Source organism: Rhea pennata, chromosome 15 (genome assembly GCF_028389875.1).
Source record: "Rhea pennata isolate bPtePen1 chromosome 15, bPtePen1.pri, whole genome shotgun sequence".
Taxonomy (NCBI): domain Eukaryota; kingdom Metazoa; phylum Chordata; class Aves; order Rheiformes; family Rheidae; genus Rhea; species Rhea pennata.
This window is the reverse complement of record NC_084677.1, coordinates 7,447,535-7,508,518: the sequence shown is the minus strand read 5'-3', so window position 1 is coordinate 7,508,518 and position 60,984 is coordinate 7,447,535. Positions and strand designations below refer to the sequence as shown.

The following is a 60,984-nucleotide window of genomic DNA, read 5'->3' as shown; positions in this document are numbered from 1 at the left end:
AAGAGGGATTACTGTAATCAACCAAAAGTTGAGTATGAGAATCCTTAAGGAAGTTTTGCAAACTGAAACACAAGAAGTTCCACCTGAACATAAGTGGTGGGATTTCCACCATTGGAGGATTTAAACACTTAGCTAGACAAGCTTATCTGACAAACAACCAACGTTTCTCTAATTTTATCGTTCCTCAGATGTAAGTGAATCTCAGATCACCATGAAGCAAAAGAAAAAAAATAGGCAAAAGAACTACAAATGGAACCATATTGTTTAATGGAAATAATCATAACTATTGTCTTGGAAGGTTCATAAAATTCTTTGAAGACAGGCTGATTAAGTATCATAACAAGTCTAGGTGGCAGGTAAGTATAAATTCCATTTATAGATAAGAAATGATGTGATCAGCTAAGCATTGTAAGAAGTGCAAAGCTAAGACCAGTTCTGCAGTCTTGTGCTTGTGTTCTAGCCAACAGAATAATTTATCTCAGTAGCAGAGAATCAACATCCAAAACCCTTTGCAGTGTTCAGTGAGCTCATACCAAAAGGGGGTGTTTGGTTACCTGCGCAATCTCAAAAAGAAAGGAAAAATTCTGAATTTGAGGATTCCAGTCATTGCTGAAAGTACTCTTTTAGCAAACTTTTAACCTGCAGGACAGCTTCAAGAGATGCACATGGCCCTTTTGGTTATTTCATAGGCTGTCAAGTGAGTTATGTGATTCACACAAATAAACTGCAAAATGTCATGTGAATTCCTATTATTCCTTTCCTTCTGAAATATTTTGGATTTTATCTGCTATTAAATCTTTATGAATACACAGTAACAAACTGATTTTGTGCAGGGAATAATACAGATTCTCTTACTTTCTCTTTGTGCCCCTCATCGAATCTTAGTAGCTATAAGACACTCAGTTTAAATGAGAGAGGGAGAACTAGAAGGCTACGTGTTATATGAGAATACATTTTTCCACACACAGGATTGTAAACAGTGTCCTACATGATCTTTTAACTGTTTTAACAAGATGTCTTAACTGTTTTAATGATGTGGAGAGAAGAATACAACACAATTAAGAATGAATTCTTAAGGGGAACAGGCTTGAAGCTGCTGTGGTTTTGCAAATGCAGGCCAGCCTGGGCATTCCAGTCGCATCTTGCTCAGTTTGAGGAGCTTACATGCAGCCAGCAAAACATATGTTTCCTTAAAACTGCCAGGAATGCAAAGCAGTGCTAGACAAGTCTAGACTGACTGCAGGATAAATGCAAGAAGCAAAGAAGTGGATCCAGCTGTGTAGTAGACGACATTCCCCTGGCAAGGGAACAGTTACAAGTGTTCAAGTTCTGGAATGGGAAGTGGGGAGAGGAGCGAGGGAGGGAGGAACAGTTTTCCCCAAAATGCACTTGGTTCCAGAGGAGACTTAACCTCCTGTCAGTGGGGAAATTCAGCTTAGCTAAATTTGCTCTCATCTTTGTTAGACAAATACATCTCCCTCTTTCTCAACACAAGTATGTGCAGATCAGGTGGAAAAGCCAGACCTGAGTACAGCTACTGCCTAAGTTATGCAATTAAATCCACTCGAGTATTTATATTTCTAGTAAAAACACCATATTATCCTCTAACTGTTGCTCTTCCCTTCTTTTGTAGGCATCTCTCTGATGCCCTTTCAGTTATCTAAAACTTATTTGCACAAATCCCATGCTTTGCCTTATCTTATTTTCTGAATATCCTAGTCATACTAGATTCTTTTAAATTAAGAAAAAAACCCATTAAGATACAACTTGAATGGCTTCCACTTAAAATTTTATAATTTTTATACTCCTACCTTCATAAAGTCCTGCTCCATGATCTAAATCCTACCACTGTCCAGTTTGCTTCCAATGACAATGTTCAAATTGCTGACCAAGTGAATGTCTGCAATGAAGGGCAGATGTCAGTCCTGGACAACTGGCTAGCTTGCTGGAACATACTTATACTCCCTTCTGACTTACAGGTATGTGTTACCTTCCTGTGGAAACAGGGAGTGGATCAAAGGGAGAAGGGAAGAAGGCTAATGCACTCAGGTCTGGAAGCACAGCGCAGACAAACCTAATTGTCTCATTAGTAATTTCCTTCTCAGTTTGAAACCTTCTTCTGCTCCTCAGTAGTCTTTTTGCTTGAACTAAACAGTATAGCTTGTTCATACCCTTTATATCAACCTAATTTTTACAGTTTGCCGCTAAGCTGTAACATTAACTTCCTTCCCAAAGTTTTACTTAAAATTAGGGTGCATATGCACATCCTGCATACTACAAGGCAGCTTCACCTATTTTATGGTCTATGGGATTCAGGACATGGAGTCAGCATGTTAAAATGTTAAAGGTGTGGAGTTATGGATTATTCTTTTATTCTTTTTTTTTGGACTAAGACCTGTATGATAACATCTTGGTATTGGCAAGTACGTACCAAGTGTCAGGTCACAATACATTTTTTGATTGGCTTAAGAATTATAGGTTTCAACATATGAATTCAAGGCATTTTTTAGGTGACAATTATGCCATATTTCCTTACCTTTTATTTGAATATGAGGCTAAAAGGTATTCTCATATTCCAATGACAGTCTTTGAGAAAAACATTAACTGCCTTGAGAGTCGTAATAATGTTGTAAGAATTACAAAACAGTGCTGTTATCAGATACTGTCTGCACTGTCTACTTAGTAGAGTTAAAATGTCAAATTTGTAAGATTTGTTAATACTTTCAATGTATGCTTTTTAGTAAATTGCTTGTGATTCACTAAAAGCTACTTAGTTCTCATTTGTAGCAGGGCTCATGCTATGCCCATTCAGTATGACTTCTTGCAACCACTGTGAATATAATTTCTATTGTGGCTAGTTCTAGGGATTATACAGGGCCAGATCCTGTCTGTAGCAACACCCGGTTAAATCAATGGGATTAACAAGTGCACATTCAAGGGCAGAATTTGGTTCACTGTTGAGTCTGTGTCTCATGCAGCAACCAAATGCTCCCAGAAATAGTTAAATGCAGATCCCACTGACTTCAGTGAGTGCTAAAATGGATAGAGGCTGAGTATTCTCCTTTTTCTGTACTGGCCTTCTATTGAAATTTAGCACAGTGATGATTAAAATACATTAATATGAGACTTCAGTAGGAGTATCACTATTCTGTGTTTCCAATAGACAGGCTTAGAAACCGATAGCACTTTATTTGCATGGGTACATAATATAATAATAAACAAAGATGGATTAATTTTCAAATGCTGTACGGAAGAAGAGCCTTTGTATTGCATGCTAACCCTCAGACAATAAATTAATTTAAAAATTCTTTTCAGATGATCCAGTTACTGGATTTCAATTTTCATATGTACATATTTGGAAGCGTACATGTGTATGCATGCATATGGGGATGGAGGGAAGTGCATCTGCACAGCACGCTTGCCAATTAAGTATTTAAGTGAGAAAGCTACAGGAATGCTGTGATTTGCTCCATGGGGAGGGCAGCAGAGCTATCTTGTAAAGGAGGTAGAGTGTAGAGCTGTTTATTTAGATGTGTCCTACAGAACAGATTTATATAGAAAGAGTCTCCTCATTGGTGGAGCTGTTTGTCACCCAACTTCTGCTGCAAATAGGTAAGTCTCCTTACATGTGTGGACACTGTTAAGAAATAACAGTGCTAATCAGCTTATTTTACTTTACAGACCAGGTGAAAAATGTGATTTATTTCTTACATTCTAAATATTTGATGTTATTTGAAATGTGCTAAGTGAAAGCAGTTCTCTTGGGGAGAAGGCAGGTATATTTTCTAATTCACTCTTAGTGATTTGTGAATGGTTAAAGATTTGTGCTTTTTTGGGAAACAGAGTCTGTAATCAGCAGAAAAATAAAATATATTTTTCATCTAAGCAGTATAAGTGGCTACTTTTCAAAATAATTTAATTGTAGGCACCTCGACGTAGTTTTGGATTCTGTTTGCACAATGATATCTGAATCCTGTGATCTGAACCACACACTCAATTTCAAACAATGATAAATTTTCTGTGGCCAAGTTCATTACTCCTCTATGTAATAACAAGATTGTCTCCTGTTTTGTGTCTCTAGCACAATGACCAGTTAGCAGTTGTTTTCTTATGTATTTTATTTGTAAAGCTAATATGTTTAGAGGGTTGGGTTGCTGTTGCAATTGTTTTGGCCACATGGAAAGCAACGTACAGGTTTATTTGTAATGTATGAAGTCCTGACATACTGTACCATACTGCAGAAACGCCACAATTTATTTTTTATTGTGGATTATCTTTAGTCTTTGCCAGTTGGTTTTCCTTCCTTTTCAAAACAAAGCTAGAGTTGTCATATCCTAACACTATTTTATAGCTAGATCCAGCTACAGATTTCATTTTTAGTTTATCATTGCCTGTACAACCTTTGAGCAAAAAGAAAAACTCTGCAAACGGGCTAAAGAGACCTGACCTGCTAGCCAGTGGCATCAAAATATCCTCCTGACTTCAAGGCCCCTAGACTCAATCAATGCTACCATCATCTGTAACCATTTTCTAAAATACTTCGAAAAAATTATTCTCTAAGAATGAGATCACTGCACTAGCAAATAGCTTTGTCAGGTCCAGTAATAACATTTCCAGAGGCAGTGCTACAGTTTGTCTTGGCGTGTTTCTGTCAGAATTTTTAGTGGTTTTCTAAAGTAATTAGTAATATTATAACAAAAAGAACTTTTTTTTCAACAGAACACACAAAAGTGGGGAAGGAAGGGTGAGCCCTTCCCTTTCATTTAATGCCATCTCCACAGATTAACAAGTCTTGCAGATCAGCATGGTAAAGAAAATCGGAATTAATATATCCTATACATGTTTATGCATAAACTATAGAACATAGTACCCTGACATGCTGTCCTACTTAGGCACAAGTCTTTTGCTTGTTTCAGCAAAGCCTTACTGCAGCTACCTAAGGGCATTCATTTTCCGGCACATTTTTGATGAGGGAGGGTCTTAAGTATCATTTGGTTTGGACGGTGGCAGCAGAATAAGAGGCAGTAGAGAAGTGTGCTAACTGAGATGGAAGTGGGGAATGAGAAAAGGAAACATCTTCATATCCCTCATCTCATGATTCCTAAGTTTTCAACTCCTTCCAACTATCTTGTTGTAGGCTCAACAAACCTAAACAAGGACTCAGTTCTCAAGGAGTTAAAGACTGCTGGGAAGCTGCTGCTCTTATTTAATCTCATCGTGTTCCTTTGAGAGAGAGCAGGAAATGTTCCCAAAACTGGAATGGGAAGGGGTATGTGAGTAAGCTTGTTTATAAAGGACACATTAAAGTTTGTAGAGGTCTCAGACACTTCACAAGTATTCCAGGGCTCTCAGGGACAAAAGCAAAGAGCTCTCTAACAGCTGCAATGAGGAGTGTAAGGGGGACAAGGTTGTGAGATCCTTGATGTGCCTCAGGGGGTTGTAAGGTGACTAATGAAATTACTGAGATGATGTTCTAGGTCTCCCATGGCAGCTCCCTTTGTATTGGCTTTTAAAGGGCCAAGAGACAGGAAAAGTCTATTTTACATTCATTGTTTTCTCACTCCTTTCTCCATTCCTCTCCTCATAGAGCCATCCAAAGGTGAAACTGTTCTACAGCATACTTCATAAAGTCTGCAAGAGGAAGAAATCATACTCATCTGGATTTTGAGTTAGCAGAGTTTGATTTTGCTCCTAAAGATATAATACATATTTATGATAAATGGAGTGATATTTCTATCTCTCTGTCCCTAACATTATGCACATCATATGATAGGGCACGGATGCTTCTTAGCAAGCAATTTAAACAGTTTCAGCTCCAGATTTCCAAACTTTTCAAGGCTGGGAATTTATTGTTATGTTTCACATTACTTTTGAACTCTCCAGGCCCTATTTTACAGAACTTCCTGTAAGAATTTTTAACTCTAAATAAATAAAATATGAATCTGACCTCAGTATTTCTGCAAAGCATTTTGTCTATTAGAACTTATGTTAACAGAAGATGACATGGAATGGAAGGGCGAAAGCTGCAATGTAAGAAGCTCTACAGATGATAGCACTATGAATTGTAGGTAACATTTCACCAGTTACAGGAACTGCTGGACAAAGTATTAAAACATGACTATTCTTTTTAAAGCAGACACATTTGTGAGTTGACCTTTCAATTACCTAAATTTGCATGCTAATTTTCTCTGTGCTACTGTACCTGGACACATTAAGCTTCTTTCATCAGTACTCTTAAGAATGCTTTCAAGTTCACACTAACACCTCCCTGTTTGGTAATTACTTCCTCTTTTTGTGAAAAATTAAATGGAAAAATACAGTTCAAGCAGGAGAATATTCATTTTCAAACAGCTTTTCTTCACAACTAGAGGAAGCAATGACTCTGTAGTAATTTGGAATCCATCCTGCTGGGATTCAGAAACTAAGAGAAGTCTGACAACCTACAGTCTACTTTCTAGGTAACCATTTTCAAAAACAACATATGAGACAAATTGCAGTGAATGGGCTATTCTCTCACTGTTCTACACACAACAGCCATTAGGAAAAAAATACAAAGGAAAATATCAGAAGTTACAAGCAGGTCTGAATTTTGACATTAGAGGAAAATAGATGAGTGAGAGCCCAGTGTCTTATTGGACTGTAATGCACTTAATACCTTAAGGATTACACAAACCATCTGCTGATACTGAGAAAACAGGTCCAGGTTTGTTAACTAAGGCCATTATATTCAGAATTTCATTCTATTTATCCAGATGGAAAAACAGAAGTGTCTTACAAAAAGCCTTATAATATAAAATCAACCTGAAAGAGACCAAGTTTTTTAGGGCATCTCATACACACTCTTTATATGAATCCATGTGAGTTTGTCGGTATAGTACACGAGCAAATCATCAGGTCTAATAGTGGTAATCATCCTATATTTGAACACAAAACGTGGAACAAGTAGAAAGTAAAATAAAAATAACCAGGAATGGCGGAGACAATTAATGGAAGAGAAAGACCCCACTGGTTCAACTGATTTAATGATATATTTAAGGATATTATCATCAAAGTGGTGAGATATAGACTGCAGAAGAGGGCTGTGTAATAGGTGGAAATTGGCTGGATTTGCCAGGCTCAAAGCATTGTTATCAGTGCTGAGACGTCCAGATGGCAGCTGCTTACTTCTGGCATCCCTCTTTGGGCAATATTAAGACCAATATTGTTTCATGTCTTTATTAATGACTTGGATGATGGTACAGACTGCATACTCGGAGAGTTCATGGACTACACCAAGCTGAAAGAAGTAGTTAAGTTAGGTGTCAAGGCTGTTAATCAGAAGGACCTCGAAAGATTGCAAAAAGGGACTGAGACAATCCATGAAGTTCAACAATGTTCAAAAAGCACAAAAAGTGCATGATACAATACTTTAAAATGTATCTGTTGTTTTCATGTCTTCAACCAGGGCCTTTCTTCAATGGAAACTCTCAATTATTTTAGATTTAGTGGTGGTTTTGTGGTGTACACAGACTCCATTACAATCTAATCGAAGTCTCAGATGCACTCTCTTGCATACAAGCCCGCATTTGAACAGTTTGATTGATGAAAACAAAACTACTTTCTGCATTAGCTAATTATGATTACTTGTATCTACATAGCCAATATTGCCAGTAAATGTATTTTTTTTTTTGAAAAGTAAACTCTAAAAGGGTCTGTTAATGTTGTATTCTCTGAATATAATGAGCTGGATGATGCTTACACAGATTCTTGAAGAAACATACAGTGTCAATTTTGTTACCATGCTAAAAGTTTTGCACTGGCATGTCTTCACAAACAGACTGGCATTACAAGGTTGCCTACAGAGGATGTTTCAATTATCTCTATTAGAAGTTTTGGCATGACGAAAAGGCAATGCCAAAGGCCATGAAAGTCTCTGCCAAGCCTTTCTAGGTGGAGATATTTTTCACAGAGTATGTTTAAGGTTGGGAAAAGTAATTACCCAATTACCCTATCTATCAGCAGCTCCCTTAGTCTGAAGGCCTCTTTTTCTTGGAGTTACTGGCAATCAGGGGGTTCCTTTCTTGCAGGTTCCCTCCTACTCCTGTTCAGGTAAATCCAAATATCTTATCAGTCTGTGCTTTTTACTTACAAACCCTACTACAGAGCAGGAAGCATGCCCTGCTCCCCTTTAGCCACCTAAATACTGAACTTGTTTACTAATATCACCAGATACATGATTAGGCATAATCAATGAAACGTAAATCTTTGTATTCCACTCCTCTCACAAATTAATGAGAGCAACACTTACACCATTGTCCCACTTTACATATCTGCATTTTGCCTGCAAGCAGGCAACACATCAAATTTTCAACCTTCACACATGTTCCAGTAAGACCAACACTTGAGATCAACATTTTCCATTACATAGTCTCTCTTGGTCATCACATCACATCACAGATCAGCCCGTGCTTTCAGACCCTACTTCCTAAAGCTCCTCAAGTTTAAAGGGAATTACAACCATTGGAAACAGTTGGAAATATACAGGCAAATTGAGTCTGCTGATGCACAGCATAATAGCTAGTAGTGGGCAGTGGGAGAGACATGTTTGTTCACTTCTGAATTCCATCTAGTTTTAAAGATGCAGTTCATAATAAGACGAAACAAGTGAAGAATTGGTATGGAATGGTTGTCTTGTTTGCCCACTGTGAATTCTGCTGTCAACAACTTAGCTTTTAAGTAGATTATCCTTTCACATAAACCTTCTAAGATAGAAGGAGGTACTTGGATATGCCACCTCTTTCCTTCTCACAGTCATCCTTCATGCAAGTGAGTAAAGGAAGAAGCATGAAAAAGGCATCACCTGCTTTAGCATCACTTTTAGACACTTAGCACTGCATTAAAAAAACACTCAAAGCACATCAGTCCAACACAAGCCTGGAGAACAAAACCTGTATAGATCAGCTCTGGTGAAAGCCTGAAGTCATCTGGCACTGTGTCCATTCTGCTTTAAAAATATTCAGCTTCTATTTAAGAATAAAGTATGGATAGCAACTATACAACAATTAAAAACATATGCAAGAGAAAGTGAGGAAAAAGAAAGGAGAAGGATGTTCTTGCCAGCAAATGTAACAGTTTTTTCTTATAGTGACAGTATTATAGAGTTTACTAGCAATGCCGTTAATGTAATACATGATGAAGGAGAACATTCTAATTTTTTTCTTCCCAGTCATGTAAGTTGTAAGCAAAAACATATTTTTTTTTTAAAAAAGTGTTCTGTTTAATACCACAATTCCACTAGCACATTTATCTATGTATGAAGGGCATGTTTTAAGTGACTTCAGTTCTAACGCTTTGACCCAGCGGAAGTTAGGCTGCTTATGCTTATAAATAGTTGGCTCAGCCTATGGTACACTCTCTTTCCTGAAATCCCTTGGAATTGACAAGCAGAGCTTCTTCTTCCACTGACACTCCCAAATTTCCTCTTTTTGCTTCTCCTCCTTCAGTCCCAAAACAATAAGCACCTCCTTTTAGAGCCACTTTGTATTCCAGTCTAACAGCAAGGCAATCACTAAAAAATAATCTGGTGTACAAAGGAAGCAGCCATTACAGATCTTTGCCAAACTGTCCTACCAAAAACTTGGAATACATGATGGTATAGAAATCTAAAATTCTAGAGCACAGATGAGACTGTTTATGGGTCTGAGTATTTTTGTGTATGGTTTTGATATGATTTATGAACACAAGATTCTTCTGACATATTCAAGAGTTGTAAGAATTAAGGCTTGTATCAGAATGAAAATGCCACAGTAAGAGAGATTACTATGTCGGAATGTCATTTACTCCAGCCAAATTGTTTGCAATGTTTGATGGAGCTGGTTAGACTGCAAAAGCAACTCTTTCATAGTGCTTCCACACTTTTGCTTTTTAGCAACACAGGATTCCTAATAGCTGTACCAATGTCTTTAGAACACAGATGCTGTTGCAGGAATTCATTACATATTTTTTCTAAAAAAGATGATCTCTGGGACAGGGACACACCATCCATGAATTTGTACACTCAGTCTTAATCCAAAAGGTCCTGATCTAGATTTTTTGCTAACATTCAATGCAAATGTTAAAAAAATATCTTTTGGAGATTTCTAACAGAACATACAAAGAAAGCCAAAAGAAAAAAAAATACAGCTTAAAAGAAGAAAAAGTTATACTAGAATAGCCAAATTTCCTAGCCACCTTTAAGCAGTGATAATTTTGAGCAGTAGGTTTTACCTTTGAAGAAGCTAACAGACTGTACTGACATTAAAAACTGCATGACAACCAAAATGTTGAATTAAGGCCTTCATTCTATTTGTAAGCAGCGGTAAAGACTGTGCCACGCAGCTGGTAATAGCCACTACCTATTTCAGCATGTATTTTAAGTCAAAAGAGGACGCAGCCTATCACCGACCCTTACTAGGGGTGGCAGCAGTTAATCTAATCTCTTGAGAAAACTTGCGAGATTCGAGTATGTATCAGCCAGGGCTCACCTGAAGTGCCTGGGTGATGGTTTTCTACACTGTTTGTCTTAGCTCTTCATACACAAACGGGTTTTTTGTTGTTTTTTTCCCTCTCTCTCTTTAGGGAAGGGAGAACAGAACAGCGCCGCGGCCGCGCGCAGGTGCCGGGCGGCCACCTGCCGTGAGGGGAGCCGCGCCCCGCCCTAACGGCCGCCGCCGTGAGGGGAGCCGCGCCCCGCCCTAACGGCCGCCGCCGTGAGGGGAGGGGAGCCGCGCCCCGCCCGGTCCCGGCGCCGCGCCGACGGGCGGTGTCCGCGAGGCGGCAGGCGCCCCGTCCCGGTCGCGTGCGGCTCGCCGGGAGCCCCGCGCCTGGGCCGACCGCGGGGCTGGTGTTACGGAGCGCTCGGGCGAGGCCCCGCGCGGGGGGAGGGGGGGAGTGTTGCCACCTTGTGGCCGCTTTAAAGAGCGCGAATGGGGGGGGGGGGGGGGGGGAATAAGTGGAAATGGCGCCTTTTCCCAGCCGCCCCGCCCGCGACGGCTGCTCCCGGCGGGGCTGGGACGCCTCGCGGTCCGCCCCCGCGGAGCTCCGCTGCGGACGCCCCGGGGCGGGGCGGGGGCGCCCCTCGCTCACGGCCGCCGCGAGAAGCCGCCGAGGCACCGTCCCGCCCTGCCCTGCCCCGTCCCTGCCGCTCCGGCCCGGCGGGGCCCCGCGGGAAGGCGGACGCTGCCCCCCCGGACGGCCTCCCTGCGGCTGTGGGGCCAGGCCGCCCGCCGTGCAAACGGGCGGGGAGAAGGTAGCGCCGTGGTGCGCGGCCCGCCCCCCCGCGCGCACCCGCACGCGCCTCCGCCTTCGCGGGCGGCTGAGGGGCACTTTCGAAAACTCCTCGGCTTCCACACCCAGCCCGCCGCTGACATCATTCGTCCGGGAGGCAGCCGCCGCCAGAGCCGCGCCGCGCCGTGAGTAGCCGCTGCCGGGGGCCAGGGGGCTGCTCAGGGGCGCGGCGGCGCCTCCGCCAGCCGGGGGCGGCGGGAGCCGCAGATCGCCGACACCGAGCCGGGGTTTCGGGTGCTGCGGGCAGATGGTGCTCGGGCGCGGGAGCAGCCGCTTGCTGCGCACCGCCGCGGCCGGGCTGCCCGGGGCCGCCGCGCCCCGGCCCGGCCCCGAGGCGGCGGCAGCCGCTCGGCGCTGCCGCCGCGACCCCCGGCGCGGCCGGGGCCGGAGCTGGGGCCGGGCTGGGCGCTGCCGCCCAGCCGCGCACGCTCCCAGAAAGTTTTCAGTCTCCACAGCACTTTTAAAATTTTTTTTGGCGTGATTTGAGGGGAGTTTGACTATGCCGCAACAGCATTTGGTCGGTTTTTGGCGGCTGACCACCCTCTAGCGGGAGGAGAGTATATTTCTCTATAATTCAGTGCAGATTTTGGTTTATGGAGTTTTTTTCCCGTGTTAGATGTTTTCCCTCTTGAATCGGGCCGCAGTTCTGAAGAGCCGCGCTGCCTGTTTGAGCGGCCCTGTGCCTTTTCCAGAGGCAGCGTCCCAGCTGCGCGGGCTTTCTGGCAGATAGCAGAGCGGCAGCCCTCGGTAACGTGCATTGCTCACAGCCCGAGGGGTTTGGGCTGTTAGCTCCTTGTTTGGACATCTCTGGGAGGAGTACGGCACAGCTGCCCTTTGCTTGGCTGCCTTACCCTGGGCTTGCTCCCTACTCGCAGCACGCTGCTACCGAGAGATCTGCAGTTTGGCCTCTCTGTTAATTTCTTGGCAGAAACAACTTGTTCATACGGTGCAGGGATGTCTCTTTGTCAACACTGGTGGCTGCTATGTAAAGGAACAGTCGTTATTACAGCTGAGAATCGTAGAAGCATCTTATGACCCAGTACGGGGGAGTGAGGAAACCCACAGCTGTAAAATACACACCTGATTTTCCTAAAGAGTTCTGCAGGAGCTTTAGAAATAAACAGCTGTGGCTGGCTAGTCTCTATTTAAAATAAATAAAAAAAGCAGTACTTTACTTGCTTTGAGACTCAGTCTATATGGTGCTGGTATGTTAGCTATTTAAAATAAGCCCTCTTGTCTACCTGAGCAAACTTTTTTGGGGGGGGGAGGAGGGGGGGATGTCAAATAAAATACTTTGTCACGAGTGTTATGTCCGGACCTGCTCTCCAACTTTGATTTTGAAGGTTTGGCTGCCCAGGTAGGGTAAACCTGTTGAAGAAAAGAACTGTAAAACTGGATTGCAGGACTGAGGTGGCAGGAGGCTGCAGAGACAGACAGGCAGTAATCTGTGTAAACAGCGGGGCAATGGGCATGAGTTTCAGTGAGGGAAGAATTGAGTTGCAGTTCACTGGCGAGTCCAGCTGCTTTTTAGTAATAGTGTGTGTGACAAATTAAATGCCATGTAAGGACTGTACTGGTGTTTAGTACTAGTGGTGAAATCGAAGTGAAACTAGAAACAAAGGTATATGAAAAGCTTGTAAGTTCTGCAGAAGCTGGTACAAGTTTCTTAGAGTAAGGTGTAAAGACTTGACCTGTCACCACAAAAGGTGCTGGAACAAAGAACCCTTGCTATCCTGTGCATCATGTTGTAAACTTGCAGAACATAGTTGGAGAACAGACTGTTGGGGTACTTAAAGGAGGAATCATCCTCTGTGCTGAGCAGGGATGTTTTACCATGTCAGCTGCGTGCCAGGCTGGACTTGTTTTGGAGAAACCAAGAATTATTCCGCTAACTGGCTAACCATCAACATTAACTTAAGGTGAAATACAGGAATGCCATGAATAGTTTTACAAGATGATCAATTTCTTGTTGATATACTCCTAGCATGTGGGAAGGAAAACAATCTGCTGATATCATTTAAAACAAAACACCAACCTAATATTGGTAGACAAGATGCTGCTGGTGTTGTATTCTTTATTTGTGCTTTCTGGAAAGACTTCTGCTGTAAGTGTCTGAAGAGTGTTGATTGTGCTGCAGGTCTGCCAGTGAGGAAAACAGCGTATTCTGTTTGCTTACACAGAACAAAGGTGTTTAAAACATTGCTGACAAAGGAAGTTGTTCAACAGACAGAGCAAGTCAAGACTGAAGGCCACTTAAAAACCCATGTGGGTAAAGACTTCTGTCTCAGTTCTTAGGTGCCTTAGTTACTGTTTCTGGTCAACACTGCTTAACATCTCTACTTTCATCTTACAGTCATTCTCCATCAGTGTACCCTTTACCCTCCTGATTGATTAGAATCTGTTGCTTTGCAGTTGCCTCACATCTCTTCCATTTTCATGCTTTCTACTTTGTTTTGTATATCTCAAGGTTATTTTTCATCTCAGGTTGAAGTTTATAGAATGATCAGGAGAATGTTGCACTGATGAGTCCCATATCTATATTTAGAGGACCGAGACCTTCCTCCACTTCTGCTAAGCTCGTTAGTAACGGCCTGTCTCCTTTAATGCTGTTTCCATATCCATTTTAAAAACAACGAGATGAAAGCACAAGGAGACCCTTCCTTTTTCACCTTGGTGATTTGTGTGTGTTTTGGTTTTCTGTTTACACTTTATGTTCCATTTATATCTTGAATGTCATGTTCAACTCCCCCTAAATTAGTACCAAAATGCATTTAATTAAAGAGATAAGATCTTGTCTCTTGAGGGCAAGATCTGCAAAGATGTGGTCCCACTGCCATATTTCTTTTGGAAGAAGACCTAACAGAATAGGAGGCTGTTATATAGGGAAACAATAAGAAAGAGTTTTATTCTAATGTACCAAATGCTTTATGTATAAAATTCATGCAGGCCAAATTTGAAAGCAGAAAAAGAATTCACAGCTTTTATTGAAAGCACTCTGGTCTCAGCAGGAAAGTAGGGGAAACAAGCTGTAGCACTAAAATTCCATTCATGGAGCTGTTTGACATTTATTTGAGATGTTTGTCTTTTTGATGCTCGCAGCACAGTGGCAATCTTTTTGGTGGGATCTCAATAGTCACTACTTTTGTTGAAGACTTTAACATTCTAGAGGGAGGATAATTTTGTAAAATCTCATTATGTCAGTTGATGCTCATGACTTCTTCAGAAAGGTAGGTATATCAATATTTAGAAAATCTTACTGGGTGGGATTTCAGGCAATGGCCTGAATTCATTCATCAAAGGAATTATTCTGTCTTCAGTGAATAGGGAAAATGTAATTATGCGTCTTTATTCTGCCTATGGAGTTTCATGGGCTGGTTTAATGATGGTACGTGCATGCCAGGTGAAGCCTCATAATTTAGGTGTGACCTTAAAATACAACCCTCTGGCAATACAGAGATGTTCACAGGAGTCTATAGGTGGGGCAGAAAGTGGACTGACTTGAGCACCCCTTGGAGATAGCTATAGGATATATATTTATGATTTACTTCTCTGATTCTTAGATACTACGCTGTGTCTGGAAGCGCAGAGGCCCCAGACAGCAAAGGCAGGCAGTATGAACCCTCCATCAGGTGTCTAATGCAAGTGTTTAGTGTCCTGAAAGATATAAATCTACATCCATCTTCCAGGCAGAAAATGACCCTCCAAAGTCCCTAGATACCCACATTATGGTGGGTACTAATGAAGATCTCCGCAGTCAGTTTACGGTCTTGTTGGGTTCTAAGGTTGCCAGTTCTCAATCCTCAGAAACAACAAACCAACAACTTAATGTACACACAGAAACAAACCAAAGTCTAGAGGCTCCAGGAAATTCACGCAGAACTGAAGAGAGCCAGTTGAGCCTGCCCATTTGTCACATGCCAGCATGCTTACAGTGTCTTTACTTGTAGCACATCTGTTGAAAACACACCAGCTAGTCCTATTGGAGAGTCCCCAGCAGAATTGGGCACTGTTAGCAATAAGATATGGCTTGCAGTGAACCAAGCACTATTAGCACAGCCAGTCTGATCAGGGTGAAACTGTACAATAGACCAGAGTTGACGCAGGTAGTAGCAGGAGGTGAAGAGTGTTCTACTTCCATGTAGCAGCCAGAGCTTAGAAGGGCAATGCAACTTGTGTGCTCAGCTGTACAGTGAAAAAATAGTGAAAGAAAGAGGGGTAGCTGATTAGAAGTCCTTCTGAACTGATAAAGTTCATGTGACAACCGTTAAGTTTTACTTCTAATTGCATCAATTACAAATCCAAATGTAAAAATGACTTTGTGAAGATAGCTTATTTAACTGGGTGGTAAATCGTATGCTACAGTATTGATGTGAAAGAAGACACTAGTAGCAGTGGAAGAGTTTACTCTTTTCGTTTTGTAGCCAACTCTTACACAGTCAATAGAGATATATTTTCATGCTATTGGTGCATGGTGTGTATTTCTCAATACAGAACTAGTCTGCTCATAGCCAAATCAAAACAAGCAGTTTGAACGTTTTACAGCAGTGAATATAACACATTTAATTGCTGGCAATTTCCATAGAACATCTGCCAAAGTTAAAACAGTATCGGCTTTCATTTCTACTGAATTAAATGCATCGCTTTCAATCTGGAAAGACAGACCTTTTCTGCCTTTGTTTGTTGGTTAATTAGGTGGAACAACATAAATCACTTTAGCTGTTCTGTTGTATCTGGAATAATCATTTGAATAAACAGCAGGCTGTAACTAGTAGAGCTCGATTTTTGAGAAACTCATGGAACTATATTAATATCTAGAATTAATGCTGCAGGTGTGTTTTTTTTTTTGCTTTTTATTGAATCAGACTGGGGACACATTTAAGCTGTCAACCTGATGAAAAGGTCTAGCATTATACTTGGTCTGTCCCTCCCTGCCCTAACAAGGTATTGAACGGGGACAACCCTGACACCAAAATGTGTCCACACAATGATTGAGCAAGGGTGAGGCCAGGCCACACCTCAGTTCAGTTATTTGCTTCACAAGCAGGTTCCTAAGCTATTCAAGCTATGAGAACCTCTTATTAGTACACCCCCACATCATTGCCCTAGCTTCATTAAATGTCTGTCTAATAATGTCTGGGCCAGGGAGCCAGGATTATGCCAGCAGGCTGCAAAGAGCTATACAGTGCTGGAAGGGAATGGTGGCCTGAGATCACCTGCAGAAAAGGGCAAGGTGCTGCTTGTCCTTTGTAGCTTTACCACACACCTGAGAAACAAATCCTTCCTTAAAGCTGATTGTGTGTCATCTATCCCATGATAACTTCTTGCATTACTGTGTTGTACAGATCAAAAGTCAGCTTTGCTCCCAGTGTTACCTGAAGTCTGTGAAAGATAGGAAAGAATTCAGCGGAGTCCCAAGGGCATGTGGATCCTGCAAAAAAATCTTGCAAAACATAAAACGAATTGTTGGAATAACCTTCACAGGAGTAAAGAACTGGAAGGACCTGTGAGTAGTCAGGTCTGCTCTGCTGTTAGCACAACCACTGTATCAGCTAATCCATTTTTAGATTGGTAGCTCTTTTTTGCCTACTGTGCTGATTGTAAGGTTGTTCCAGAACCTGACAGCTCTAAAGGTTAGGAACTTTCTTCTAATTTCCAACATAAAGATATTCATAACTGATTTATAGTCATTTATTCTGGTCTTTAGGTTAAGTAGTTCTTTCTACTTAGGTGTGTTTACCCTGATCTGTAAACAGCAAGTATATCCCCAGTCTGTCTTCCTTTTTGGAAATGAACAAGTCAGAACGAAAAGTACTTGTGTTTAGCCTAGCAAAACAAACTTAGTTCTTTTAGATCAGCTTGATTGTTAAGAAGTTTTAATGTATACTACAATTTTGTCTATAGTGAAGTAGTATCTGCTGTACAACTTAAAAACCAAACTGGCTGAATGGAAAGGATGTATTGAATATCTGAAATGAAGTGTATGTGTTTCAGTTTCTAAGCATACAATTAAGCTCTATCCATACACATGCTTCCAGTTGCAAATGTTTTGTAAAATGTTTTGCAGATGACTGAAAATTAAAAGAATATATTTGTGTTTTGTGAGAAACCAAAAACTACAGTGCACAAGCTGTTTCTTCTTTCAATTTACTACTGGCTTTTCTCAAACAGTATGTGCCTTCTGAGAACTAATGTCTTGAACTGATTGCTGCCATTGGTTATCTTCCATTAAAGACCAGTTTCTGTTAGCATTTTTTCCAAGGGCACATGACTTTTTTTTTTTTTTTTTAAGCATAAAAAAGTAGGTGAATGAGCATGTCCTGGAGTCTCCAAGCAACAACCGTGATGAGAGCTAGAGATGAAGGTTGAGGAATCATTGTAGCTGCTCGTCTTATAAATGGGTGAGCCATCTAGTTTACACTAGTGTGGGTTCTCTTGGGATTTAGAAGCAGACATAGAACAGATTAAATCTGAGAGTATAATTACCTGGAGTAAAAGTGCAGTAACAAGATGTCTTTAAGGGAAGAGAGTTTATGAAAAATTTCCTTCAGAGGGAGATGGTTCATGCTTTTGAGAGAGGACAGATGTTGTCTTTCTGCTGAACATGCAAAAGCCTCCAAAGTGAGCTCGTTTTGAAAAGATGAAGGCTCAGTGAGGACTGCTGATGTGCATGTGGAATTGCATGTCTATTGGAGTAGGTAACTAGCTTCTGTAACTATGCAACCTTGTACCTACTAAATTGTTATTGAAGTACATGGTGGCTGTTATACTTCTGAGATTTTGCTGGAGTATTTGAATATATTTATCTCAAATCTTTTAGGCTCGAGACTGTTTTTTAGAACGTTCAGGTAAGACCTGGCTAGCCCCTTTTCCCCCTAGGTGCCGTTTCCCCACCCAAGGCAGGGCATTGTCTTGATGTTTTCCCATAGGCCTGACCTGTTTTCTCACTCTACCCACAAAGGCTCAGTGGCACAGCGACTTCCCTCTGCCCTGCATGAAGTAGGGCCATAGTGAAAGGAGTGGTAGGGCAAGTCTAAACCCAGTCTGAACTTTTTCAGAAATAAATGACAGACAGAGTTACAGAAGTGGCAGTAATGTTGGATCTGTAGCTTCATCCCAAATGCCATCAAAACTTCCATAAAAACATTTTTAAGATGGTAGGAATGTCAGCTTCTTTGGACCTCAGTACTCAAAGCTGGAAGCTAGCCATTTTCTCTCTCTCTCTCTCTCTCTCTCTCTCTCTTTTTTTTTTTATGTTTTTAAGTGGATTGTATGGCATTCGAGGGTTTTACTTTCCCAGACTTTGGAGTACTAGCTTATTAACGCCATTCTAGTGTGAGGACAGGATGAGCATGAAGCTGAGACGCTCCAGGGAAAAACTGCCAGACATCACTGTAGGCACTGTCTTTTCTATGTTTGGCAGCTAAGCAGGGTTTCTGAACATGAGCTGAGATTTAGGTTTTGTGGAATAGATTCGCAGAGCTCTGAAAGGGTGTTTCAGTATCCCCTCGTATTTGGGTGATTAGGCCAAGAACATGGGATTATTCATTGTAGATCCACTGTTCCTCAGACAGTACCAATAGGAGGAGCAAACATCCAGCCATCATTATAACAAAAGACTTTATTAAGCTATAGATATGTTCTTATAGTCATCTTCACGTACACAAAAAGCAGACCTCAGGGTTTTGGTTGCAAGGCAAGATTTCCTGAAAGAAGGTGGACATAAACTAGATCATACCATGCCTTGCTAGTTTGTATCCAAACACACTAGCTGGTGTGTTTCACTGTCAAAATATAACAAGCTAAGTGCTTTAATTGTACTAGAGATTGCTGAGTCCTAATTCAGTGTGTTGCCAGAGCACCGTAAAAGTCTAGATGATCAGAATGATCTTAATTTCATTTTTGACCATTGAATTAAAGTATAAAAGTTGCAGTTCAAGTAGAACTATAGAAAACATTATGAATTATTTTTTCTTTAGTTTTTTTATTTTTTTTTTTTTGCTTGCATACAGTACTTGTATATAGGGAACATTGTTTCATCTCCTCCTGATTTCCTTGCTTTGCAATGAAGGATTTTGAAATGTAGCTGGAAGTATGAATGAGTCTTCCTTCCACATAAAATAGCACAGAAAGCTGCAGGCTTGAGTGTTTCAGCTGCCAGCTTGCTGGGGGCTTACCACTGCTCGTAAGCAAAAAGAACTGATGGTGTCCATTGCTTCTAAGGCCTGACCTTATGCTTTGCCCTCTCCATCCAAGTCCAGCATCAAGCTGAGGGCCTGAAATTTTGTTCCTTGAAGAGCATACATTGGACTGCATACTTAGCTTTGTACCAGAAGAAATGGAATGGGAGCCCCTCTGCTGCCTAGTTTGCTACTGCTATTTTGAACTTCCCTTCTAGATTCCCATTCAAAACTGTAGAGGTCTACCAAGAACCAGCTGCACTTCTTACAGGTTTGTTAGCTGGCTAAAGAGACATACTGTTTGTTTATTCATTTGTAGCCCTTGTATATTTGAGCACAAAAAGTAAGTCAGAATTTGAATCTGACCCCTCAGCATGACGACTAGATCTGTCAGTGTCGTTGGAGACCTTCAGGCCCTTCAGGCACTTTGAGACCAAAGGGTTCTTCAAGTCCGTTCTTCTCCTAGGGAGCAAGGCTATATGTACATTACATCTGTTAAGCCCTTTAGGTCCATGCATAGAAAATCCATAAAAATATGCATTTACAATCTTCAGGTTTAAACAGTTCACTTTTGCCTAGTTTTACGCTATATTAAATTCACTGAGAACAGAGAATAACTCAGCACAACTACAGAGACTGCCACATTTGTTGATAGATATGTATTTTTAACTGCCAAATTACACTTTCATAATGAGACATTAGTAAAAGAGAACTCATTTTCTATGTAGTTTGTGTACCTACAAACTCTAATGCATCAGAGAACTATTAATATGCTTTTCAGGGACTACTGGCAGCAGAGTCTTTACATGCAGTTAATAAATCTACATGCAATGCTAGTTTCAGAATTAGCTCTCATTCCTTAAAATAAGGCTCCCAAGTCATCACATAAAATAGTATTAGTGTGCTTTAGTGCTTTTTCTTTTTCTTTTTCTTTTCTTTTTTTTTTTTTTTTTTTTTTTTTTTTTTTTTTTTTTTTTTAACTTGCAGTGATGATACAGGTAAGAAGAAGGAAAAAAAGACATTAGAGTGTGTTTGTACTTTTCCATACTTCTCCCTGCATGGCAGGAGTCATGTCCTGTAGCTGACTTGGGAAGGATCCAAATGTGTCACAGCTTAAGGAGCCCTGAAAAATGCCCGCACCAACCGAGGGGGTGTGCAGAAATGCTGAGGACAGTGTCAGAGGGGTGCTGTGTCAGGCACCTCTGTCAGGCCAGCCTGACAGAGCTCAGTCGTGTGCTAGCTGCCTTGGTTAATTCTGCAGCAACAAACACAACAGACAGATGATCCAATTGAAATTACTCAAAGGAGGGATTAATGTACAGATACCACAGATTGTGAATAAGGCCAGTGCAACATAAATGCAGTCATGCGCACTAGCATTTTGCACACCATTAAAGGTTGAAAATAGAAGTGTAACTGGTATTAGAAGAATTAACCTGAATCAAACAATATGAATGGTGTGAAGTGCTCTAGGCATCTCAAGGAGGTTTTGATTTAGTATCACTTAATGAAAGAACAGCTGGCAAGGTGCAACTAAAACAGATATATGCAGTTGACAAGCAGATGCTGAGTAGTGGAGGGTGAGGAAGGATGACTGCAAGAATCTAATGTAGCCTGCTGCAGAACAAAGAAACTGCCCAAAGTACTAGTCAGCAGATAATCAAGCACGAAACACACTATGATGCCCAGTTTTATACGCTAGTCAGCTTAAAGAAATATTGAAAAGTGTAGAAAGAAAGCATAAGAATTTAGGTATTATCTGCCTCATTTTAAGGAATGTTACTCAGTAAATTATATCCTGTAATATTGGTATTCCCAATTGTTGAATTAACTTGGGAAGTAGGGGTAATGAAACTGAAGTGAGCTGTTTCAACTGGTATAATTATTCAACTGGTTTTAAATTACTTGCACTTCTTGTTCTTTATGTTGTTTGATTAGGCATTAGACTGTTGAAATACTCAAAGCTTTTGCTAGTTTGGGAAGAACTGCTGTCTGAACTTATTTCACTTTCCTGTTTTTGAGAATCATTCAAGAAAAACAGAACCCTTCATATCTGATTAAAAAAAAAAATAGTAGTTTAACAGTATTGCCCTGTTCCTTGTGAACTAGGAAATCTTATCCAAGTTTAGGGACAATGGCACAGGCAAAACATGAGTTTGCTCTGTGCTATGTCATAAGACACCATGAGATGTGGCACAAGAACTCTGAGTAAAGTGAAGTGATTATCCTGTAAATACAAACATCTTATGATGTATCACAAGATGACAGACTTCACATGCCACCAGTATACAAGCTTTTTCTTCTAATTTCAGATATATAGTCTTAATTACAGCATGGAAGGGCAGAAGAATTGATAATTAAAAAGGCTTGCTTCGACACAGTTTTGCACCAGTGATCTCAAGGAAGTTCAGCTGAATCAAATCCTTACTGATGGCCCGGAGACCTGCTGTTCTAGCTGCAATGAAAAATCCTGTGTGCAGAAAGCTGCAGGTATGCCAACTCGTTTAGCAGGATCCTCTCCCCCTTCTTTTGGGTGTGTCTTTACAGCACCCTTGGTGTGGGTGACTAGCAGCCTGTGCACCAACAGCCACTCAGGCCTTGGTGTGTGCAAAGCAGAAGCCGTTTTGCCATATTTTCACTGTGTTTCCAGGACTATGTGCCAGGAGTGTCTGTATTGAGATTGCCTACGTACATAGACCCAGATGAAGGTGATAAAAAGAATGGACTCGATCTTAGGAACTGAGGGCAGGACACAAAGTGGATAAATTCCAGCCTTTTTAGTGCAAGTGAGCGCAGCATGAACATACTGTACGGTGTATGTGCTTCTTGGATTGCAAGGATTAAGTATGTGCAAACATGAGAAACAAACTGACAGCAGAATTTAACCCTGTAGGAAGAAATGAAAGCATGGGTGCAGAGATCCCATCTGTACTGGAAAGTAGTGATAAACTTGTTAAGAACTGTCAAAGACAGTTCCTTGCTTGCTTGCTGTACTAAACAGCAGAAAGAATTCTAATAGTGTGTTTTTTGTTTTTTGGGTTTTTTTTGTACTGCTGGGCATTGAAAAGGATTTTATCTTGCAGATCGTGTAAAAAGACACTTACCTCTGCATGTCTTGAAGATCATGGCAGAGGTTCTTAGCCACATCTTGTAAAGCCCCTCAGGCTTTAATAACAAAAGTGCAAATTATTGCTGTCAGTAGGCTCCATTACTGAAAGGATTAAAGGTAAGTATAAATGAATGCTGTACTTATCCTCCCTATATAAAATAAGGTAGCTGTAAAGTATTACCCAGAAACAACTCTCTTGTATTATTTGGAAAAATGTTAATATAACTGGCCTTCTGTTTTCAGTATGTTTTATGTAAGTGTTCTGCAACTTAACATTTGCAGGAAATCTTATTACTGCAGCATATGTGGATGTGTTCATTAGGATACTAATAGCTTATTATGTCTGAATTCAGAGGGAGCAGGCACTTTTACCTCGGTTGCATCTTTGCAGTTGTCTTACAACGTATTTTGTAAAGTGGTATTAAATGCTGATGCTTGCAAGTGAAGAATTCATTTTGAGCTCCAGTGTCATTCCTACTACAAACCCATATCTTTTTAAAATGTGATATGTGATAAAATAAGTCAAATTTTATTAGTGATATCCTTTTTTCTCTTAGCTTTGTTGGAGGTTGGTACAGAGAGGTTTCTGAAATAGCTGCAGAATCAGTGGAGGATGGAAGGACTTCAGGAGGTCGCTAGTCCCGTGTCCTGCTCAAGCAGGGAGTTAGTTCAGGATGCCCTGGGCCTTGCTTCAGTCAGTTTTGAAAATGTCTAAGAATGGAGATTCCACAGTCTCTTGGGCCACGGTTCAATGCTTAACCACACTCACTGGATGTAGTGAAAACATTTTTCACAATTGGAATATCCCTTGCTGTAACTTGTGACTGTTGCTTCTACAGTGTTTTTTTTTCTTTTTTTCTTTTCTTTTCTTTTCTTTTTCTTTCTTTTTTTTTTTTTTTTTTTTTTTTTTGCATGTATAAACTACTAAAAGAATTCATACTAGTTTGGGGAAAGATGAACAGTATCTGTTGCATCACTGCAGTCTCCATCCGTGCCTAATGGCAGTATACTTAAATGTGAATACTTTGACTGGAGAGCATAGTGTGTATTGCTTCAAATGATAGAACATGAAATATGACTTTATCCAGGAAGCTTTTTTGATCAGTACAAATATACTTACTATAATGAAGAGATTAAAACAAAAGAGTTGAGCAGTCCTTGTAAATGTTTTCATTCCAGCATGGATTAGCACTGATAAGTAGAGCAGTACTTCCAAATCTGCAATACAGCAAATTAAATAAATATTAAAAACCACTTGTCACACATTCATACCTAAGTTTTATTTGAAAAGTCTGATCATTTCTGTGCATCTTCGTAGGACAATTGTTTGTAGATTCTTGTTTATTTGCAATAATACACACTGTTAGAGTGCCAAATGTATGTGATTTGAAAATATATTTTTTTGTTCTTATTAGCAAACACTTTTAAGCAATATTTTCTTATGGCTACACAAATGTATCTTAATCCTTTAATTAAAGATTAATTTCTGTTTTTTCTATAGAGCAGAATTAATTCAGCCAGGTAAACAGAAGTGCTACTTTATTTGTTCTTGCAGGTGCCCTCCATTTTGAAAGAGCAAGGCAGTGCATGCCATTTGGCAGTGTAATCGATGTCTGCTCTTGGTTTGGCAAGCTTTGACAGGGAGTGAAGCTGTTGCTAAAAGAACTGCAAACAGTTGTGAACTCGAAGAGAAATCTTGAGGAGCAGTTAATGAGTGACAAAACAAAGAGGACTACAGTTAGTATGCAAAATAGGATGCTATCAAAGTGTTTGGTTAGTAATAAATAATTAAAATACTAAGTATTCTAAGTGTTAATGCAGACATTGTTCTCAGAAATACTCAGTGTGAAAATCTAATCGTGTCATTTCCCTGCTCATAAAGAGAGAGGGAGGGAGCTGCCTGATGCAAGAAAAGGTACACAGGTAGGCTGCTTATGGAAGAACTGGGAAGCAAGAGCTCCTTGCTCAAGGGCTGGAAGGAGCCTGACTCCCCAGAATGAAGTTTTAAATCCCAGCCCTGCCTGGAGTAAAGGAGGACTGTTTGCTAACAGCCCCCAGAGAGACAAAGTCCTTTCTGCCATTAGAGGGATGCAGATTCTGTAGGAGCTTCTGTGCTATCGCTGGCTGCGTTTCAAAAGAGAACTGCTTTCTGTGCCCAGTTATACAGAGTTTAGCTGGGAAACTCTCCCCTCCTTACTCCTTGCAGCGTCTGTGACGAACAAGAGCCTCCTCCTCAGTCTCCAAGGAGAGAGAAAGTTGCTAGGAACGACTGAAGTCCGCAGATCTTTTTGTGCCCTTCTGGGATCCCTGCCATGCTCAGGCAGGACGGATTGGGCAACAAGATGTTGTTGTCTTTTTCCTGGTGTGGATTGCTTGGAACTGGGCTGTCCCCTGGCTTTCTCCAGTGTGTTCAGTACCAGTGTGTGTGGAAGTGCAGTAGCACTGCAGGGCAGTGCTGGGAGCTTGTGAAAGTAGCTGTTGCCAACAAATCAGGGGGAAGTGTCTAAAACTGTCTGTTCCTAAGGTTTTCCAGTGGAGAGGCATCAAAGCTTTCCTAGCAGCCTTTACTGTGGTGGGTGGCTTAGTAGCAATACCACCTGCAACTGATTTTTACTTGCATTTTATTTTCTCACAGCCTTACATCATTTCTCTTGGAATAAAGGCTCAGTAACTGAGACTGTAGAAAATTAATTGTATCAAGACTTCAATCATTTTTCATTACATCAGAATGAAAACTTTCATTTAAACTTGACTTTATTTGGGTAAGATACATAATGTCGTCTTCTCATCACCCATACATGTTTATCTGTTCTTTTTGAAGCTCTTTTGCTTATGCCCCAAGGCAGTAAAACAAAAATATTCACTTGACTGAAGATTAAATAGATCTTTCTGGGCTGGCAAATCTTGGTTTTTGCAAGATTGGTTTTGATTAGATTACTTTTTTTTTTTGTCTGTCTTACTCTACGATGCCTCATTCAATAGGATGAAATCGTACTGTTAGCCTTAAAATAATACGGAGTACAGATTGGTTCTCTCTCCTTGTATGGCGGATGAGTGTTGCATTATTGTCTGCTTAGATACCATCTCTGCAACAGATGAAACTCAGGAAAGAAAACTAACCACTAGACAAGAGGGTACTGTGTGAAGACTGGTACATTTTACAGTGAAAATATTTTCATGTGGCATTATACAAAACCACAAAATATCTTTTCCTTCTTCCTTCCTTTCATTCAAGAAAGGCTCACTCGACAGCCATGAATGACATTTATAGAAACAGAACATGGCTGCAAGGTTCAGAGGATCTTGAGTCATTTGGCAGTATTGACTCTTTGGAGGAAACTGCCGCTTCTGTTTGTTGTGGCTAAAAAGGCAAAGTTTAACATTGAGAAATTGGGAAGGAATAAACACGGAGTGGGTGCTTTCCCTTTTTCAGGATTTGGACTTACCTTTCCTATACAATCACTCCAAATAGATACAGAAAAAGGTTTTTCAGATTAATTCTTATTTTCTCTAAAGCACTTTAATGTTGTTTGTTTGCCTCTGTCCTTGTTATGATGCTGCACTGCAGTGAAATGCTGTACTCCAGTGTAGGCATGAGAGATTAGTCTGGAACTTCTCATCTCTATTCAATATGTTTATATGCTGTCTGTTATCTTTTTGTTGAAATTTTGCAGAGTAGTTGTGTTTTGGAATGATGAGAATGCCAGTGGTGCCATTATTCTCTTCAAAAATGCTGTCAAAGTGATCCTTTTATTTAGCTGAATTCTCCATCTGCATTACTTAACAGTATGTGTAGTTAATCAATTTAGCACACAACAGTAGCAGAGAGGTTAGACATGGAAAAAAAATCATGCAAGTCTTAAAAACATATAGTTACCTCTTCATTCAGATACTTGCTCTGTTACATGAATATGATCATTTGACATGAGAAAATTTTTAAAGTTAAGGAAGTGGAGAAACCATTACTGTACTGGTGATCAATAATACTACAGAATGGTACACATTTAATGCAAAGAAAATATCAGTCCGTATAGAATATAGCATACGTTACTTGGCAAGTATTTTTATACAAATAAAGAAAGATTATAGATAGATTTATAGATTTTTCTTTATAGATAAAGAAAAAAAAAGATGATTATAATGAGTGTACCAAGCAAATGAACATTTCAATACATTATTAATAGGAGTTTCCCCTAAAGTGTTTGTTACCTGCCTGTGGATTCCCTGGGGATTCCAGTTCAAATCCTAATTAAGTTTGTGAGTCTGCATCCAGCAACTTTCTTTCTCCATAAGAATTTTTTCGTATGAGACATGAAATGATATTGATTGGGCTAGATAAGGTAAGAAGATAATATCTGGACTAGAAGGAGTATTGTGTGACTGAAAATGACTGACTAGAGTGTGACGCAACTGACTCATTTATTCAACCTTAATTGTCAGAGCAGCATAGTAAAGAAAACGATAGCCTTAAGTTATTTAGTAAAGGTTAAAACTTTTGAGCTTTATTTTCCGTAAGGACAAACTATATGAAAGCTAAGATATGTCATAGCCGTTCCTAAATCTAGGAGGTAGCTCTTGATATGCTTAATTTCATTCTACCAGCATCCTTTCCTTTGCAATCTGCATTTCTTCCCACTTTGAAAGCATGGTTGAAACAAGACTTCCCCAAATCCGGGAGCAAATGAGGTTGTGATTTGAAAAGCAGTTCTCTAAACGTCAGCAGGGAAATAAGTTTGATGTTCTTGCTGGAGAAGCTCACAAGAGAAACTTCTTTGTGTGTAACACTGCAGCCACCCAAATGGCATATTACGAAGTGCACCTCTTGGCTTCACTTTTGAGATTCCTTTTAATGCCAGTGGTACTAGCTCATTACCATACAAAACAAAAAGCTGTTATGCTGATGTATAGTCTGACTTAAATGTGATCTTTTATCTCTGGAAAAAGAATGAGTGCTCTGAAGTCAAACCTGTACAAAGTACACCCAACAGTACCAAATCTGACAAGCTCCTTGCTGTGGAATACGCTGAGGATGACCTTGCTACCTCCTGGCCACGAGAAGACAGTGTTATGACAGGTTGCTCAGTTAACAGGTTTTAAAGACTGATCATATATGCTCTTATTTTTAACAGATTTGTCTCAGATTAAAACCTCCTCACATCAAAGATGCTGATTCTTCTGGCTTTCATTATTGTGTTTCATATAACCTCAGCAGCACTGCTGTTCATCTCAACTATTGACAATGTAAGTTTGAGTTCTCCTGTTTGTCTGTAGGGCAAGCTTTGTCAGAAGCTTTATACAAATTTTTCTTATTGAGTTTCAGATGATTTTCTAGATACTATTTTTTATCAGAACAAACACTATGTTTTGAATATGCAGTGTATAAAAGACTTCAGGACTAGGCAATTTTTTTCTTATATAACACTTAAAATTATGCAATTAAAAATAGAGCTGGCAACTTTGCTTGAAGCCAACCTAAAATGGACCAGTGAGCTTACATGGACTATGTTGTATCATTTTCTGTACTCATAATACCTTTATCAGAGCTCCCATTTCCCACAAGGCCACACAAAATTGAGCTGTTCTAAAGTGTAAATAAAATTGTTATTTGCACTTAGTTGTGTTTATAATTTGATCCGATTAGTAATGCCTCTCTAGTTGCCTTAAACTTGCTTACTGATAGCATTTAATATTGTTAGCTGTACTTACACTTTTTTATACCCCCCCCCAAAAAAAAGAAAAAAAAAGAAAAAAGAAAAAAATCCCTAACCAAACCAACTAAAAAACTCCCTACCCGAAACATTCATGTTGTTGCTTTAGTTGGATGAGACAATACCAGTAAATGCCATGCTTGTATTTGGCATTGTGTATGAGTCCATGTTATGCAGCTAATCTTCTTCCCTGTGCGATTCAGAGCCAGTGAGTGTGTTTACAAACCATGCTTGGAGGGTGGAGCTATGGCTCTTGGTTCAGCTAGATCGGAGGAAAAAAAGGGAAAAAACTCTTGCCTTTTTATGTTACATGTATGAAGTCAAATAGCTCATGATTTATGCATAGTGATTATTTCAGCCAAAGTGTTTTCCTTAGAAGTGACTATTCAAGATGCTTAATTAAATTATGAAAGGGACAAGAAGAATTTAACTATTTTCATTTACTTGAAGTAATTTCACCACAGACTTATAGAATCATGTTGCTTTTCAGATGAAATTCTTTCTGGTCACAAAGAAAAGGTGTCTTCCAATATTTATGTCTAGCTCTTCATAATCTTCATCTTTCTAAAACTGCCTGCTTATCCCGAGAATATTTTTAACTGCTCATTAGAGTCTGTCTTTCTCTAAGAAAGTGTGTGCTCAGGCTTTTAGGATTAAAAAAATCTGTACTGGAAATACTTCACTATATTCAGTGAAGCTGGTTCAAATCCCATACTCTTTTCCAAGACTGTGCTTTAAGTGAAAGGATATATTACCCAAAGCTCTTTACTGCAAAATTGTATGAGCTCAGATGTTATCTTTCAGTCAGCTGGTTGATTTGTTGCATTGAATTAGGTCATTAATTGAGCACTAAAAGCAGGTTGTTTTAACCTGTTCCTTTTGAATATTTAGAGAGTTAGGATAGTGGAAGAGCGAATTATTCCAAGATCAGACCTTCTACATACAAATAGAATTGTAGAAATAACCAAATGTGCACTCCGTGTCTTTATTTACATTTAAACATTTAAACTTTTTAACCACCTTCTGTTAGATTTTGTGGTGTTTAGAGGTTTATATAGTCATGAGTATCATGCTGAAAGAATTATACAGCATACAAAGTTGAAAAAATGTATTGAACTTGGACTGCAAAATCCAAATGAGTAACTTAGTTCATTCTGGAAAGTAATGATTTTTCTTAAACCTGATATTCCAGTGTTATGACACATACTCCTAATGTCACATTACATTTTTTTTATTGCTGTACTGTTGGAAAAGCTGCACAGTGATCTGTAAGGTTTCTCAAATATCTTTTCCAGTAGCAGATACTATCAGAATTCATATTTAAAAGTTGTATTTTTCCAACTTGAGTCAGAACAAAGGCCTGGGTAGCTATTGTAACTGGAATGGATTTCCTGAGGAAATACCACTTGTGTGGAGTTCTTGCAGCATTTGCAGGGTTGATGCCATAAAAATTTGTTCAGTTGTTATAATACTGTTCTGTGTTAAATATTAAAACATCGAAATAGCAGTAGTACAGTGGGATATTAATGAGCCAATAGCCACTTCCAGTCGGATGCCATAGGATATACATCCTGCACTTACACACTGAAAGTACAGCTATGTTATAAAAGCTGAGATTGATTCATTTAATGTCAGGAACTAGGAAATTTATAGTCAAGGCTTCTATTTCACAGATACATTACTCTGCTATTTCCCAGAAGTTAAAAAATGTTGTGCCTTTGAGAGTTGCATTTTCCAAATGGGGTCCGGATGCTGCTGCTAAGAACAGTACGCTGGAATCGGCAACAGAACAAAGTAGATCTTGTGTACCTTATCTATTGAGTAATCCCTGCCAATTCTCTTTTTTACTTCACATAGGTCTAAAATGAAAATACCCTTTACTTCAAAACATCTAGTAAATAAGCACAAAGTTCAAGCTTTTATGAGTTCTCTTGTTTTAACTTATATCCAAACAGATACCAACTGATGCAACATTCAGGTTCTTGTTCAGTAAATAAGTCAATAGCAGATGTACCAGGAAACACTTAGAAATGCCTCTGCTCCCATCCCTCGGCCTATTAGTTCCCAAGTCCCGATCTTGAGCGGTGGCAATGGAAACTTCTAGTTCTGCATTGGGAACACAAAGTGTTTTCTGGTCCCTGAGGCCTCTGGTTTCACACCCGTTTCAAGATAGGGAAGAGTTTCCTCTCTGTTTTGCTCTTTTCCTTAAGGTTTAGCCTGTAAGAATTTCTTTTGAGTCCATTAGATCTGAAAACTTGAAAAGTTAAGTAGCAAAAATGAACAGAAGCTTATTCCAGTTGACCTGTCTAACCAGCAGGGTTTTGTTTTATTTCTTCTGCAAGATTCTTTTACTTCTGTTTTGCAGGCCTGGTGGGTAGGAGATAATTTTTCTACAGATGTTTGGAGAACATGCATCACCAATACTACCACTTGTACAGCTATTACCGATCAATTCAATGGTGAGTGTCTCATAGTTCCTTTAGAAGGATATACTGTGAAATTGCAGCTAAATTTTGCAGGGGCAGTAACATACTTGTTCAAAAAACTATATGCCTTAACTACTCAAGTCTTGTAAAACCTTTAATATTTGCTTTTCATTTTGAACAAGCAAACAGTTTTTGTAAGAGGAAAACAGGAAGAACAACCAAATGCACTTGAAAGCATAGTAGAAGAGAATAAAACAAACAACCTGCAATGCTTAGAAATTAAACCAGGTAAAAATAGTAAAGTCATTTGCAAGTGGCTCTAAAGTGATAGAATATGACTGTCATAATTTAACTTTCAAAGAGGAACCTAAAAATGTGTGTACCAATGGGAGGCAAAGGGGCAAAAGGAGGGCAGAATACAATCTAAAATTTTAACATAGGGAATACAACAACATACAGCACAGTCTAATCTCTGCTGCTTTATCAGAATAAAATAAAATAAAAATGTTTTCTTAACTGATACATTTATGATATGCTTTCAGTCTTGGTGTATATATTAAAAAAGAGTAGATGATTTAAACAGCCATGTTCAAACAATCATTACTTTTTAGGTACATGGAATTGGTTTAAATCATAGAAATCATAGAATGGTGAGGTTGGAAGGGACTTCTGGAGGTCATCTAGTCCAACCCTCAGCATAGCCCGTACGGGGATTGAACGCACAACCTTGGCATAAGCAGCACCACGCTCTAACCAGCTGAGCTAAACCTGCCCCTAGGGTATATCTGTTACTGCAATTAGTAAGATGATCACATTTCACAAAGACATGTCAAAGATAACTTGAATTTAACCTAGATTTGAGCTGGGTTTGATGTCTTTATTGTTATGTGTTCATGGAAATTAGGTATGTTAACTAGCTAGATTAAAAACAGCTCAGATATTTGTTTGCTATTCACAGACCTACTGACGGCAGCATAGCCATCTCAGATGAGAGCAGCTAAAAAGAACATATTTAAGTAGCTTAACTTGTCCATATCATTACAGCAAAGTTTTGCAAGATAGCTTCATGTAGTGTTTTTTAAATTAGTTATTTTAGCTCCAGGTTAGAGAGTTAACTGACAGGAGAAAATCTGAACCTAATAGAAGTTTTATGCTGAGTTCGGCAGTCATGTTCATTTACATCTTACTGGCTAGAGCTGTCTCCAAGTCATGTGAACAGCATGATTCTGCATTTGTAAGCCCTTTTAGACACCTGGCAGTTTAACTATGCTTTTAGTATATAGATCGAAGCAGAGGGTGTGGTATGGCGGGCGGGGGGGAGGAGGGAAAGGCTTTTGAAAGTCCTTAAACCATTGGCTGAATTAATAGAAAGAAAGCAGGGAAGAGCCATCCTAGGCAATGCACATACTGCAAACAGGTGTATCTGATGAATTTACAGAGCTTAGGCTGCTCTGCCTCTGTTCAGTGCAGGAGTAGGTAAAAGGATGAATTGCATTTTTAATCAAGGCTGCTTTTATTTTTGCAGATTATCAATCAATTCAGGCTGTTCAGGCTACCATGATTCTGTCTACTATTTTCTGTTGTGTGGCATTTCTGGTTTTCATTCTTCAACTCTTCCGACTAAAACAAGGAGAAAGATTTGTGTTAACTTCTATTATCCAGCTCCTGTCATGTGAGTGATTTGTTGACACTTGTTACATCAGTGATGCTTGTCTTAAAGTAGGAAAAGGAAGAGGAAAAAGTTTCAGTAACAACCAGGAGTATGAGAAAGTGGGAGGGCTCCAGAGGTCATAGCTTGTGCCCCGTATTCGCTTAAAAATTTTCTACTCTATACAAGTAAACACAGTTAAAACATAGATAACATTATTACTGCTCAGAAGTAGTCATTTAAACTTTGAAGGGAGAGAATATTAGATTCTAAACTTCTTGAACAACTTTGTGATTGTCACAGGCAGGTACTTCTATAATTTTTATTAGTCTTTACTATCCAGATGCTTAGAATTATTGTTTTCATTGCAAATAACATGAGCACACAGCAGCACTTTAAAATTTAATCCGTGCCCAAAAAACTGAAAAGCATGTCCTGAACTTCTCCCAGTTTAGTTTGGGTATGGAAAATGAGTTCTCTACAAAAAAGGATATTGGTGCAAGTGGCAGGAGCTGACAGAAGAGACAGTGAATAGTTGTTATGCATATTTAAGTTGTTTTAAGATGCTAAGTTTTACTATTTTCTTTCTCCTCCAGGTCTGTGTGTTATGATTGCAGCTTCCATTTATACAGATAGGCATGAAGAACTGCACAAGAGCAATGAATACAATATTGAAGTTTCTCAAGGCCAGTATGGCTATTCCTTCATCTTAGCCTGGATTGCATTTGCTTTTACTCTGATCAGTGGTGTTATGTACCTAGTACTAAGGAAGCGGAAATAAATGTCAGCAGCTAATTGTTTGTCACTACAGTACAAAACCAAATTTCAATAATCATTTTGTATATAATCATTTACATGGTTTTGTAGTAAAGCTATTGTTTCTCTAAAAATGTACTGTGTTCTTGATATGAAACAGAACAAAACCTTGCAGGTCTATTGGAATGCTTGGCATCTACAGGTCAGGGATCTAAGCAATACAAAGACAAGTTGTTAGCTTTTACGTATTTGTAAAATTGGCCTTTACATATTTCATCATCATAAATGTTTTCCCCATAACTAGACATTAACAGTTTATTTCTGGCCTCTAGTAGCTTACAAATAAAGCCAGTGGTTATTAATTTGCAAGCAATATACTAACCATATTCTTGTCCCAGGTCTACTCCTTTGGGATAGGATAAATACAGGGGGGAAAAATGAAGCCCAGATCACAGTGTAAAAACAATTATAAAAGCCCAAAGCAGCACTGAGTGTATATGTTTTAGCAGGGGACTAGCTTTCTGCTATTTGTAATATGCAGTAAGTGCCATCAAGCTTTTATTAAAACCACTTGCTTCACAGAAGTAAATGATTCCTCTTTCACTCTAGAAGATGATTCTCTTCTTTCATATTTAAATCAAATGTACAGAACCTCTGGGAGGAGAAGTTACCAAACACTGCATAGCTTGGGACTGGAATAGCCTCAGCTAAGAGATACCCCATTCAATCCCTAATCCCTTCGTTTTTGCATTGTGCATAGTCTTTCTGAAGAAGAATAGTTACCTTACCTACACCTGCAAATTTTTAAGCAAGTCAGAGATTCAGCAATACCAAATTTAGTTTTTTTTATGGCCAAATAACTCAGCATATCTACTACACCAGAATGTTGATATAGTAACTTTGTTTAATGTATCATTTCCAGAAAGCATTCCTTGAATCTGCCCATTAGGAATTGGCCTTTAAAAATTTAATTCTAAATTCCCTTGTAGATTTTACTTGTACCAAGCACTTCTACTAAATAAATTGGGGTGTAATAACTATGTTTGATTTCCATGATGGTTTTCAAAACAAGATGACTTGGTGACTTTTATTTTTAAATTATTTAATGAGCTAAATTTGTACTGTAATACCAAGCTTAAATGCTCAGCAGTGTAATATTAGGTTTGACTGATGGTGATTTAGGAGTCTGGAGACCAGTGTGAATGAATGAAGTGTCTTTTTCTGGTTAGTCACAGCTTTGTTTAAATGGAGACATGACTTTGTAGAAGCACCAACCATGTATCTATTTCAGTACACTCACTACAGCTGGACCCATAACAGGCAATAAAAAAAGGTTTTGAATGAGCTTTTACACTTAATGCAAAACAAATACATTACTACAAAATACTATAGTTCTATTGAAATTGATGCTGCAGTATGTATCAGCTAATGGTTTGACCCATTCATCTTCAGATAATTCATACCTGATCTCTTACAAAGTAGAAGTTTGGGCAACTAACTGTGTAAGAATTGTTTCCAGCATAAATAATATTGTTCACCCGAACAACAGTATTCCCTGAATAGCCTAACATGCTGTCACATGCAAGATTTGATTTTTGCAAGCAAATAAAGCCTACCAGGAAATGATAACTAATTATACAAATAAGACAACAAATAATAAAAAAAAAAAAAATCAGCCTGAGCAAAGTGCTTTTTTTGCTTCAGCATGATGCCAGTATTTTTTCAGGCTTCTTCCCTCTTAGTGGGAACTCTCTAAGTTTCAAATAAACAGCCCACTTCTCTAAAGTAGTGTTCCTACAGTTTGCTAAATACACTCAAAACCTAAATTTTGTTAGCAAGCAGAATTTGTTTTGAACAAACAGATGCAGGCCTAAGGCTGAAAGTAGACAGACTGTAAGCTAGGTATTTGCAAGTTTTATTCAAACATCAAATAGGGAAATTTTAAAGCAAATATTTGGATTTAAAATACTACTTTATATCTAAAAGACAGTTGTATGAAATTATAAGCCAAGCTGTTGTGCCATTGTTTTGAAGAGAAGCTCTTTCAGGTTCTTGCTTTGGTCATTTACAGAGCATTATTTAAAACGAAGATGTATATGTACATGTGCACATCTTGCTTCCACTGTAAAAGCGCTGTCCCAATTAAAAGTGAAAAGCATACACATACTCCACATTGTACAAACAGCAAGGTATACGTGATGCCACATAAAACAGAGGAGATGTGAATGTTCTGTATACCAAGAAAACAAATGCCAAAAAAGTTTGAAGTAGAGTCTTAACAGACAAAGATGTTTTAGGATATTCTTTCTACCTAATAAACCTTTAAAATATACCGTTTTCTATGCTTTATATATATTCTGCAACTGTACATGAAAATAAAGTTAAAACAAAAATACCAAGCTCAGTATGTTTAGCAGTCTTACCTTGTCGTTAAGCTTGGGATATATTTACACAATGTTGGATGAGACACAGTTGAGTGTATGTGTGAACAGAAAAAAATTAAATTCTTCCTGCCCATATTAGAAACACAAGCTGGTTATTTTTGCCCTCTAATAAAGGCCTTGCAGGTAAGCCAAGACAGCATCTAAGAGCGTGGTCCCCCAAGAATAGCTATTGAGTAATGTAAAAGATCCACAGACGTGTGGTAAGTAGATTATTGGTAAGGTCTCTTCTCCTATTTTGCAGGAACAGCTGTGTATTTTAAGAGATCAAGTGCACTGATTTCAGAAGCCTGACCATGTGAGAACTAATGTTAGACACAGACCAGTGACTTCTGCATATGCTTCTGTCCAAGCTTCAGGTTTGCACTGAGATGACAACAGTACAGATACTCATCTGTATGATGAGTGTCCAGATCAAAGATTGGATTGATCCAGACCAAAAACAAACCTCCCCCACTCCCCAGAAACAATCTCCCAAAAGCAATAAAACTTCTGCCTTCTAATCATAGGAACAAAGGGGAGAAGCCCAAACCACTGGAATACTCAATAGCAGCTGTTAATCCAGATAGTATTTTTTTCCTCCACAAATATTTTCAGATTCTTTATAAACTGTAAATACCAGAAATAACATTGCAAGACAGAAGTCTGGAACATTTACATCAATATACTTGAGTTAATTTACCATATTTTGGTAACATACAAGAAAAAAAAAGTACAAATGTTAGGAACTGTGCTCTTAAGCATTAACTATTTTATTATCACAGCTACATTAACAGGCAATTTTACGTGGTTCTTAGAAGCTTCAAAATAACAGATACTACAGCAATGTTGTCTGAACTAACGTATCTTTAAAAACTTAAACTTGGGAAGCTTGTGCCATTTAGGAACAATGAAAGAAATCTTCCTACATGTTTTAAAAACAGGAGTAAGAAAGGTGAGCCTATCCCTTTGCCAGCATTCAAAACAGTTTAGATCATGGTTCATTAATGCCACTCAAAATAATGAAGAAACTTTTATTAGAATTTTCAATTCTTTCATATAGCCCATAATCCCTTCCAATGTAACAGTAAAGATGCAAGAAAGTAAAATGCGGAAGTAAGTTTTTTAAAAAAGTCTTCATCTTTAAGGCTGTAGAAATAAGTTTACAAAACTAATGAAGTTTGTAATGTAAGAAAGATGGTAACAAGCCGGAAACATACGGAAGTTAACGCTGTCTGCAGTACAAATAACACTTTGATTCAAATCTTATTGCAAGTAAGAATGTAGTACTTCTCACTGAAACAACAGACCAGTTGCTGAGGTAGTCTGGGTCTTCAAGCGTTTTTTTTAAAGACTTAAGGTAATAGACTGTATATCGCAAAATGGTCCGTAACGTCCACATACATCTTTTGACTGAATGGCAAAGTAGTATGTCTCTGGGATAGTGAACTGTGATAAAGAGCAAGCCATTGGAAGTGGCAAAGCCCTTATTTTGCCTATTTTCTTCCAACGTGATGCAGAAGTGTTCCTGGGGTTTTCACGGAACAGGTACAAGTGATAACTGTCTAGAGGAGCACACTTTGGATCTATTTCCTTAAGGGTCCATGACAGTCCAATCCCCTTTGGATTTTGCACCTGAGCCACTTTTAGTTCAGGCTTCTGAGGAGGGACAGTGTCTCTGAATTCTTCAGCGAGTTCTGGACAAGGAGGGATCCTTGGCAGCGGAGGAAGATGTGGAAACTGCTTGGGAGCCTAGGCGACAAGACAGAAACAGCTGTTATTTAGACAACGACAACGGACAAACGCGTTACTTTTTATTCATACTAACATTGCTTTGTGCAAGTATATAAACTTCTGAGCTGCTACTATTTGTACAGTTTCTAAGCTAGCAGAAGTGTTACAGATTATCTGCTTTCCATGTATTAAGATTAAGTAAATTGCTGATTCCTCATTTCTGTCTATCCACTATGCTCTTCCCCAAAGCACAAAACAACTCCTTGTACTATAGTAATACCAACTTAGAACAACTTTTGTTCTATCGAAAGGATTGCTGCAGAGGTTACCATTAAATCTAGGAAGATGCTTATTTACTTTGGATCTTTAGTGCACTGATATAATTTCTAGACATTTTTAAAGGTTTTTTTTTTTGGGGGGGGGGGGGTCAGTTCAGATAGAAAGCAAACCTGTGCATGTACTTTGTTACTTAGTTTTAAAACTGGTATACACTGCACAGATGAATAAAACTGCAGATGTCTTCAAACTCAACTATTATCAATTTTAACAAATATTAAACACAGACTTAAGATAAATGTTTAGGCATATAAAGCATATGCGTACTGCTTCACAGATTCAGCCTTCTTTATGTATTATCAACAAGCAGCAGAAAAAAAATATTGTATTTTCTTTTTTGAGTATTAAGATAATACTTTAGACATGCCATATATTTTAAGTAAAAGCTTTCCTGCTGAAAGAAGTTTTACTTACACTTGAAGTATCCGTATGGAAGCATAAAAACTGTTTAAGTCCTGTTAGCAAATAATGTTTTCAAACATTTTTAGGCATGACAAATTTGGAGAGACAGAGCATGTACAACAGCAAGGAAAAGGAGAGAAAGCCCTGGCAGAGGAAAAGAAGGGGGAAGATGGAAAGACTTAAACAAGTTTTTTTTTTTTTTTTTTTTTTTTGCATTTGTTTCTAGCCACACAATCTCCTAGCATTAATTGCTTACTTCTTGCAAAACCTTTACTGTTCTATTATCATTACAATCCTGCCTCCTACTGGCACAACAAAAGCTTACTCCTTTAAAGTCAAATGGTTTAAACACTGTTCCCTTCCCATTTGAAAAGGTCTTTTTCCTTTAAGTTCTACACTACTCCGCAATATCCAAATCCACGATTTAAAATTCATGTAGTATGGAAGTCGGGGAAAAAAAAAAAAAAAAGTACCAAAAGAGTACCTCATCTGATGTTTCCGCCGTTAGCGCTAAGTGAGCTGAACTGAAGCATACTGGTTTGGAACTCCTTTCATGTGATACAGATTTCTGATCTTTTTCTGTTTTGCCTGCAAACAAGATGCAAGCTTTAAAGATTATTTTTCTACCTATCAAAAAACAGCTGCATTAAGATCCTCAATTCATATATTAATGATTTTTCCCTGCATGCTGTGGGTCCTTCCCTATTGTAAGATGCAACTTACAGGACTCCCTATCTTTACAAAATAATCTATCAAGTGCAAATTTCTTTAAACTGGACAATTGCTTCATCTTAGTGTAGCAAGATTATCAGAAAGTGAAACTGGAACAGAATGAGTCCATCCTGAATCTCTGTAACCACTGATTTTCGTCTTCAAATCTTGGAGAAATTACGTGACTACTACTTAATTCCATACAGGAATAATGGCAAAATTCTGTCATCAAATTTTCAAGTTGTTCTCAAATAACTATTTACTTGTTATTAAAATGGCAAAACCATTTGAATGGCACATAACTGATGTGGCGGTTTACAAAAATAGTAAATAATTTCAAATTTTAGGAGTGGAAAATTATTGTGACTTCTGCTTCAGTATCTTATTTACCCTTTGCGAGTCCTCAATAAAACTGCTGAGTAAGACACTGTCCTTCATTTTCCTTATTTAGGTTTCTTATGGCTCCAGCTGTTCTTTTTCTTCCTGTCATCTATCTTACAGCTTCAGTATGTTCTTTCTCTTCTTGCTGTCTGGTCACTGCATGTAATCTGCCCCCCCCCCCCAAATGATATATTCTATATTTCGACACTTTACACTTTCTGTTTCTTTCTTTCCATTTAATCATTACTTTCTTCTGGTACTTTTGTGCATGGATTCATGCTTCCTTCATATCAATCTTAGTATTTTCATTGCAAAGTTGTATAATCTGATTCTCCCAAACCTTAAAAATCCCATACCTTACCTCAAAGTGAATCTCTGAGGAACTAAGAAAGGAAATGCCTTATTTTAGTATGAGTAAGACAAATCTTGGCAGTTCCTATCATGCTGAGAACAAGTCTCCACTTAGCTGAATGAAGAACAGCAATCCCTTTTGTTTATACTGAGCAGTATCCTTTTTAAGAAGGACACAGTGTGACTAACTATTACCAAGCAGTTAAAAAGGCTGTTCAATGTAACAGCTTGTCTTAATGAGAAAGTGCAACTGTTTTCTCCTTGTAAGAGTAGAGATTGTGACAGGAATAGGGAGATTTGTAGTCACAAACAGTCATTCTTTATGAGAAGGCAAATTCTTTAAATACTGCTTTTCATCTGCCAAAATAATTCACTGCTATCATAAAGATATGCAAGGGCAGCTGCTTATAGGAGAGTGTTTTCCCTTTGAGAAATAGATACAGTTTTATGATTGTCCTTAGAATAAAGTTAAGTAAATTAAGTGATTCATAGTTACACCTACCCCATTAAGTTCAGGGAGATGCTAAAAAGTGAGTTAACAAAATAGTCTCTTTACCTTTGCTGGAGTTGTGCTTTTCTTCTTCTGTTAGGTCAATCACTTCAAGTTGTCTTATTTCACTCTGAAAAAAACATCACTTGAGTGTTTCTCTTTCAATTTTAGTATCAAGTAACTACAAGACTATTTAACAGTTTGCAGAACGGAACATATCTGTAAGTTTAGATCCCTACACAATGAAAAAAATTCTTAAAAAAAACCCATAAAGTTATAGAGCCACACATAGTGGATATGCAGAAATTCAAGCAAGTAAAAACAATACTTGATGGTCTACAACAAACTATTTAAACAGTCATTTGAGGTCACTTTCTAGAAAGTTATTTAATTGTTTTAGGACACCTTCTAGTACAACTGGGCCTAGGACTGGACATATCAGTATAAATTTTACAGGCGCTCTAAGAGCCAAAATTGTATCATATCATTTTCTCTGCTATTCTTACAAAAAAAAGTCACTCAGTTGATAAACCTAATAAATCATTAAACATCATTAAAAATCATGTGTTTTTATAGTAGCTTTACATGAATCTAAATTTATGAAGTTTTGCCTGCTCTCCCAGGGGAAGAAGTTTACTTCAGTACCACCATGATCTCTACAAGTTACCATGGTAAAAAGACATGCTTCTCAATGCTTGGATTTTTGCAGTTACCTATGATTATTTTCCTCAATCAAAAAAAGGCAGTCAAGAAAGACTGCTGATTCAGTCTCAGAACTCCTCAGAAAGCATTCTGAGCACAGTGTAAAACAAAAGCATCCTTAAAAATTAGAAAACAGGAACGAAAATGCAGTCTATAAAAAGGCTATGAACTCCAGTTGGCCAATATGCATACTATAAATACTTTATTATGCTTTCTTGTAGTTTAAGTAGGGAGATGGCATCATAGGCAAATTGAAGAATACTAGGTTGGAGTAAATGGTTAAAGTGAAGCTAAGTTTGAGACTATACCAGTCAGTTAAAAATGTCTTCACATTAATATTTTCAGAGTAAAAACACACCTCCAGCCAAATCTACCCTTCCAATCAAGTATGAGCAGCTGCTCCAATCCCACCAGCACTGCCTCTCCTGCCACTGTTTGGATTTCACGTCATAATCACAAAACATGAAATTTTTCAACACCTGAAGCATGTGGCCCTGGATCAATGGCATGAACCAGCTTAGAGCCCACAATACGACTCTAGTCTACAGGCTTCTGTGTTATTTTTAAAATGTGATTAGCACTTAAATATTTTTGAGGAATATTTCAAATACTGAATTGCTACAAATCTATCTCAACATCAACTGTAGGTAGGGATGTCAACATTCGACTCAGGAATCCTACATTAGGATTCCAAAATCCTATCTTAAACTGTATCTAGACTTTTCTTCCAGTAGACTACTAGTTGATAAACCTCTCTTTGAAGAAGAAATGCAGCTTGTCAGAACTCTAAGATTGGTACTGAATAATTTGTTTGGGAGCATTTGGAGAGGGATTTCAGAATAGTCAAAGACACTTTAGGAAGGTCTGAGAAACTCATCTTTCACAAAATCAAAAATTAATACTGCTTGAAAAAGGTAACATGCATGGGCTTTGTTGTTGTTAGGGGTGAGACTCACCACTTCCTGGATCCTATGAAGAAGCACTAAGAAGTTTCAGGTTTACTCTCCCCCTCCCCCTCTTTTCTGCAGGTCAGGAAAGCAAGTATAACAACTTGGTTTTATTTAAGGGATCAAGAAGTAATTTAGAATAAACTCTCAGGGCTGGAAGAGACCTACTTTATTTCTTTTCCTTAAATATTCACCTTCCATCCAAAACGAGGAACAAATGAAGCTGAAAAAGTGCTTACAAAACTAAAATAGCTCAGAATCAACCAATACCTCTTTTCCTTTCATTTGCTTAACCTAATTGTTTCTCTAGTTTTCCATGCACCATGGAAAACTCCATGCATGGAGGAGGCACAATCTCCATTTCCAAGGGGAAAACAAGCACAGCATTTCTTCATCACTTTACATATTATTCTTTCCTCTGTAAGCTCATCGTTAAGAAGGCGGCAAAAAAATTACAGAAGCAAGAGGGATGACAGCCTATACCTACGTTATCTGTACAAAACCACGAGAAGCTTCAATATAGGCTGTACTCAAATACAAATTAGCTCTAAGAATAACTCAAAAGCCAGGGTACTGAAGTGGCCTATGTACCATCAACTACAATTTATTTGAGGAAAACATGAAAAATACGCTTAAGTTTATTTTTTACCTGAGCTGTTGCTGACTTTTCTGCTCGTGTAGATACACGGTTATTTGGAATATCTGTAACATAGTTTTCACGTGTTTAAAACATTTTGTCTGTTAGTCTTAATATATACTGTTACAAAAATACTTTTAAATAATTGTTAGAGCAACAGAATGTTGTAAGTCTCTGTCTGTCCCCCAAAAAACATAGGACAGTCATGGAAATAACAAACTTACCAAGAATGTGCAGTATTGCCTTTATCTAAGAAGCAAGTATCTACGAAGTTAACTCACCCTGCTTGGTATTGTCTTAGATGTGTAAAAATTGTCATTAGTGCCCTCTCATAAAAGAATACTAATGCAAATATGTTTTAAATAATTGAAATTTCCTGAATTTCCTGGTAGTTCTTTTTCTTTATTAAAAAACAGCTACATAAAGCAACAGGAGATTTAAAAAAAGAACTGACACATCCTTAAGTATTTCAGAATCAAAACTGTATTTTAATGACATTAAAGAAAAAAGAAAATAAAGAAAATGACACACAAAAAATCTAGCCAGTAATAAGCTAGATGTACTCTGTATATCCTGCAGTATATCCATTAGCATACATGAATTCAGTGTTAAGTTTCAATACCTGAATTATTTGCAGTTGCTGAATTTTGGCCTTCCACAGAGATCAGTATGACTTCATCAGAGCTAATAAACACCACAAAAATAGATAAAAACACATTTAGAGATATATAAGAATGACTTCTCCAGAAAGGCATTAAGAACAGGTACACAAATATATGGACCATGAAAGGTTGAGCTCGTTGATTCAAACAATTTAAACAAAATAATGGCTCAGAAAAATTAATATCAATAAAACAGGTAATAATTTATGGCACTGGGAGAAAAATTAAATCCTTACAATTTATTAAGTTGTGCATTGTTACATTTACTATTTAACAGCAGAGTACGCTACGTATCAGGAGAACGAATGACATTCTAGACATCTTTTCTAGAAACAAACTCCACTTGCTTCCATTTTCGTAAAGTAAGTGAGGTATTTTGCTTGCTTTATGAAAATAGGGGCCTGTATTAACTGAAATTCTGTCCACCAGCACTGTTTTTATGCTTTCCAAATTGTAACCCTTAATTACTCACATTGCCTCAAACCTGTCAACTTCATTATCTCGCACTGCTTATCAAATGGCATGAGATCCGTTAAGGTATATTTTGTGGTCTCAAATCCAGGGTTACGTAATACTCAAACCCATTAATAATTGCCATTAGGCATACTAATATGCAAACATGCTAGTAAGTCAATTTTATAATGCAAAGGCTAAACAAAATTCCTAAAGAATTAATCTACTTATTAATGGCAAAGCTAATCCAGTTGATCCTAAGGATAAAAAACATCTGTCTAAGATCACACAGAATGGAAACATGTGAAATGTAAATTTACTCAGAGAAAAAGATAACAGCAACCAAGGGGACAGTCTGACATTTGCACTGCCCGTACGGTAGTATACTTTCTAGGTTCATTCACCACCTGAACTGATGTCAAATGTAGAGCTATTCTATAAAGAGGTTCTGCAGGTATAGATGCTGTACAAGTACAGGAAATTAAATACCTAGGTTGCATCAGATTTACTGTATCTATTTAGATAAAAAACTAGTAATTTAATACAGTAGACTCACTGTACATATGCTCCAAACGCTGATATTTCTATTAAAGATTTCCAAAAAAGAAACATGGGAATCCTATCCACATTTTGTTGTGCAATTACAGTCATGCAAAAGTTCTCCTCTTTTGTCCTCTGGATACCCTGTAGCTGTTTGCTGGTTACAGCTAAGAAAAGGATAACCTAACCAGAGTTGTTTAAAATTAGTGTTTTGAACCTTATTCATATTGAATAAGAAATCAAGAAATTCTCATTGCTGATTTTTTTCAGGGATACTGAAAAGATTGTTTTTAGATAAGTGAACTTTCCTATTTCATTTTGCCATTAGCAAAGATTCAGTTATTCAGACAGTAAAAAAGCGTAAGTTAACACATTTTTCTTTGAAAAAAATTAAAGAGTGAAAAATAAGATCATAATTTATTTTTTCAGATTCATATTGCAGGTGATCAGCAGTGTTTTGTTTATCTGGACATAGTTTTCTTGGTGCAGGCACTAGTTATCTGGTTAAGATTTTACTTACCATATTTTTAAAGCAAAACTTCAAATATTAACACGAGCACTTAAAGTCAAGTTTAATAGCTGAAACACTCTGAAAGCTACTCTGCTTAAAAACTGACAGCAGCCCTTCAATACTTGATATCAAACAATGCCATAAAATGTTCTATGAGTTCATGCTGTTTCCTATAATAGTTAAAGGGCTTTTTTTCCCCCCCAGATAGCTTATCTCTTATTGCAGACAGTAATAATACTACTGATAGTAACACACTACTAGTTTATTTCACTTTACTTAGGCTGTTTAAAAACAAACAAACAAAGCCCCCCAAGCAGATTGTCCTGCCAAAGAAAGGAAACTACGATAACCACTAACTTTAGTATTCTGCAACTGTCCACCTTGCTAAATTTTACAAGTTCCTCTGTCTTTGACTGAATTAGGGAGTTGAGACAATCTTTCAGTTAATACAATCTGCCTTATCAGCCTGTGAACCAGAAAACAGCTTTTGTGGTTACAGACTCAGCCACAGAAGCCAAATAAGGACGTAAGAGAATTTAGGACTTGGTCGCAGCAAGACTCCTAGTATGTTATAATACGCTGTAATCAGTGGAACACAAGGAATACTAATGAAGTTAAGCAAGCAATAGGAAGCCGAACTATAAAGTTGGGGGGATCACTTTCCTACTCCTTTTTCAAATATTTTAAGTTAAATTCTATCAACTCTAGTTCACAGCAACTTTACCTTTAAATATAGGTAATGTGTTTTGTTATGAAACAAATACTAGGGATAGTCAAAATACTTTTTTAAGGTGGCGACATCATTGCTCTAAAGGTAGTATTATATCACTGTGGCAAGGAATTTGTATTTCTGAACACATTTCACTAGATTTAACACTACCACACCTAAATAATACTTCCTGATTTTAGCGTATCTTACTCATTTAGGGTTATCAATTCCTGAAAGCAATTAATCCGTAGTCTCAAGCGTTAAGATGGCCCCAACTCCTTTCAGGGATATCGTACTTGCACTTAAGAGTCTTCCCATCTCTGCCCACCCACTCAGGCTTCTGCCAGTTATGATGATGTAACTGTCGGGTTATTCTCCCTCAGACTCAGGCACCGCTAACCTGTCCTGGCTTATCGCTGAAGTAAAACCTGATGGTTGAAGAAAACTGTAGGTAGGAAAAGCAGGTAGGTAGGAAACAGTTTATAAGGACTCCAAAGAGTGAACATCCCTTCAGGTATATGGATGATCCAAGAGGCTGATCTAACACAACATATGACCCTGACATTTCATCCAGCAAGCTCTGTTCCTGCTGTTTGCTCAGGATCTGAGATGCTGGTTTTGGGGGAAGGAGCACACCCTCACATTTTAGCACATGTGATAATACATGTCCGCCCTTTTATTAGTGATCCGCACTAAACCACTTACAAGTCTGTCTATCATCATGAAAACTGTGTGTAGAGAGTACTGACTGTAAATTTCCAGAGTAAGTTGAAAGGAGTGTGAGAAGTGGAGGGGTACTAAATATTGCAGGTGGACTGGAATAATAATGAAGATTCCATATTATTCCTATCACACAGAATATATAGGTTTATCACCAGATTAAATAACGCAATTGAACAACATCATGTACGAGATGAGAGGCTTCTTCACAAGCTTGAAAGCCAGATTCCAGTTATAGGAAAAAGATTTCTGCAATTTGCACATTAACTTCCTAAATGTGCCTTTTTTTAAATTGGATATTTGTTCCAAGTCATAGAAATATAATCAGTGAAAGCTTGCAAAACTCAGGCATAGAAAAATCCATAAACAGATTTATGTTTACTTAACTTCTTTTCTGAGGAAATTTTGTACCTCTGAACCTGCTCCTCACTTTTTACATTATTAACGATGTCTTTGTTTTACTTTGCCTTGCAGCTATTTATTTACAGTATCCCATCAACACTAATCAAGGGTCTGATAAAATCTCTCTTGGTACTACTGAATAAGTGGCAAGCATAAGAAAGAATACAGCACATAAAATATTTGTTTGAACAAAACTGTCTATGAACACAAAAGAGCAGTATTTTGTCTTTGTACATATACAGGCCAAAGTAAATTACTATTTTCATACTAGCTGGTGCAGAGAAATCCTGTTGGGTACAATAGGAGAGAACAAGAAGAGACAGACATCCCCAAAACATCCACCTGAGGGAGCTGGATGTAACACACAAAGAGGACCCTGCAAGTGGCAGATGGGGAGCATTACTCCAGAGCTCTCACACTGATACTCAACCAGCACCAGAGGATGGGAACAAGCTTTAGTCTCAGATCTGCCAAACAGAAATAAATGCAAACTCCTTGCCAGCTCTTTTAGGGAGCATCTGAAGATTTCTTCCATTTTTTTCTGCAAGTGTGCAAGGCTCCAAGCAGAACACTGGTTGTGAGTTTTTGCAGAGTGCACACAACTTACACATGAAAAGTACTCTAACTGGTAAAACACTGACATGAACAAGTTAAAATACTTTAAGGAACTATTAAAAAAACTGTTTAGAATTCCCTTGAATGTTATTTAGTATATACTGACCTAAAATTTCATAATATACAAAATTGTTTTTCTGGAATTTTGATTTCTCTCATTCCAAAAGTGTTTTAAAAACATTGAATGTACTATATTCTATTCCAATTTTTATATTTCGCATTAAGAAGTTACCTGGAAGATTTTTCCTATCATGACCACTCAAATATCTTTACACAGACATTCTTCCTGTTGTTCAATAAGAAATCAATGCCTAACAGACCTGTTTGTCTTGGAGCACTTTAAGGATTGATGATCTAGTTGAGCTGCAATGGATAAAGTGGAGATATAAGCAACAGCACTGAGCACCTAAATAATGGCTGAGTTAAATTTTATTTTATGATTGAATTCAAACTGCCAGTGAAGAGTTGAGGGAAAGAGTAAGTTCTCATAAATGTTTTAAAGCAATAAGGCCATTAAGTACATTTTCAAATTATAATATAGACACCTACCTTGCATCTTCTGAAACACATGAAGTGAAATCAGTGTGGGATGACAGTAAAAATTCATTTGAGCATCTTTCTTGCGCATTTATGGCATTTGCAAAGGAAGCAGAGGATCCAAGCTGGTTTAGAATTATATTTTGCGAGTCTGCACTAGGAAGCCTTGCCTGACAGAGCAGGAAACAAATACTGCATTGTCACAGGGGTCACAATATAAACCTGCTTGTATGTGCAACAAATACTAAGTTAGCCAAGGTGCATTTAGAACTAGGAGAAAAAAAGTCCACAATAATAGCAAAGCACTTAGTTTTTTTTCTTGAAGATTAACTTTTTTTTAAAAAAAGTCTACTTAAAATTTAAGGCTTATAAGCATCTTACTTTATCTGTATATGTTTTACACTTCCTAAAGTTTTTTGGGAGGAAGTCAAGAAGACATAAAACAAATTCTGTGAAATATGTGAAAGTTTCTAGACAAAATTGCACATTCACCACGAGCAATTCTCATTATACTTTCTGATGTTAAAGAACAAAGACTTGGTTTACATGTTAAAGAACAAGGACAAAACCCCAAGTCTTTTTCTTTTTTACTTAAAGACACATACTTCTATAAAAGTGTGATCTCTTATGAAATACACAATCAACACGAAATAAGAGGCTGATAGTTCACAGAACCCTTTCTCCCATATAAGTAGCTAAAAGAATTTCAGCACAAGATACAATCATGCTAAACACATGAGATACTCCTATTGTTCATGAGACTCAAATATCCCCACACAAAAATGTTGTTTCCTAACAGTATCATTTTAGTGTGAATGTATGAATACTTCCATGAAAAGTGCTTGACTACTAATAGAAACATTAAAAATGCTTTCTTTGCTCTATATTTTCAATTTCATTGCCTAAGGAAGTGGTCTTCAACTTGTCATTCACAGCTCCTTGGCAACTGATGGACTATAGCTAAATGACAGATCAAAGGTAACGAAGAGAGGTGACCACACTGTTAAGTAGCATTAACTTTGTAATAAAGAGATCTGACCCTTCACCAGAAGGATTCCAATGGCTCTCATATAGAACACAAAAGCAAAAATTGTCAATTGAAATAGTGCCTCTACCTTGTTTTTGATCCGTTAAGTTTGTTCAATCATGATGGCGCAAAATAAATACAACTGAAAACAGGTAACTTCCACCAAAGATCAAGTTCTACCAATTTAAGAATTCCACATAGAATTTGTTATTGATGCAAGTGAGAGCAATGCAGCTAGAAAAGCTATCAAGTTTCAGTGTAAACACTGGTACCCATGAGTTTGCAATTAGTCATTAATACCTCTATTAGCACACGCATCTGCATTGTACCTGATTAACAACCATTTTTGACAAAACTTTCTTCTGAAATGCTATCACAGTGTTAATGCGTCTCTCAAGCTTTGATACTTTTTTCTGCAACAGAAACAATATTACTTAAAATTAGAATTCAATTTTACCTGAATGACACATTATCATCGTCACACAAAGAGTGGACAGTGAAACAATTGCAATTAAGAGAAGTTAAAAATACAACTACTATTAAACTGATCTTTATGTCACACAAGATGAAAAGATTGCATACATTTGAGATGTCATCCTTCTCTAATGTACTGTAACAATCAGTTATGTGTAGTAGCATATTCGGCATGCAAAAGTCATGCATTTTTTCAAAGAAACTTACTAGGAATGTTATAGCTAGTTCTTCATGTTTTTTCCAGCACTGTGCCCGTTCAATTCTTCCACTTAAGCCTTCCAGTTTACGATTAAAGAAGTCACTATTTAAAATTTCCATCCGCTCACGAATCACAAGTTTGAGCTATAAAAAAAAAAGCCCCATTTCAAATCTTAGAGAAATAAATATCATTCAGCCCTGACATGACTATACAAATAAAATGTTAAATTTAAAATCTAATTAAATATTTAGGGAAGGGAAGAATGCTTTTCTTTCTAATGTTTTTGTGGCATTTCTAGTAGCTATAAAAAACATCAAATTCTGTACTTTGGCATTCTTCTCTCCATATTTAATCTACTTTGCATATAGGAGGTGTCAAAATGTACCTAAGCACATCTTCCAAAAATTTAAGGAGGAAAAAATTAGTATGTTAATGTCAATCATTTCCAATGCACTACCAGTAGTTTTAAACATTTAACATTTATGATTTTTCTACATGCAGGATTTGGGAATTTGCTCCTCTAGCGGCTTGAAGATCAGAAATTGCTGAAAGCCAAGGCTGTTTTTAAAGACAGAATACTGATGAGCAAGTGAAGGTTTTTTTTACTGAAAAAAATCCTTTTCCCTATGACTCCATAAAAAACATTTATATAAATTATAATTAAACTTTAAATAATTTTAATTGCTACTACTAGAAGTTCAAAATAAAGTTCCGTGTTGATTTTACACATCAGGACTGGTCTCCCTGATACCAACCACAAGGCAAAGCTGTTTATGTATAAATTGGGCTGAGGTTCTATTTTTATGTCAGGAAAACAAGCAAGATTTTGTAAAATAGGTAATGAGTTCCCTCAAAAAAAAAAAACCTATTAAAAAATATAGGTTCCTGATTATTACTCTGTATGAAGTACTTGTTCTCTTTTTCTGTTATAGAAAGAATTTGCCAAACTCATTCCTTTTCTTGAAAGTCATTACTGAATTGCTTTTGCTTTCTTGCAACAATACAATAGTTCACTTGTTTTACAAGACACAAAACAATAAAAAAGAAAATTTTTAGCTTTTTTCCCCTTAAAGTCTTTATTTCCCATCTTGCCTGATAATTGTTAAGATGCTGAGACTTCTAAAATAATCTCAGTTTTAATTCCTTGAAGTTCATGAAAACACAGGTTTGGGCCACAATTAGGAAAAAAAGAAACAGAATAAAAAGAAATTCTCCAAGATTTCAGTATATATATCTGTGTGCTATAATACTGCTAAAAGATACTTCTGTTGAAGGCACTTATAGCACCACATTTCCTACTCTCGCTGGTCATTCACTACTGACATAAACCAACATCTTAGACAGTATGCTCTACATTCTACCTCTGAAACAGCAGCAGCTGATAAAGAAATATTCACCTAAAATGGAAAGGAATTGGAGGAGAATTTTCAGTTACTCTCCAAAAACGGAGAAGAAAAATCATTATTCCTCTGAGTAATTCCTCCTGTTTCTATCTTCTAGAAGGAAGATAATTCCATTCTGTCTTACGCAAATTATGAAATGCATGAGTGAACCTGCAGTCTGACACAGGCTTGCAAAAGATCTCTGTTGCAAGATCCACACAAAGTGAGTGATACTTTACCTAAAATATGCAAGAATTAAAAACGTGTAATTATGTACATTTTGTCTTATATTTTGATTGTCATATTTTAGATTTCAGTTAATAGAGAATCCATTCAAAATAACTTTTGTATTTTTCCCTCCCAACATGTATTTGAATTCTCCCTAGAAAGAGGGTTACCAGCATCCCTAACGTTGTGCTCCCCACCTGAAGTTATAAACAGGATAATCGTATTTCAGTTTTAAAGCACATATAAGACAACAAACATTCAAAGACCAGCAAGTACCTTTCCCAAAAGATTTTCTTCCTTTTTTGACATTGTACAAATATTCTCTTTCTTGTTTTCATCAGAAATTTTAACGCGTTTACACTGGATATTTTCCTTACTTCCTGAGCACACCCTCTTCCTTTGAGTGTTCTCTGAAAGTAAACAAAGCTCACATTAACCTTGCAGAATTCCTTCTGTACTACAACTCAGGGCTGGGGAGGAAGGCGAGCAGTATTATTTAAATCAGCTGATGCACCTCCTTAAATATGCTGGCTGCGGTAGTCTGATCTTTAATTATAACTGGGAAAAGTATTTTATGTAGAAAGATGCAGAAACCATAGAGTCAGGCAGAAGCATGGGGAGGGGAAGAGGAAAAGGAAACAAGATCATTGATGATCGCTGGTGTTAAGTTTTTCACTATTAAAACTTCAGAAACACTTATTGAGAGAGTTATTCGCCTCTTCCTTTTTCTAGCACCAGCAGCAGGCTCTCTACCTTGAGACAAGCAGATAAAAGATGACCATGCTATTTCTGCAGAAATAACACCCAGATATACCTGATGGCTTTTCCCTGCTCTGCTCTGGGCCAATGCCTCTCAATTTCCTTTACTGCATTTTTTTCACCTATCATAGTAAGTACCTTCCTGGGATTAGGGGTCCCTTAAGCATTGTCATCTGAGAAGCCAGCCTCAGATGTACATCAAAACTATGATTTTTTAAATATGGGAATCTTTCCTATTATCAGCAAACAAACTAGATCTCCTCCCACCCCTCTTTCTCCTAACCACATTAAAATGAGGAGTAAGATAGAGGAAGTTATTCTCTAGGGGTTTCACAGAGGTAATATTTTGTAGTCAAGAAGAGTCTTACACTGGCAACTTAAAGATTGTACTTACCTTGCCAAAAGAACACCATTTCTGACTCATTACTTTCTGATGAATTTAACAAGAATTTTGTGACTGCAAAACACCATTTTGCATCTTTCTCAGGCAGAGACAAATCCAGAGATCAGAATACTTCTGTTTCACTCAACTAATCACACAAGCAGCAGTAAGAGCAGTAGAGGCAGTTATTGAATGAACTGACAGAGCTGGAAGACTAACTCCCTACCCCTAAAAAATGTGAAGGCTGATACACTGAAAATGAGTAAGATAGGAGGACACTGGTCTCCAAAAAAAGATTGAATTTTTGCTTATTTAAAAAAGTAACTAAGCTATCACTATAGTGGTAAAGGAGAAAATCTTAAGTTATTTTTCTAAAGAGAATATTAAGATACAGAGGACTCTTCAGCGAACAACTGTTCACAGTTTCATTTATGTATTACACTATCACAGTCAAAACAAGCTAATTAAGATTGTATATAACAAACTTCTTAAATTATTGAGCACATAATTTAAATAGTTACCTATATTAAAGAATAGTAAATTTTGTATGCACTTAGCATTGCATTAGAGTAACTGTGAAATTCAGTATCTATTGCACCCAAACAAGTTTCCCCTTAAAGCAAGTATACAGATTTTTTTAATCAATGAAATATGAACCGCTCAACACAGTACTAAGTGCTAAAGCACATTTGATGAGCATTTCAAAGATTCAAGAGAAAAAAAAAACTATACAGAATTTATGAAGTGGTAATTAAAATAGCATTTATTTTAATACTGACTCCATGCTGGTTTGCAGTAAACAAGCTTATCGCAGCTCTGATAACAAGTTTTGCTGCTTTTTTTTTCCCTTTTAAGCTATGAAGTGTGATTTTCTTAAGACAAAGAAAAGTTAAGCAGAGCAGTGATTGAGAAGAGCTTCACTCTCCAGGACATCAGCTGCCTTGCAATCACTTCCTCCGAAAAGGCCAACAAAACCTCACCTCTTTCCCTTCTAAGAGCTAGGTTTGCATGACTGCCTTTTACAGTAGTATTTACTTTCTCACTGTCACTTATTTTAGGCTCTTTGCAGAAAGAAGGCCTTTCATTCTCTCCCCCCCCCCCCCCGAGAAGTATGAGAAAAATACTTATTCTAGGATTAGCTTCTAATTCTGTTTTTCTTGAGTCATTCTTAGGACCATTTCCCTCTTTGCATTATCTGCTTCCTCTGCTGTGCTGTCCTGCATGCACCAAGACCGTCACCACGCTCTTTGTTTGGATTGTTTTCATGTGCTGAGGTGAAACATATGGAAGGGTTGCAAATGAACCTGCTAACAATATTTCCTTGGCAACTCAAGTAATTTCAGAATAGTACACCAGTTAGAAAAGCAGACAGAACATGAAAAGATAACCAACAAAATTCTCATCATAGAACAAAAATCCATACATCAATCACAAAGAGCTAAACTGAAAGATATTGCCCGAACAGTGAAGCACTGTCAATAGAAAAAAAGCAATGCTTACCTATATCAGACTCACACAACGCATCTGGCAGCATAATTTCATCATCTTCAGAAATATCTGGACTATCATCTCCACCAGACACTTTACCCCTAGACAGAGCAGTGTTTCTGTTTCCTGTAGTCTTCATGGGAGTAACTAAGACAGCACAATTTTCTGTTTTCTTTTTTGAAGCATCTATTTCATCTATTTTTTTTAACACTGGAACAAGTTTTTTAGCAGGCTTTGTTCCAGGTTTTATGCCCATCTTTTCCAGGATGGGAAGGACACTGTTAGTTCTCTTACCCTTACTATCATCGTCAACCGCAGCCTCAGCAGCGCTCTCTTTTAACTCATCAATGGGCAGTTCATTCAGGCTCGAGCACAAACACACTTCAACTGACTTGGATGGTGCTATGTTTACAGCATTTTCATACCACTTATGAAATACGACTTTTAAACATCCAGCATTTAAAAGCTGTTTTGCATCTGAATTTCTGTTGCAAATTATACCAGGCATGGGATCTTGACATTCTTCTTGACTAATATCTGGATCAACGCTTACATCATAACAACATTCCTGGCTGGCTACCGAGCTAATGCTGACTCTTGGTAGAATCACTGACGGTTTTTTTTCAGGTAGCACTGAACTTGCATTTGATTCAGAAAATACTTTTATTTTGACATAATCCTTACTTTTACAGATTATATCTAAGGTACTTGGTTGAAGAGAATGATCTTTAGTTTGCAAGCCCCACAAAATCTTCTCCTCTGCTGAAGCATTCTTTATTTTATCTGGCATTTTTACTTGCTTTCCATTACTTGGAGTCATAGGTTTTTTTGATCGCAAAGGTTTCTGTGAAGTTTTATTTGAAGACTCCATCTTCCATGCCCTGTAACAAAGAACTCGATTTTAAAACCAAATACATGGAATAACTCGTCTAAAGTCTTTATTCTCCATTGCTTTTGCAAATACAAAATATTATTATAAAGCCTTTATTATAGCAATACATTAACTCATTTTAAACATCTCTCCTTGTGTCATAGCAGGAAAATGTCAAAAAAGTGCAAGAGCATCCCCACATTATGCTTAGGAACAGCAATGGACATAACTCTAAACAGAATCTTTAAAAAAGAAAAAAGCGCAAACAGTACAAAATGCTATTTTTCAGTATTTGCAGTTAGATTTAGGGCAGCATAAAACATTTTGCTATTTGTTCTCAGAATCTGGAAAACCTCTGTTCATAGTAAAGATAAATGCGACTGATACTCACAGCTATATCAGCATTTAATGAAAACTATCATCACTTCCACTTAACTTCAGCTCATTAGGAATATTCTGACATGGTTTAAGTGCTCTCACTTTCAAAGGCATACAGACACCTGATACTTATCCTCTGAAGCTCTGATCTCCGCAGACCAACAAGATTTAACTCTATTTTTCACATTACTCAAGACAAAGTAACTGTGATGTTGGGAAGATAAAGATAAGCCCTGAGAGCAGCTTGATGTTGAAATTTCGTAGAAAATAAGATGAAAGGCCTCTCATTAGGTCACTCGCCCATTTCCCAGCCCACAGTATGATAGTGATACATATATGAACTCCAACAGGCATATTTTAAAACTATAACACAACCTGAAATTCCACAAACACCCCAACACTCCTTTAAGTCCTCAAATCTTTATAACAAAGCTTAAATTGCTGCAAAATAGTTTCAGGCCTCTTACTTCTCACCCTGTCCTCCAGGGCCATTACATTATTCCTTCCATCCACACAAAAAACCCTTTATATATTTGAAGATTAATGTTTCACTCAATTTTCCCTTTTCAAGTTTATTCAATATAGTATTTTTAGACACTTTAAAAAAGTCTCATTGCTCTCTTCTGGACATGTGCCACCTGCAGCAAATCTTTCCTGAAGCACAGTGAATACAGTAAGCGCATTAAGATACTAGCTAAACTGAGCAGAACTGAAGGATATCCTCTACTTTTTTCTTTTACGGTTTTCGGGTTTCCCACCCGCAGCAGCTTTGCGAACCGCGCCAGAGGAGACACCGCAGGCTGCCCAAGCGGCTGCGGGGGGGGAGGGGGTTCCCCGGGCGCGCAACCCAGCAGGGTGGCGGGGCGGCCCCGCCCGCGGCAGCCTGCGCGGCGGCACGGCGCCCGCGGCCCGCCCCAGGCCCAGCCGCAGCGCCTCGACGGGGCGCGGCCCCGCCGCCGGCCCCGAGCGCACGCCGCGAGCGGCAGCGGGAGGGGCGAGGCGGCCCCCCGGGGCCGCTCCAGCTGGGGCTAACCTGTGGCACGACTCCGCGCGCCTCGACGCGATCCGAAGCGCTACCAAGAGCCGCCTGGGAGCCCCGGGCCAACCAGGCCGCACCGCGGCGCTGGGGGAGCGGAGCGAAGCGAGCGCGGCAAGCCCAACCGGCGGCGCCGGCCCACCGCCGCCCCCCCGGCTACCTGCCCAGCAGCGCTCCGCTAAGGCGATCTAAGCGGCGGCCGGTATCCGGGCGCGGCCCAGGGGCTGCGAGGAGCCGCCGCAGCCCGCGCCGGCCCCACTCTCCCCCGCCCCGAGCGCCCGGCGCCCGCGAGGCCGGGCCGCGCCGCGCCCAATCAGCGGCGCCCGCCGTGCGGCGCGGCCAATCAGCGGCGCCCACCCGCCCGCCGCGCGCGCCTCCCGCAGAGGGCGGGGGGGGCGGCGGGCGCGAGGCGGCTGCTCGCGCCTTCGCCTGCGCTGAGGGGGCTCCGCGCGCGCGGCGGGAAGCGTCTCCCCCCCCCCCCCCCCGGGCCGTTGGAGCCCGCTCCGCGCGGCCGTTGCAGCCGGGCGTTTCCCCCGCCGGGGAGCGGCACGGTCGGTCGCACCACCCGTGCCATTTGGGGAAGGGATCCCGCACTTGGAGATGTCTTGAGTTTCTAAGAGACGTATTTCCGCACTGGAGGAGGAATTAAGAGAGTATAATGTCCTTATGACAAATCCCAGGGGTAGGAACTTTCTACTCCCTCAGTAATCAGTCCTGCTAGAAGGAGAATTATTAAAAGGTTGAAGTGGATAGGAAAGATGGTATTTTTCCTTCTGGTTTCAGCAAGCAAGGATACATTTTTTTCCTACAGTTTTTCTAAAATCCTCTTTACCTCTTGATCCTTGAGAATAGATATATGGAATAACTATTTATAGATTTCTAGTTCAAGCTGGGCATTTCTGTATCATTCTAGTTGAATCAGTTGCCGAATCCTACCCTTTGGACAGCTTGGTGTCACAGGCGCAGGTCTGGTGTTCGCCCTCCGCCGCGCAGTTCGTGGCAGTCAGGGTCCGTGCAGTCCCCTGGAGGCAGGCACCGTCTCTCGGCCGGGTGGACGCTCATCCCCCTCTCTGCTGTGAACTGAAAAACGAAGACTGGCCAGCTTCCTCATTGTGTTAGTCTGCCCTTGATATTCATAGTCATTTCATGTTAGTTTTGATTTATCTGCTGTTCATTTAAGTGGCAGTATGCGTTAGCTTTCAAGGTTTGGATTTCAAGCAGTATTTCATGTGGTTATCGCACCAAGGAAGAGTCCAAAGTTGTAAGAAAATGGGATAACTTCCAAGGCTTAGCAATTCGTCTTTCTTCAAGATGAAGCGTAGATACCTCATTACAACTTACGCTTTTATTCAAAAAGTGAAACTTCGTGGTCATAGCTGGTGCAGAACATTGGTGGTTCTGAACATGACTGAAGCAATTCATTTAGAGAGGAATCAAAGTGGTGTGCTGTCACTCTCTCTAAGAACAGCTATTTAATGAAAAGGACATTACGACACCTATATTTTAAGTTACACTGTAAAGTATGAACAGCTTCAGGAAAAGAAAATGCACTTTAAACAATTATTTTTGCACAGGCACAGACTGTGTGTGGGCATGTAGCAGCCGTAATACGGAACAGTTAAAGAGATGACACAGTGCTTCACATGGTAGTTGTTGCAGGGAAAAACTGATCAACTCTTCAGTAGTATATTAACCAGAGGTTAGTGAGCTATACATTCAGGATCAATGTCAGCCATTCAGTACATAAAATACTAAGCGCTTACAAAATGTTAATAAAGATAAGTAGCTAAACATCCTTCTGATGCTAACCGCGAACAATTCTGACACCCTCATGCACGCACAGGCTGTTTCTGCACCCCTCTTTTCACAGTTGTGAGGGTTACAGCAGGCCACACCCCCGTGTCACAGTCTAGGCTCCTCTATTTGCACACCCCTCTGGTGGGACATGTTGTGATGGGACAACTTCACACTATATTTATCACTAGGAACTGCATACTATCTCACTGAAGATACCGCATCTGCAAAATAGGCAGAAAGAGGAACTCCAAACTTCTGCGCAACAGGCGGAGAAGGAATTCCTCAATGTCACTGAAACTGAGCTAAGTGCAGGGTCTCACTCAGTTTGACCAACTGACTAGCCCTGCTCTTGTGCAATTTGCCAGTCAATTACCAGCTAAGCATTTGACTGTGTATGTATAAAGGAAAGCCCGAAAGAGAGACCCGCTTTGAGCTCTCCTGCACAGCAGCAGGCTCTGTGACAGGATCTCCCCTTAAGGTGGGATGCCACTTAAGGTTACTCCTTGAGGTTGAAAGATCCCCTACACTGGGTGACTAGAGGTAAGTGATACAAACATAACTTGATTCTTAATTTATACTAAGAGCTAGCTACATGATGATGCAGTGAGTGCTTGTGTGAATATCTTGTGATCAATAAATCCTATAATGGTAACCGTCTGGTGTGGTGAGAGTAATTCCACCAGCAACAGATGTAGGGCTGCAGCTTTATGTTCTTCTGTGCTGCTCCCTATGCTCTGCAGATCCATGCAGCAGTGAGAAAGCACCCCACACGTAGGCACACCTGAGGTGTGTGTCCCTGCTTGTTGGACATGTTGCATTCAGAGAGGGATGCTCTAGCAGGGCTAGGCAGAGGTGTCCCCCAGTGGAGTGACTTTACCAGTGTCAGACCCAGTTTGCTTCTTTGTTTTGTTTTTCTCACTCTGAGATCTCCCCTTGCGATCACAAATGTTCATGCTCTTTTATACTTCTTTCCAAGCTGACTCCTTTTCTCAAAAGTCTCCTGGTTACTGTTGAACCTAGGTGATGGATGTCTTAAGCAAACTTCATGATTATTAATTTCCTCTTAGCATTATCAGGTTTTGGACAAACATCCTCTCTGAACAGATTTGGATATTCTATTCACACACACTTTTTTGTGCTCTGATTCCTATGGTATTATCCTTTGTTATCCAGGTCATGTTACCGCAGAGAGGCTTGCTTACTCCCTCCTCAGCTGTTTGCCTTGCTTTTGTGTCAAGTCATGAAGAGCTCTTTCATGATTCATTATAGCAAGGCTGACTCAAGGCTTCTCACCATAGTCACCAAGGTTTATCTGGCAAAATTCAGTTTGGTAGTGGTGATAGCAACAGAGCAGATAGCAGCTGGAGGAGTTGTAAGTCATGAAAGGCAGTTTATCAATGAGATCTGGCTGATTTAGGGTTCTGGCAAAGAGCTGGAACATAATAATCTGTTCCCTCAACTAATCTTACTTCCCTGTGGGGGCAAGGACACACAATGGAGAACAATGCTGCTATTCAGAGGGACCTCAACAAATTGGAGAAGTGGACTGACAGGAGCCTCATGAAATTCAAAAAAAGCAAGTGTGAAGTCCTGCCTTGGTGATGGAATATCCCCAAATAACAGTAGAGGCTGCACAACAACTGCCTAGAGAGTGACTTTGCAGAAAAGGACCCAGGATCATGGGATTTCCCACTCAACAGAGGTTCCTTCCAACCTAAATTAGTTCTATGCCTCTGTGATTGTGTTTCCACCTCTTGATAGGTTACAAACCAGATCACGTTAGAATAGGTGCAGAGGAGGGGAGTTTTGGGAGGAGTTGTTTTGAAACTTGGAAGATAAGTCGCTACGGGTATGAGGTGTTAAATTGTTTGTTAAATTTGCTCATTCTGACTACTCTGTTTCCAAAGATGAGGAAAAGTGTAACTACATTTAGAGGAATCTCTGTTAGGATCAAGCTTTTTTGATATTTGTATGTTGTTACTTTTAATTTAAGTGTTTTTATGTATGAGTGTTATAGAGAGGTTGGGAGAGCCAGGTTTACAGGCCTGCCTTATTTTCCTTAGAACTCCATGAGAAGCATAACTTTGAAAAAAAGCCTCTACTCCTACAGGCCATACTGTGCTGCTATGTATTTTTACAGGAGGTTAAGTTTCAGAAGAATGTAATGTCACTTGCTGCTGGTTTTTGAAGGGCAAGAGCTAGTTTGTTGATCTTTTGAAATTTTAAGTATGTTTTATTTTCTAAAATGATGGCATTAATTTTCAATGGCAACATTCATGTCATGTATCTTTTCTTATGCTTACAAACAAAGCTACAAATGAACTTTAGAACAGTAAATTAGAGACTATGAATCTTAGGACATATTTGTCATATCTATGCAAAGTATTTTGTTAGCTCACAAGCAGCTTGTGAAGCTAGTTTGGAAGGAAGATAGCTTGAGATGCTCAAAGGCAATCTGCTGTGAGTAGTGTCAATGAATACAGCTGGAGTGAAAAGCTGTTTGAACACTTAAAATGTAGTACCTTGCATTCAAAATTTTTTCATTACCTTGTCCTTAGGTGAAAAACAGCAGCACAAAAGAACGATGGAGGAGCTTTCTTAAATTATAATCTGATTCTGTCTTGCTGGGTTTAGTGACAAACTCACAGTTAGAAATACAAAGGAGGTTCGAATTTGTTTTTATTTTTCTCTGAAAGTTCTATAACATACACAGTTTTCATTAATCACAATGATTTATTATACTTCCAGTTTCTCTAGTTGCTCCATCAGTGCTCAATCTGCAATCTGATAAAGCAATTCTCATCTCCCAGGGAAGTGTATTTACAGCATAAAATGTCATGTATTTTTCTTTAGTGAATGTTAAACAAAAAAAAAAAAAAAAAAAAAAAAAGATACAAACAGAGAAACCCACATGAATTCAGCTTGGTTAACCTGCTGTAAAAAATAACTACAAAAAAGTATGGCATTATTTCAGTTCGTTTAGTTATAATGGAGGCCTAGAAATTCTTTAGATGAATAGATTATAGTTAGGCTGGATGAGCAAATGGTTAGAGAATTATGTGTATCTGGGTTGGCTTGATATTTCCCAGATAATATATTTTCAAGCTTTCTGGATTTTATTTTGAAATACATTTAGTCCCCATCCTGCATGGCTTCTTTCTATTTCTGTACTCCCTTCCCTCCTCTTCAAATTGTTTGAATTTAGAGACTAGAGTTTAACTTTCAGGCTAATTATAAAATAAATGAAATTCTCAATCAGGCTTTTCTCTTTTTATTCAGTGGTTTTTATTACTGGGATTATAGAGCAAAGGGTTAACAGCAGCAGCGTTACACAGTCTTGAGCCTTATCAGGCTCACATACCAAAGTGTGTTTCTGTGGACCAAGGTCATCCCGCTCTACTTGAATATTTTTCAGTATATAAGTTTGGTTAGAAGCAAATCTGTTCATGAAAAGGTTGCTCAGAAGCTATGTTGCTATGTGGTTAACATTGCTGGAAAGCTACAAATAAAACAAAACAAAAAAAAAATCTGTCAGTGAATCTTAAACAATTCAGCCTAACAATTCTCAATGTAAT

At 38.7% G+C, this 60,984-nt stretch overlaps 2 protein-coding genes across 6 annotated transcripts; one reads left to right on the top strand and one right to left on the bottom strand.

Moving 5' to 3' along the window:
• The first annotated feature begins 11,069 nt into the window (after positions 1 to 11,069).
• Positions 11,070 to 35,460, top strand: EMP2 (epithelial membrane protein 2). 5 transcript variants are annotated; one of them, XM_062587975.1, is made up of 7 exons: positions 11,070 to 11,429; positions 17,594 to 17,702; positions 21,794 to 21,971; positions 27,720 to 27,831; positions 30,664 to 30,757; positions 32,250 to 32,396; positions 32,969 to 35,460. In XM_062587975.1, the coding sequence occupies exons 4-7, from the start codon at positions 27,754 to 27,756 to the stop codon at positions 33,151 to 33,153; spliced, it is 504 nt and encodes a 167-aa protein (XP_062443959.1). In that variant the 5' UTR covers positions 11,070 to 11,429; positions 17,594 to 17,702; positions 21,794 to 21,971; positions 27,720 to 27,753; the 3' UTR covers positions 33,154 to 35,460. The 5 variants fall into 5 exon arrangements, with proteins under 5 accessions (XP_062443959.1, XP_062443960.1, XP_062443963.1 ...); XM_062587976.1 differs by lacking the exons at positions 17,594 to 17,702; positions 21,794 to 21,971 and adding an exon at positions 25,226 to 25,352; XM_062587979.1 differs by lacking the exon at positions 21,794 to 21,971.
• An 830-nt stretch (positions 35,461 to 36,290) lies between these two features.
• ATF7IP2 (activating transcription factor 7 interacting protein 2) lies at positions 36,291 to 55,873 on the bottom strand. Its single transcript, XM_062587972.1, has 11 exons — positions 55,773 to 55,873; positions 53,340 to 54,208; positions 50,975 to 51,108; positions 49,097 to 49,231; positions 48,745 to 48,828; positions 47,401 to 47,558; positions 42,862 to 42,923; positions 42,252 to 42,304; positions 40,020 to 40,083; positions 38,505 to 38,608; positions 36,291 to 37,300 (listed from the first exon to the last, which is right to left on the bottom strand). The coding sequence occupies exons 2-11, from the start codon at positions 54,196 to 54,198 to the stop codon at positions 36,896 to 36,898; spliced, it is 2,058 nt and encodes a 685-aa protein (XP_062443956.1). The 5' UTR covers positions 54,199 to 54,208; positions 55,773 to 55,873; the 3' UTR covers positions 36,291 to 36,895.
• Between the last annotated feature and the right edge of the window lie 5,111 nt (positions 55,874 to 60,984).

What these genes read in the sequence shown, in the direction of transcription:
- EMP2 (XM_062587976.1), top strand. Translation starts at nt 27,754, where the DNA reads ATGCTGATTCTTCTGGCTTTCATTATTGTGTTTCATATAACCTCAGCA. An exon ending in TCATCTCAACTATTGACAAT is followed by an intron (nt 27,832 to 30,663) that starts GTAAGTTTGAGT and finishes TCTGTTTTGCAG; the next exon opens with GCCTGGTGGGTAGGAGATAA. An exon ending in TATTACCGATCAATTCAATG is followed by an intron (nt 30,758 to 32,249) that starts GTGAGTGTCTCA and finishes TTATTTTTGCAG; the next exon opens with ATTATCAATCAATTCAGGCT.
- ATF7IP2 (XM_062587972.1), bottom strand. Translation starts at nt 54,198, where the DNA reads ATGGAGTCTTCAAATAAAACTTCACAGAAACCTTTGCGATCAAAAAAA. An exon ending in TGTGTTTCAGAAGATGCAAG is followed by an intron (nt 42,924 to 47,400) that starts GTAGGTGTCTAT and finishes GGTGTTTATTAG; the next exon opens with CTCTGATGAAGTCATACTGA. An exon ending in AAAGCACAACTCCAGCAAAG is followed by an intron (nt 38,609 to 40,019) that starts GTAAAGAGACTA and finishes TCTTGTTTGCAG; the next exon opens with GCAAAACAGAAAAAGATCAG.